This window comes from Peromyscus maniculatus, chromosome 10 (genome assembly GCF_049852395.1).
Source record: "Peromyscus maniculatus bairdii isolate BWxNUB_F1_BW_parent chromosome 10, HU_Pman_BW_mat_3.1, whole genome shotgun sequence".
NCBI lineage: Eukaryota > Metazoa > Chordata > Mammalia > Rodentia > Cricetidae > Peromyscus > Peromyscus maniculatus.
The window spans coordinates 63,049,858-63,121,182 of NC_134861.1; the positions used below are offsets into that span (position 1 = coordinate 63,049,858).

Consider the following 71,325-nt stretch of genomic DNA (forward strand, 5'->3'; position numbering starts at 1 on the left):
GGCATCCTTTCCGCAGTAACTAAGGGGGAAGCCACCACCATGTCCCTGTCTAGCCACAGCCAATTTGCTTGTGTGCTCCGCGCACTGTTCAAATACCACGCACAGGCAATATCTGCGGATTCAGAGTTGTGAGTTTCAGCTCTACGGGCTTCCTGATAGCATGTATTCTTTCAAATCACACGTCACTTCCTCCCTGCCCTCCCACTTAGTAGGTCAGATGAATTTCTGGTTACTTCCCTAGCATAACGGACCAGAGGACTTTTTAAAATGACATTTGTTTGTTTATTTATTTAATGTGTGTGGATATGCACATGCTACAGTATGCATGGAGGCCAGAGGATAGAGACCATATGGGAGTTAGCTCTCTCCCTCCTTCATGGGCTTCAGGGCTAGAGGATCAAACTGGATGTTTTTTAGGCTTGGCATCAGTCACCTTTACCCGCCAAGCCATCCTGCTGGCTTTTATCTGGGTGTTCAGCACAGGACATTCCTTGCATTTAGAGACAAGCAGGAGAGCCTTAGCTTCAGGGGGAAGGACTCTCAACAGGCAACCAGGAACATTTAGAACAGAACAAAATGAACTGTCAAGAGGCAAACAGCAAGCCAGGGGCCAGGGTGGTGGGGGTGGGGTGGGGCAGGGAGGGGGGGGGATGGCTCAGTGGCCAAAACATTGCCGTGCAAGCAGAAGGATCTGAGTTTAGATCCCCAGACTTCAACACAAATGCTGTGTGTGTGGTGGCTTGTCTGGAAGGCAGAGGTAGGGGATTCCTACAGCAACGGCCAGCAGGCAGGCCACATCAATGTGCTCTGGGATTGACTGTGAAACCCTGCCTCAAAAATAATATGATAGAGACCCAGAGGAGGATTCTTGAGATGCATACAATGTTCACACACGCTCACACACGAGGATGTCTACACACATGCAAACATACTACGCACACACAGCCAAAAAGAAAAAAAAAAAAGCAAGTTAAAACATCTGACAGATAACCTGACATTTATTGTGCAATTTTATCCCCAACAGAACATGTGGCATTCTAGAGGTATATGAGGTAAGAAAATCAATATTCCAATTAGAACACCTGAAATAATTAGCTCTAGTAACAAATGTCTCTTATAATTAAAAATATTGAATGCTTAAAAAACTCTTATAACATTTTAAGTTCCTAAAAGAAATGGCCTAACACTTAAAAAACAACTTACTCTTCTATATAAATTGTTCACAAAAGATTTTTGCTATCCTATATTATACTATGTATTTTTAGCTTTATTCACATATCCCTAGTGTGTGTGAATTCTACACAGTACCATCCAATAGAAAGTATTCAGAGAAGCCACAGGACTCCAACAATAAAAATATCAGGATCAATGGGTTTATCACAGTTTCTCCACAAGGATTCATCATAGAAAATAGAGTAAAGGCAACTGGCCCCAGGGTTAGCTGCTACATGCCATTCTGTGGGGGAGCAACATGGAGTCCAGGCAGGGGCAGGCTGGACAGTGACCGAGTCCCTGCCCATCTCCAGCAGGCCTTGCTCCCAAGAGGCACACGCCGGGCTCCTCGTGGCTTTGGCATGCTCTCAGAGGATGTTAAAGCTAAAACTTCGGGGGCTGACTCAACAGGTCACTATATTCTTGAGACAGTCTCTACAGTTCTCACAGTGGCATCGTCAGTTAAAGCCGCCCGTCCCACGGAATCACCGAGTGTCCCCAGGAGGCTGCGAAACCAGCCACACACAGAAATACCCAGGGCCATCACCAGGCGCTCCCTGAGATGCTCTAGTGTGTATGGGGAACCTAGAACACCAGTGGAAAGGAGCCAGACTTCTGATGGGTCCATTTCCTTTGAGTTTCTGGTCTCCCTCACAGGATGTTACCATGACTCATGCCAGCCCTGCAAGAACTCCTGGAGGCCTGGGCTCCACATACTTGTTATTTAAGCACCTGCATGCTTCCAATGTAGATTTAGTGATATAAATACCAGCTTTTCCTCGATAGCATCAGGGAAAAAAAAAGTTCACTCCCAAGTGTTGGCACACATTGAGAGCAATGCTTGATTAGGGCAAACAGAAAGGGCCATTCTGCTTACTGAGCTCAGAGTGACCTCCAGGGAGCGCCCTGGGCAGCTGTGCAGGTTATAAGGAAGGATGCATTAAAGTGCTTATCGAAGCTACTAGCACACAGGAAATCAAGAGTTACGCTTAGGTCTGTAGTTAACTACTGCCAGGGGAGTGCTTTCCAACGGGACCCAACCGCTCTGCAACATGCGGACAGAGGCACACCGGGCCACCTGCACCGGTGCTACTGTTCAGAGTGACCCAGGTGTGAGCATGGGTCTTGCTAGCAGATGTCCTTGCGTTGCCATTTGGGAAACCGTGATTCAATAAAAGCACAGCCCTTACAGCAGCCATGGAAGCTCAGAAGCAAAGTTTTTGGTAATCTACTGCCTTCAATAGTCAAGGGTGACAAAGCCAGTCACTAAATATGAGAATTCCAGTTCTCAGTATTTCCCAAAATTCAATATACTATGGAGAGTGTGCAAGAGGCCTCTAATGTGTAAATGCATCAGCTAAAGTTTTAAACTTCACTTTTAAAAAAGCGGTGATGAGTATTATTTTTGTCCTCCACATTGCTGATGTCAATTCTTCCCTCTCCTGGAAACACACACACACACACACACACACACACACACACACACACACACACACACACACACACACACACGCCCCCTGGCTGATAATGCAAGTAGTTTTGTGATCAGCTAAGTGACATTTTCCTCCAGTGTTTCAAGTGTTATTTTTATCCAGTACTTATACGACTGAAAGAAGTCACCACTGTGTTTACAAAAATACATCATAATGACACACACTGCTGTTTCGACACATTTGCATTGGAGTTGTGACTCAAGCATCCCTCCTGACGTGTTTGCCAAGCAGCTTTGGCAAGCGTCGCCACAATAAACACATACCAGCAAGACTCACTCCATATGTGCAAAACCATTTTCTATTACATATCTCCAGATTCACATGTGAAAGCTGTCACAAATGAACACAGACCTGTACTGTGAGACGGTACAGCACTGACTGAGGAAACTATACATTTAAAACCTTTTCTAAAAGTCACCAAAAAAAGGACCTTCAAACCAAAAAAGATAACTGTCTATACAGAAACTAAGGAGGTAGTCATTGGGTGTCAGGGTTAGACTAGCACACTACTGAATGTTTAACCCCCTTCACCAAAAAAAAAAAAAAAAAAAAAAAAAAAAGAAACAGAACTCAAATGAGTGAACACTTGTGTTCTGGACGTGGTTCACATCTTCCCACGGAGCTCCATCCACTTTCTCAGAGGTACAGAAAAGAGGCACAAATCATTAAATGGCAGAGATATGAAGAAACCACAAGCCTGCAGATTCCTAAGTTTGAGTTATTGTTTAGACTTTGTGTAAACATCTAATAGTTCAAGAATCACTACTGGACTGAATAATGATAAAGTCCTATTGCTATCAGGGACCATAACCTGATGCCATGTAGAGTAGCTGTGTCAAATACAATTTCAATTACATGTCTCCTTATCATCCTGACGGGGTCAGGGATGACACATGGACCACCCGCTGACTACAGCTGCAGTGGTGACATGCATCCCTCAACACCTCACCAAGAGAGGACAGCACTCTCGGGCACCTATGTTCCCCGCTACCTTCTTAGGGAAGCCTCATGAAACACATGGTCAAAGTCCCCCAAATGCTGTGATGGACAAGGAATAGGGTTAAGGCCCGGCACACACACTTTCAAGCAAAAAAAAAAAAAAAGCTACAAATTGAAACGCTTCAGTTTTTTTGATACCATGAGAGGCTGAACAGTGCACCCACAAAGAGGCTGGTGAGACAATGTGACCTTATCAAATCCTTGTAGAACACTGCTCCCCTCTACAGGTTCCTGGTTCCAGTCCCTGACAGGTCATCCCAGGGTCAGCCTCCTCTTGGCAAGATCTGTGCCTGGGGCATCAATCACCGAGAAGCAGGCATTTTAATTTGGAAAATGAAGAATACACCATGACGATGTCACTATTAACCATGGAGCTTCTGAGAGCCGGGACACTGGACCTACCTAATCACTGACAGGAAACGGCACATTTAGTCACGCCAGCCTGGCAACCACATTTTTCTCACCGATGAAATGGCACAGCTGCATCCTGAGCTGCTTTTAACTCAAGTCACCTTCAAACCAACACTAAATGACTCAGGGTAATTCTAAGAGTTGACAGAGGGCTAAGTTTTGTGTTGGGAGAGCAATGTGTCTGACTGCCAGAATGACGTGGAAAACCAAACCAAGTTGACAGACAACATTCTCAGACCTCCAAACATTAAATCAAAGGCTTGCTGAAAATGAGAACAGCCTGATCCATGGTGAGTTCTGAACCCCTGCCAGAGATGGCACCTTTTGCAGGCTGATTTAACACTCAGGTGACCGCCCAGGAAACCATCATGACCTGAGCAGCACCCCAGCCTTAAATGGAAGAGGCCAGCAGAGTGTTGAGACAGGTCTCAGGGACCACCTGTTGGTATCAGGCAGTGGACCGAGCTAAAGAAAACAGCAATTGCATAAAGAGAGGCAGGAAAAACGGACACCTGACTGGGGCTGAAGTCCGCAGGTCCTGGGCCCAGGATACACATGGAAACTGGCTGCAGATGCCGAGGAGGTCGGCGCTGCGGTTCTTAGCGTCCTCATGCGCACAATGGCCAGCATCACGCCACCGTTTCAGAACTGGTTACTTGTGGGCAACTGCTGACAGAGAGTTCACTGGGAGAACGAAGCAGCTCGGGAGCAAGGGTGGCCTAGCAGCAAGGGCGCCCTTTCAGGCGGCAGAAACAACAGCCTGTCTGGAGGTTCCCGGCCCGGCCCCACAGCTGCGGTAAACAAAGGCTTAGAGGTGCCCCAAATGCTCCTGTCACCCCTAGTGACAACCTGTACCATGGCGGGATCCAAGACAGTGCACAGAAGGTGTGTGCAGACAGCCTGCAAGTCTGCGTTCCTTAAAAGCAGCTGCTAACCATGGCTGCTGTAGCAAGGACCATGTACCCAGGAGGAAGAGGAACTGCAGCCCAGTGCAAAGGGGAGATGGGAAGGCAGATGAGGCGATGGCGGCCTCCCCCAAGGCTTTATGGCATTGGGAGTTTCCTAGGACAGATTTCCCAGACCTCTGATCACACATTAAGAAATACCCCCTTCTCTTGGACTGCCAAAGACACTGCTCTCATCCACTGTAAATGACAACTCACTTGCTCAGTTTCTTTTACTTCTAAACTGCTCAGCTGATTTGTTCAAAATCTGATGCTAAATATTGAATCTAAAAGATATGTGATTTATTTTGGCAAGAACAGCCTCACCAAAGGTCCTTTTCTAAATGGATACAGACTGAATTCCTATCCCATTTTCAAAGCCGTTCACTGTGTTTGTAGATGACATTCACAATCTTCAGTGAATGCTGCCCATTTAGCTCTTGGGTCCACTTGTTTGGTAAAGTGAGTCCCATCCTTATCAGAAAGGATTATAGCACCTCTGTAGCCTTTGCTGGGAAGTGGTTCCCAGGGTACCACTAACCTCGCATACATTTCCACAGATTAACCAGGGAGGCAGAACAGTAACTCTGAGCTTAGGCTGCAGAGGGCTTGTGGGGAGAGGAGAGGCACAGCTGGATGAGGCGTTTTCATCCATGACAATGGAAACGGAAGTTTCACCTATTCTAAAGCTCCACTCAGTCCAGAAAGCAAGTTTCAGAGAAATCCCGGACCAGCCATTGCAGTTGTCAGAACGGCCTTGATGCTGCATGTCCACAATGCCAGACCCCTGACCAGCAGCAGATGCCGTCAGTCATGTCCTGTGCTTGAAGATCTTACCAAAGGGTAAGTGCACATTCTCACTGAACCCGCTACCCTGGCATTTTGTCGGCCAAGTATGACTTAAGGCTATGGATGCTGTGCATCAAGGGACTTATGAAACGAGGGATCTGAAAATGGTTTAGATCCTTTGGGTGTTTCCTAAAGATATAAAGAAAATCTGCTTGTAAACCACAGAAACCAGGCTGCCTTTCTGATCAACACAGTGAGTTTTGTCTATAAGATAACAGAAAAATAGCTGACCTCCACTTAACCATCCATAGACATGGCCTCTGTCCTCTGGCTTCTAATCAGTAAGTTGTGATATATGGAAGCTTACAGTGTCACCAATCCTGTGTCTTTGGAAGATCGAAACAAGACTTACTTGAACTAAGTGAGAAAATGCTTGTTGCTGGTCCCTTAGAACAACTCTGTGTCTTCCCTTCCATCATGCGCAGGGAACCTAACTGAACCTTCCCAGGAGACCAGCTCTGCTCAGGAGGCCAGGCTGACCTGAAGACTCGGGACAGAAGACATCCTCAATGTCTAGCGAGTCAAGACTTTATGTCAACTGTACCTCTGCCTCTGTGATAGAATACACCCCAAATCTACTGCAGGTGCCAGAGACTTCCTAAAGACCCCTCAAGTGGATTTCTATCTGGGAACCGTGGCAGTGGGTCACAGTCTTAAGCTCGAGACTTGTGAAGTATGACAGAGGAACATGCTTTGGACGCTAAGGTAACGAGGAAGTGCACATTCACCACTGGAACTCTGACACAGAACAACACGGAACGCCGCTGCGCGGGTGGGAGGATTCCGTCCGCTAGTCCCCCGATCCATCCTGGGAACTCTTGTTGAAGACCTCATCTTGGGAAGCCTGGTGATCCATTCCTTCATAAAACGAGCCGCCGTTGTGCAGGAAAGTCCCCACTGCCCGGCCCTGTCGGGCGTGACCCACGGCGTCGCTGAACACTTTGTTTATTTGCTCCTCGGAGGGCATCCACCAATCGGGGTTGGAGGTACAGTGCATCCTAATGAATTCTGTGGGAATACAAACAACGGTGAAGGAGAGAAGGAAACAGCTGGCTGTTCTGTTGACAGATGATGACGGACAGAAAGGCTGCTGAGCCCATATGAGGAGCCCTATCGGACAAGTTACGTGGGATCCAGGGCAATGCCACGACTGTCACTCGCTATAACCAACCTACAACCCCCACCCCCCACCCCGCCAGAGCTCCCCTGTGCAAGGGCAAAAGCCACCCTAAACCTCTAGGGAATGTCTGCTGTTGAAAACAAAGGTGTCTCCCTTAACTGCTCTTTGCCCAGCTTCTGATACGGATCCCAGGGATGAACTCGGCCCCTCAGGCTTGTGCGGCAAGCGGTTTCCCCACTGAGAACCATTTCCCCAGAAGGGATATGGTGGACTTGAGTTTGCATCGCTTTGGCTGCACAAGTAAGGAGCCCAAGCCCAGCACTGCCTCTTGGTGAGCAATTCCATCACCTCTGATGACGATGGGCAATCGGGAATCAGCATCGATTAGCTAAATGACAGAGCTTCTGGAAATTTCCATCAGCTGGTCACGCTAAACAGGTGGGATTTTCCTACTAAAGCCCACGGGCTCGCTTTACAGCACGGATGCTAGTCAATGGTGGTGGTCTGGTGGCAGTGACGTCCCCAAGCAGGGGGCCCTTGCATAGGAGTCATGTAGGATGACTGAGAGCCAAGCATGCACCAGCCCTTCAGTCCCTGCCCAAGAGGAATCTGTGGGGTGAGCCAAAGATGCCTAGCTGCCTCCCAACAGGACGTGTATACTTCGACAGCAGGGATCACAGAGCTCCAATGTCTAAGAGAAGGCTGTGTCCTGGGGTGAGTAGAGGCAAGCCTTCCAATGGTTAAAGCCTTAAGAGTGATCTATACCTACCTACCTACCTACCTACCTAATAAACTGTGACTTTCACTAGGAAAAATTTAGATTCCTATCCAGACTAAATCAACATGTCTTTCTAGTCAATAAAATTAGTTCTCAGCTGCGAAGGGTCTTCTGGTGTGTTTTTGGCTCTGTGTTGCAGGACAGACAGTGTTCTGGTGACCCTATCTTGTTTCTACTTGTCTGTGTCTGCTGAAACCTGTTCCATCAACTGCTAGTCCTCCAACCTTTGCCTGACCTGCAACTGTGGAGACCAAAGCAGTCAGTCACCTAAAATACTGACAAAACTGTGTCAGTGAAGCAGAATTTTAACAGACGCTTTAAAAAAAAAAAAAAAAAAAAAAAAAACCTAAAAAGGGTTTATGGGTAAAGTCTACTTCTGGTATCCTTTGCATGTATTACTAGAGAAGCAAGCCAGATGACGGCCCATGGAAGCAAAATGCCCTATAACCCATTACAAAATGGCCCATCTTCTCTCCCCGGGCCTCTCTCCCTATGCTCCAGTTTGAATGTGGCCTTCTCTGGCAGCAAAGCAAATCTGAACGGAAAGCGTGAAACATGAGGTGCTATGTGATGCCTTTGTAGCATTATGTGAAGACGAGGCGGAAGGAAAGAGCCGTTCACAGAGCTTGTCAACACCAAGGAGATGGGCCACATGAAGCTTAGAGGGTCTTGGTGCAAAGATTTAAAAAAAAAAAAAAATCAAAATACAGGAAGGGCTGTAACACTTGTGTGGGGAGCCACAGCCAATGCAGTGAAATGGGGTCACGGATGATGGACACTGAGGGGAAGGATGCGGTACCTCGGAGGCACGTGACTTTAACTGGATCCAGAGGGCGTCTTTCGGGACCTGTCTCTCCTGACTGCACTGACCTTTTCCTTTTCCCAAGGCCGCATGAGTACTTAAGCTCATCGGTTGTGAAAACAAATCTGATGAGGTATCGGAGGAGCCGGCGCCCATCTTTCTTGGAGGAGTTCACAGCCTCGTCCCACTGTTTGCTCGTTATGTAGACAGGGTAGTTGTTCAGCAGCTGCTTACTTCCCTGGAAAAAGGAAAATATTTTCTCATTACCTCCGGAGCCAGCCAGCCAGCAGCCAAGTGATCTCCATTTCAAAGGCAAACGTGCTTTTAAAGCCAGGGGCTCTGCCGACAATGAACCGGGCACTGAAGAGCACCAGTAATTGCTCACACTCAGAACGGGCACTTTTCAAATTACATTTGCATTTTCTGTAACAAGAGCCAATGAGGTATAATGAACACCTTTGAAAGAGGAGCTATTTATAACTCGCCTTTTAACAGGTAGGTTAAAATGTGTCAAGATCCAATGACAGGGAGCACTCTTTAAATATAACCTGTAACTTTCCCTTTCAATCTATTAGCGATGCAGAAATGACTTTGAAGAGTGTGATCAAACAGGTCCCCGCATCCTCCGGCTGCCAGTTACGCTCTTGGAGAAACGGTGCCGAGCGGTCTATTTTAACAGGCGTTACTTGTGTGTGAGGCACCTAGCACACGATTGCCGTGGTGTAACAGCGCAGACGTGAAAAGACCGGGTTTAAAAGGAGGAAACTGGGAAAAAAAAAATGAATGCAAAACAGCTTTTCTCAAACTGTAGCTTCTGCAAATGCCAACGTGTCAACTAAAAATTTTCTTACTTTTCACCTTCATAATTTATGTCTGCTGTGAAATTCCCAAGCTAAATGGCTGCGGTGGGACTAATTACGGGGACTTCTGTAACATTTATAAGCCGTGTTTAGTCAATTGCACCCACGCAACCATTACTTTGGTTCTGGCTGTCCATAAAATTCTACAGTCCAGGACAAATTAATTAACCCATGATCTCAGTTTTAATAAACTTCTTCCCCAGTAATTAAGGTGTACAAAAAAAAAAAAAAAAAAAAAAAAAAAAAAAAGGGAAACCCATTCAGTTTTACAACTCTGAAAATTTACTGCGGGTTATAAATTTCGTACTGTTTGGATCTGACAGGGTTTTATTTCAAAAACCGCTTGCCTAGTTAAGCATGGAGCAGGTATTGGGAAGAACGCCAGAGCAGGACAGCGAGGACTGCATCTGACTTGGAAGCAGTCACTGGACAGTGCACACAGAAACTCTTCGACGTTCTCCTGCCGGGGACAGTGGGACTTAGTTTCCTTTAAGGAAGGCAGCTGAGGTCAATGGTTTGTGCACTGCATTTAGAAGACAGGCTAGCTTTAAAATGAACTGGGTCCCATGGCTTATTAACTTTGAGGAAGCTACATGAACTTGCTGGAGTGGCCATAGGTAGTCAACAGGTGGTAGCATCCAAAACCCTGGGCTCTGGGACCTTGTGCACACGTGTGATCAGAAATCAGGAGCCCAGGGCTGGCGGGTTCTTTCTGCTTGTCCTTCAGGAGGAGGTGGGAGTTGGACATGAAGGAACGGGGGAGCCAGGCCAGCAGTGTGGTTAGCCAGCCTGTAGACCACAGAGTCCTACTTGAGGGGAGGGTGGTGAGCCGCATGGCCGATGCAGAAGGGAAAATAATCCACTGCTCCTCATGGACACAGGAAGGGGCTGAGTGGATCTCCAGCAAATGACCTTTCCACCCAGGCAGCTGGCGGAGCTTGAGGTGGGTGGCCTCCCAATGGCCCAGGACCACTCCTTCTAAAGCATTTTACAGAAGTCCTTTACTAACAGCTGCACTACTTACTGAACAATTAGCCATAGTCAATTAGACAGGAGGGGCCGGGAGAGACTGGGGCTGGAGAGGTGGCGCAAATGTTCAGAATACTGACTGCTCTTCCCGAGGGCCTGGGCTCAATTCCCACGGCTGCTCACAGCCATTTGTAATTCTAGTCCCAGGGCCTGAGGGCACTAGGTAAACACGTGGGCCACATACACGGGTGAAAACAAAACTCCCCTTAGCGGAACCAAACCCAAACAACGCAATTATAAAGTTGGGCCATGGGTTCAGCCTCAGAGAGACTATTCTCAACTTCAGCTCTTTCCTGTCAAAATCGGGCCAACAATACCACAGTCACCAAGCATGGTGGCCATTCATGTCTGTAACCCCAGTACTCTAGAGTCTGAGGCAGGGGGTCTGTTCAGAGTTCAAGGCCAGTTTCAGTTATATAGTGAACTCCAGGGCAGTTTTGTGAACAGAGTGAGATCCTGTCTCAAAAGAGATAAGAAAACAAAGGGACAACTGCAGATTCCCAGTTTCTGTTGAGGTGTGTCCATCCATCTCCCACCACAGACTCTGAGGGCCGGGACGCGCGTGCTCCATGCAGTAACCTCTCCGAGTCACAAAGCAGGTGTAGCACACTGGTCAAGTGAGTGATGTGGCCCAAGGATTACTGACGTGACCGGCACAAAGCAGATGCCTGGCAACAGTGGCTGTAGTGAAGAGTTTAAAGCCAGGGGCTGAAGAGATGGCCCAGTGGTCAGAGCAGTGGCTGCTCTTCCCCAGGACCTGAACTCAACTCCCAGCACCCGCATGGTGGCTCACAAGCATCTGTCACTCCAGTCCCAAGGAATCCAATGCCCTCTTCTGGCCTCTATGGGCCTTGTATGCATACAGTGCAGACATATGCAGGCAAAATACCCATACATGAAAAATAAAAATGAAGGTTAAAAAAAAAATCAAAACCCCTCCTCTTACAGTCCCTGTGAACACATTCATCATTAACCTTAGAAGAAAACTCCACAGCTACTTCTTGAACGGTTTATTTTCTATCATCATCATCCTTACCATCACCATCATCATCATTGCCATCACCACCATCATCATTGCCATCACCACCATCATCCTCACCATCATCATCGCCATCACCACCACCACCATCATCACCATCATTGCCATCATCACCGCCACCACCATCATCACCACCATCATCATCACCACCATCACCACCATCATCACCACCATCATCATCATTACCACCATCACCACCACCACCATCATCATTACCACCATCACCACCACCACCACCACCACCACCACCACCACCATCATCATTGCCATCATCACCACCACCACCATCATCACCACCATCATCACCATCATCATTGCCATCACCACCATCATCACCACCATCACCACCATCATCACCATCATCATCATCATCATCATCATCATCATCATCATCCTAATATACCTGTTTCCCTGGGGTTGGGGTGCTTACCCTCAAGGAAAAGTTATGGCTATTTTACCAAGGCTGTATCCCTTCCCAAAGAGTCACAAGTTCTTAAGTGAGGTGGGATGGGGGAAGGCTGAGTTTTTCACTCATCCCTTAATACTGAGCTGTGCCCCTAACCTGTGTCCATTTCAAGATGAGGGTGTTCGTGATTAGGGAGCTGGTAATCTAAGACAGGCACTTTTTCAAATCTTTGAGAAAAATCATAGCAGAGTCCTATGCAACTCCAAACCACAGCAGCTCAACATAAAACATGGATCTCATAAAATGCAGAATTACCATTTGGAGGTAATTTTCATCAAGCAACAGAAGAAAGAGGACCAGTAATTTATAGCCCCAAACACAACCTAGGAAGCCCTGTGGGTTATGGATGAGAGTTGTAATCCTGTTTTACCATAGTTAAAAGGAGTAAAATGTGATAAATAATAAAAATGAGAAAATTCTCAGGTGCCTGAGATGACAATAAAAACAGTATAGTAATGATGATGATGACAGGTAATGAAGTTTAAATGGCCCTATCCAAGGGAAACACAGGCAATCCTCTGTCCTCATCTACTTGTGTGGGGGTATGCATGCACTTTTATGCCTGTACACGGGGAGGGCACGGTTCGATGTTGGGGTTTTCTTTAAATGACTCCCCACCCTGGTTTCATTTCTTTTCTTTCTTTTTTGAGGCAGAGTCTCACTCTGTAGCCTCGGCTGTTCTGGAACTCACTCTGTAGACCAGGCTGGCCTCTGCCTCATGAGTGCTGGGATTAAAGGCTTACAGCTGTGTGCTACCTCGCCCAGCCTTTCCACCTTCATTTTTGAGACAGGGTCTCTCACTGAATCTGGAGCTCACAGACCGGCAAGGTTGCCAGGTTAGCAAGCCTGCCCCCACCTCCCAAGTGCGGTGGATTACAGCCGCACGCCCTGACCACACCTGCTTTCCACGTGGGTGCTGGAGCACCCCACTTGTACTTTATCAGCTGAGCCATTCTCCCAGTCCCTCCTTCTATTTTGGGGGGCTGGCTGTGCACTTCAGTTAGCCATAGTTACTAACCCTCACCCATGGAGTCACACTGAAAACGGCCCTCACTGTACAGGTTTACAATGTGCTCTGAGCACAGGCAGGGAGCGGCAGCCAGAGACACTTCCTGGACAAAGTACAGATGTCACTTGTGTTTTATACCATAAAATGTCAGGTTAACAAATGTAGTCTTCAATTATGGATTTTAATTTAGGCTCGATCTTTAATTTAGAAAGATAACTTTGTTTTGTGCAGAGAAGAGGGAGGTAAAAGGTGCTAAAAGTGCTCAGACCACAAAGGAGAAAATGAACATGGAATGTTTGGGAATAAGAAGAAAGCCAGTGACAGGGAGGAGCTTCTGCCTGGGTTTGGCGAGGCCTTTCGAGAAGGAAAGTGGAAGGACGAACGGCTGGAGACCGGAGCAGGTGGTGCAGAGTGAGGAGGTTGTGGGCCGCCCACCGACAGCCCAAGCCATGAAGGGTGATGTCGACTTGAGCTGTGGGTCCTTTTAGACTTCAAGTGGCCGAGAAGGGGGAGGGGAGGAGGAGGTGGAGGAGGAAGAGCACCCCACAAACTGACTGAGACAGTAGAGAGGAAGGAAGGAACCCAGGAACAATGGATGACAAAGTCATGGGCATCAAGGACAGACAGCCAGGCGATGGCCCTGGCACAAGGCCCAGGAGGGAAGCGTGAGCTTGAGCGACCAGGCTTGAAAAGGGCTCCTGGACCAGACACCCAGGAAAGGCACAGGGGTGGGGGTAAGGGGGGGGTCCCTGCAGATCACTGGGGAGCAGTGAGGGGAGTGAGAGTATGGGGTAGAAGGGGAATGAAACCAGAGTGGAGATCACTGAACAGTTCTGAGACATGTTTAATCATTTTAAAGTGAGTCATCATTCAGAAAGCATCAACTGAGAATCCAGGGTTCTCAGAATCTAAGAGGCACTGGGGTGCTAATGGGGATGAGGAGTGTTTAGGAGATGCGTGGCGTGGCGTATGGGAGTGCTGACAGGGTGCTTTGGGAGCACGCTCTGACAGAAGATGGAAGGAGGCATGGTAACTGAGGAAGGCAAGGAGACTCAGAGCCATGATCTAAAGTCTGAAAACACGAAGGTGGGAACGTTCTCCAGACCGAGCTTTGAAAATCTTGTGAACATGTAGTCTGTTAAACACCCTAGCATCAAGGGACCACTGTCCTATACAACGGGAGACTGGTTGCTTCTACCGTGGCTCAGAGAAAGAAAACTGCTTGGGTGTGCTGTCTGGGATATAATGTCTGTCAGACACCCCAGAGCAAGACACATGGAGAGCAGGGCTCTACCTAAAGGCATGCTGGGTGCTATCTCCATTTCCGACGTCCCTGCTCCAAAGGAATGGGGAGACCTATGCAATGTAAGCTGCTGGCCCCCCTTCCTTTCGAAGAGCAGAAGATGACTCTCTGTCAATTAAATGCGCATGTGGTCTTTCTCCACAGAGTATGAGCCCACAGTAACAGACCCACTGGCTCCCCACACTCAGCAATGTGCTTGGCCTGCCCTCTGCTCCAGAGAGACTGGAAGCTGTGAGCAGGCTTCACCTGGGGGCATTCCACAGCAAGCCTGTGTCCCTCTTCCCCAGGGCGACTCCCCTCTCCCCCAGGGCGACTCCTACCTCGGTGGGCTGGTCGGCGGGCTGCGGCAGGAGCTGGCTGTGGTGCAGCAGTACTGTCTTTAGGTAATCTAGGACGGTCTGGCAGGGCACTGTGGGGAGGAACAGCAACAGCATACATTAGCTCGCTTTCAACACGGGGGCAAAAACCTGGGAAGGGGCAAATCCGTTTTCTCCAATGGCGTCTCAGTGGGTATAGCCAACCAACACAAACAAACCCCATGTTTTGTTTTGTTTTGTTTTGTTTTGTTTTGTTTTTAAATGGACTTGCGGTCTCATTTTGTTTTTGTCTTACTGGTCTTTTGCTTGTTTGTTTTGATAGTTATTTGTTTACTTACTTACTTTGGGGGGGATTGAGAGCACAAAGCTGGGGAGGTTCTGGGAGGAGTTGGGGGAGGGGAAAGATCGACACAGAGTGTATGCTCATCACATAATCTGAAGAAAGAAAAGGTGGAAAGGGAAAGGGATGGTTTGGGACAACAGGAAAGAGACCCCTGCCCTACCCCTAGTCTCTAAGGGAGAACAGCTAACTACCCAGTCAGGGTCCTTCCCACCCTGGAAGACCACAGCAGACCACACTTCGACAGTAGCCTTTGGGCCCTGCTGCTTCGGGTGTGCTGATTCTGACTTGACTTACGCAACCCCGGGGCAAGTTACCTGACCTCTCTGAGCTCCTGTGCTCAAGCCTGTCCGACTGGAATGATCACTCTGCATAGTTACCGTGAGGAACAACTGAGGTAATGACGTGAAGCAGAAGCAAAGCCGACCGACCGGGAGCTACCAGTGTTTTAAGTGCAGCCGTCCAGTGAGCTCCTCAGAGGCCTCCTAACTCGGCTGCTCCCTCAGTGCCTGGACTGGGTAAGCCTCTTCTAAAGACACAGTTACAGTTTTGGTTTTCCCATATTAAGGCTGAGTGGGTCTTCAGCTAACAGTTTCAGTGTACCAATATTATTAGCCACGTAGCCTCGGCTGGCCTGGGTCTCGCCATCCTCTTGCCTCAGCTTCCTGAATGGACTGGATTACAGGCCCGTGCTACCACACCCAGCTAAAATCTTGGTCAGTTTATCTCCTCTCCTCAAGCACTATTTTATCTGTCTTTCAGTCAAAGACTTCAAACTCCTCAAAATATTACTCAATCGTTTTACAGGAAAGTTGAATTTTTTTTTTTAAATTGCTGACAACCCCAGCTGTTATGTTTAATAATCTTCATGTAGCCTAACCATATTTATTTTAGTAACATATAATAAGCTCCTCAATAGAAATATCGCACACCAAATGGTCAGCAGTAAGTATTAGCCTCCTACAGCTGCATGGCTGGAGTTCAGATAAAGACAATGCCCTGTTCCAACTGGGACGGGGACATCAAGATGATAGGTGTCCTCTCTGCCCTCAAGCACCGTAAAGCCCCTTATCAGGAGAGTCAGGGTAAACACAGGCTTGAAAACAACTTTAACAGAGGTATGCATGGTGTGCTTGGAGCTTAAAAAAGGTCTCTCACAAGGAGGAACGCCTTGTTTCAACTGGGGACTGAAGAATGCACAGGAGTTTCTCAAGAAAAAGACAAGCATATTTTGGGGGTGAAAAGAGCCGGGGGTCAGATAAAGTGTCTGGTTGCCCAGAAGTCACAACTGACCAGTGACATGTGGTGTACTGTGGGCACTGAAGGTTGAAAAGTCTCTAAGAACGTTCAGGAAGAAAGCCAAGCACCGTGGTGCCCGGCCTGTAATCTCAACTCTCGTGAGAGGCAGGTAGGAGGACCATTTTCAGCTACACAGGCAGTCATAGGGCCCTATCTCCCCCGGACAGGACCCCAGAGAAGTGAAGACTGACTACAAGCAGCACACACCAACCTGAGGCCTGCTGGCCTCTTTCTGAGTCAGACACCACTTCTAATCTGGAAAACTAGTCTCTGGATGGCTAGGCACACAAGTCTCACGCTTCCTTTCTTGGTTAAGATGGGGTTCACCACTTATCTATCACACACATCTATCACACATATCTATCACACAAGGTTCTTGGACTCCTCTCGTGTCCAAGCCTTTTTGGCTCTTGGATTACAGACATGCTCTACCAACGTCTAGAAACGATTGTTCTTTCTCCAAGATTTGTTTTATGTGTCTGAGTGTTTTGCCTGCTTGTCTCTATGTGCACCATGTGCATGCCTGGTGTCTGTTGAGGTCAGGAGAGGATACTGGACCCCTTGGAACTGGAGTTATGATGTTTGTGGGCCACCATGTGGGTCCTCTGGAAGAGAAACAAGTGTTTTTTTTTTTTTTTTTGAGACAGGGTTTCTCTGTGTAGCTTCGCACCTTTCCTGGATCTCGCTCTGTAGCCCAGGCTGGCCTCGAACTCACAGAGATCTGCCTGCCTCTGCCTCCTGAGTACTGGGATTAAAGGCGTGTGCCACCACCGCCCGGCGAAACAAGTGTTCTTAACTGCTGAGCCATGTCTCCGGCCTCAGGAACAATTGTTCTTAGAGGTGATGCTGTGTTCATGAGAAGACTTACTGAGTCAAACACTCCTTATTCCTGTAATTTTGTTCATTTTGCCTTCGAGAAGGGCCACTGAGGCCCAGCACAGGCAAATGACGGTCAGGATCACAGCCTTCAAGCAGCACCGGTCTACGGCTGCAGCTACTCTTGGGGGGCTTTCGTGTGCTCACAGTCCCTTCACCCCTACCTGGTAGTACTGGTTACCTGTTTAATGACCCAGGGAACTAGTGGGGTTAGCCCTGCGCCTGCAGCTCAGTGAGTCACGACTCCTTCTTGGATTCTGTATTCGCAGGTCTGCAGAGTTGCTTGCTAAAGGTATGCTTGGAACTCCCCAAACTGGAACTTTCACCAGCCGTTTGCAGAGACGTTTGGAATCCGAGTCGCCTGACAAATGTCCCAGCTGTGACAGTCTTGTTTCAGTTCTTATGCTGGAAGCAAGTGTCCCTGTCGTGGTTTATTTAGGGATGTTCCTTATATTTCTGTTTGGGAATTCCTTTTTAAAATGGCCCTCCACCGTAGTGCCCAAGTGCCAACACCCAGAGCACAGAAGAAACGAGGTCGCACACTTGTTCGTTGACGGCATTGTACAAAAGGCCTTCAGAGGCCTAAGCTTTGTATTTCTGCCAGAAGTAATGCCAGTGTTCACTAACTCCTTGGCTAACTCTGGCTCACAGGGTGATCAGACAACGTTAACTACCCCGGCAGTGAGAACTCACTCCAGGCTGGAGGGTTACACACTGGACACCCAGCCAGAAAGCCTGGACTACGTAACTCCCATCTACAGCTGCTCTCCCATCTCCTAAACCCCAGCTTCCTTGTCTGTAAGATGAAGTGGATGGCTGATGTGAGCCCAGAGTTAGAAGAATACACCATAATGACGGAACTTCGGCAGGGGCAATGGCCTGTGCCTATAAACCTAGCACTCAGGCGGGGAAGGCAGAAAAATCGGAAATTTGAGGGCTATGTACTAAGACCTTGTCTCAAAAAGGATGAAAGTAGGTTTTTCTTTTGTTCACATAAATGAAGCCTGGGCTGGCCTGGACCTCGGTATATAGATCAGGCTGGGCCTGAACTAAGCGGTCCATCTGCCTCTGTTTCTCCAGTGCTGGTATTAAGGGTGTGGGCCACCATATCTGGGAGAAGTAGAGGCTTTTATAAAAATACTGGCAATATTAATCCCGGGAAAAACTGAATTTTCTTCCATATTTTTTAAAGGCTTATTTTTATTTTGTGCATGTGTATGCACCTGAGTGAGTAAGCACATGTGTGTGCTGCAATGTCTGGGCGCCATGTGTGTGCTGCAATGTCTGGACACCGTGTGGGTGCTGGCTGCAGGTCAGGAGGGTGTTGGACCCTCCTGGAAATGGAGTCACAGACAGTTGTGAGCGGCCCCATGTGGGTGCTGGGAACTGAACCTGCGTCCTCTGCCAGAGCGCCAAGTGTTCTTAACCTCTGAGCTCTCTCTCCAGCCCAGGAAACTCAATTTTTACATGTAAAAGAAAGAAATTAGACTGAAAACTTATATACAAAAATCAACCACCAATTTATGTTAAGACTATAAATATTAAAAACTACGGAGGAGGCCTAAATGTAAGGCCAGAAACTATAAAATTCCTACCAGAGGAAGGCAGCTGGGTCAAGGAAACGTTTTCCTTACAAGCATGAGGACCTGGCTCCCATGTAAAAGGCTGGGTGAGGTGTCGGAAGAAGGGTCCCTGGGCTGGCGGGCTGGCCAGCCTAGCCTAAATATGAGCTACCAGCCAGTGAGAGACTCCCCCTCTCTCCCTTCCCCGCCCCCACCCCCTCCACATAACACAGGCAAGAGCCAGGCACAGTGGCACACACATATAATCTCAGAACTTGGGGGCTGACTGTTTCAAAGGGGGGGGGGGTAGGTGGGGACCCAACACATGTTTCTCCCAAGACATAACAATGTCCACAATGCCGTCAATGAAAGGTGTTCAGAAGTCATTAACAAGGAAAACAAAACTCAATCTCATAACCTTTGGACGGACAGACATCAAGTCCAAAGGTGACACGTGTGGATGAGGGTGTGGAGAGAAGCGGCCCTTGTCCACTGTTGGTGACAGTGACTACTGTCCTCTCTATGCAGATTAGGGAGGTTCCTAAAGAAATTCAGCGCAACCACACCATGTGACTTGGAATCAATCTCCCTTCTTTGAACACATTAAAAGGAAATAAAATTGCCACCCTATGATGACATCCACTCTGTGTTTACTCTGAAACGGAAATGACTTTCCAGCAACAGAAAACCAGGCAGAGGGAAGTGTTCAGGGGGCATTATTCATGTCTGATGAGTCTGTCTGTCTAAATTCTTATTTTGTATGTGTTCTCTTCCATTATTGTATATCACATGTGTTCCTGGTGCCCATGGAGGCCCGAAGAGGGAGTCCAATCCTCTGGAACAGCAGTTACACTTGGCTGTGAGCTGCCACGTAGGTGCCGGGAACCAAACCCGGGTCTTCTGCCCAAGCAGTGAGTGCTGTTCACGGCAGAACCAGTTCTCCAGCCCCTGTCTGATCTAGCCTATGTGTGGCATCTTAAAAAAACCAAATAAGCCAGGCATGGTGGCATACACCTTTAATCCCAGCACTCAGGAGGCAGAAGCAGGCGGATCTCTGTGAGTTCGAGGCCAGTCTGGTCTACAGAGCAAGTGGCCAGCCAGGGGGTATACAAGGAGACCCGTCTCAGGAAATCCATTAATTTCAAGTTCTTTTATGTGGTGCACTTGGTGATCTTAAGACAGTTTTTCAGGCTGAGGATACAGTGCTTGACTAGCACATGTGAAGCCCTGCGTTTATTTTCCAGCACCACATATAACTGGAGGAGAAAACAACCCTGGAACCACTCTCCAGTACTCCAGGGGCAGGAAGGAGGAGTTCAAGGCTATCAGTGGCTACACAGTGAACTGGCAGCCAGCCTGAAAACCAGGAGACTCTGTCTTAAAAAATAAAATAAAATACAAATATACAACCCCCATAGGTGTTCTTATTTTGATATCTATGGACTTTGTATTAAAAAATAATTATAACAGACAACTGTGATGTATGGTGGTATTTCTTCTCAGTGGGGCATAAGAATGGGTGTGACTCACATTTCTTTCTTTCTTTTTTTTTTTCTTTTTGCTTTTTTTGGGTTTTTCAAAACAGGGTTTCTCTGTGTAGCTTTGCGCCTTTCCTGAAACTCACTCTGTAGCCCAGGCTGGCCTCCAACTCACGGAGATCTGCCTAGCTCTGCCTCCCAGGTGCTGGGATTAAAGGCCTGCTCCACCACCGCCTGGCTTACATTTCTTGGCATGTCAGATTAACATGGGATTTTTATATTCATTCCCCATGAGCACTCTTAATTCCTGTGACTGGGAGCTCACTAGACGGTACCCCACCTGACACCCTCTCCATTGAGAAGCTCCACCCATCAGTGCTCCCTCATTACCTCCCAAGCACTTCATAGGCCTGATCTAAGCGGCTCTATTTATTTCTTGTAGCTGCTTCTTTTTAACCTCTTTTCATCTCTTACTAAAAAACTGAAAAAATTTGGACACACTTCCAAATTCCTAGCGGAATGATCCAAAACAAAAGGAAAAGTGCCAATGTCCCTTCTTTGGGGTGAGCTGCCGGCACCCGAAAGGACCTCTGGGAGTGTGAGCACCTCCCAGCTTCTGGCTGGCAGACACTTCACCAGCGACACACAGCACTGGTGGACCGCCCTCCCCAGCCTGCTCTGGGTCGGATCCAACACCTTCCCTTCCTCTTGGGACCCCAAGTGAACGATGACGGGCCGCCCCCTTTAGTTCACTTCTGCTCCAGGCTTTCCTTCAGGGGAGACAATGAAGCAGGAACCTCCCCGTCCCGGCGGGGGACCCCGAAGACACTTGGGCTATCTGCAGCGCTAGCTCAACTGCTCTCAACCTTCCTTACCCTCTGCTGCCTGTCCCGGATGTCCGTCTGTCACAATCTGTCAAATAGGGTAGAGTGTACAACCCAGGTCCTCCTACGGGAATGCGCTGTCTCTAGGACAGTGCCCTGCCCTGCCCGCCCCCGCCCCACCCCATTAGGGAGCAGGGACAAATACAGAGTCACTGCCTGGCAACACACATGGAACCACCTATCACTTACTGTACTTGTCTTCAAGTGGGTGTCAGGAAGTGAGTTTTCCTAAAACGGCTGTCACTAAGAGTCAAGAATGGGTTCTTGAATGATCCCCAACTTGTTGCTCACCCAACGGAGGCTGGGAGGAAGGCAAGAGGGCGGTGCCACCCTTGCCCTTTGGTCAAGCTTCTATCTTTAGGTGACACTTTCAATCTCTTTCTCTTGATAGTGACCACATTCGACAGGTCATCACCAATCAGCTTGATGGTCTTCATTTATCTGTACATAATTCATACCTTCATGTGTATTGCTGGGTTTCCACAGACGTAACAATGACAGGGTCTCACATAGCCCAGGACAGCCTCAAACTTGCTATGTACTTGAAGATGGCCCTGAACACTGACCCTCTGGCTTCTGCCTCAGTGATGTACCACCATGCCCAGCTCTCCATACATATCTCATGTAATCACAGTTCTGTGTGAAATGGCTGTTGGTTCGAAGTTCATGGAAAATTCCTTAACAAGCCTGGGGTAACCACAGTAACTCTAGTGACCATTAGACTACCTCAGCCAGCGTCAGTTGGTATCTGATCATCAAAAATGCTCAAGAAATTGTAGCATTTTCACCTTTCTGGGAAGTTCAGTGACTAGCAGGCCACCAGCACCTGACCTGGATGAACCCCAAATTTATGATATGTCAAGAACTTGTCCACATATTTATGACTAGAAATGACTAACATTCTGGACATTGACGTCACCTCTTCCTACACTCCGGAACGTGTAACCCAGGAGGCTTAGCTATGGTTCTGATCGGCTGATGCCAACCTCTGCAGAGGCCCATCTCTACCTACGACATGCTTTTCTCTCTGCCCTGAAGAGGGATGGGAATGAGATAAATGCTGGAGGTAAACTTCTAGTGAGTGGACCATATCTGCGGGGCTGGCAGCATGTAAAATCACAGTGAGCTAGCTGTGACCCCTGTCCCTGACCCGGGGATCCAAGTGAGTGTGGCTTCACACAGCTTCCTAGGTTCTTCTGGGGTCTCCTGAAGGCACGACAGCTGGTTGGGAAGATCAGGCAGATTGACTCCCCTTGCCTCTCCTTCCAAGACAAATACACAGTCAGATCCCACAAGGTTCTGAGCCCAACCTCTGCTCCATTGGGAGAAGTCCTTTAATGAAACAGGGAAAGGATCTTTAATTTTTAACTTGGCTCTCTCTATGCATATGTGTATGTGTTCATTTTCCAGACAGATTTTCATGTAGCTCATGCTGGCCTCAAATTCCCATAGCCAAGGATGACCCTGAACTCCTGATCCTCTGGCTCCACCTCCCAAGTTCTGGTACTGCTGGTACTGGCTGGGCAAACCCTAACATTTGTTTCTGGTTTTCTGTCCTATGTGTCCTAATAAACTGATGGGAGCTTTCTTCAGCATTTCTCTCTTTCTACACGAGCTACCAGTAACATGGCGCGCGCGCACACACACACACACACACACACACACACACACACATACAAAAAGCCAGGCTTTAACAGAAGACATAAGCAGTTTACATGTATTTTGCATTTTGAACATATGAGTATAGCTGTCTGAGTATACAGTTAACCATAAGCGTGAAGACTGTGGGGATGTGGCCTTGCCTCTATCATCTTGGAGGGGTCAGTGATTAAAACAGCGCAGAGATCTTGATGTAGCTGACAATCTGGGTGTCAATCTAAGTCTCCCCCCGACAGGGATGAAGTCGAAGATGCAAGTGCAATTAGTGCTTTTCTTTTTCAGAACAATTTTTAAATGATGGAGTTATTGCACTGGTGTTTTGCCTGCCTGCATATCTGTGTGAGGGTGTCAGATCCCCTGGAACTGGAGTTATAGATAGGTGTGAGCTGCCATATGGGTACTAGGAACTGAACCCTGGTCGTCTGGAAGAGCAGCCAGTGCTCTTAAGTGCTGAGCCATCTCTCCAGCCCATGTGTACTTTTCTTAACAGCAGAAGAAAAAGCACTAACAACAAAAACTCAGGTCTTGTCCTAAGAAAACTCCAACCCTAACACTATGAAAATGGAAGGTGTTAGCTGGGCGGCGGCGGCGGTGGTGGCGCATGCCTTTAATCCCAGCACTTGGGAGGCAGAGGCAGGCGGATCTCTGTGAGTTCGAGGCCAGCCTGGTCTACAAAGCAAGTTCCAGGAAAGGTGCAAAACTACACAGAGAAACCCTGTCTCAGAAAAAAAAAAAAGAAAAGAAAAAGAAAGAAAAGAAAAGAGAAAATGGAAGGTGTCTAAGAGGCAGGGACTGCTTCACGTCAGGGTCACAAACAGTTTAATTAATGGTTTATCTTTGACCTACTAGTTTACAATTTCTAAATGAACTTTGTGGGAAGGGGGCTGGACACTGAAGCAGGGGGCCAGGGAAAGGGCTGGACAGAGAAGACCATGAAGAAATTCAGTCCCGAATCCCGCTAAGGTAAGGGCGGTTTTGTTCACATCTGTCCCAGGGGACACAAAGGCCGTGGTAAGTACAGACCACTTTAAAGGGCTCTCAGATTTCTAACAGCTGATGCACATCAGTGTCAAGGCATCGCATCCAGGAATCACTTACATACCGAAGGAGACATCTTTCAGGACTATGGGCTTCGGGGCTTAACCCAAAAGACGTAACTTAACACAGACAAGACAGGTTAGTGCTTGTCCTGGAATTTCTGCCTGGACCGGGCAAGCCAAGGACATCTTATACACCCTGGTCCTACCCCCATATCACTAAAGCCGCACACACATGTACACACAGAGGCCGTCAAGACAACTATGGATTCGAGCTGCTGTTGTCTGCTCAAAGTGTGGCTGCGTACCTGGGATGCTCTCTAACTTCCGTCGGAGCTCTTCGTTTTCTTGTTGTAACGAGATAACTTCCTGCTCCAGCTCCTGGCATCGAGGACAGTAGCCTTCCTCTTCCTCCTCTTCCTCCTCCTCTGGCAGCGTGGAGGAGGATGGGTGACCATGGGACTCAGACGTTGCTGGGGAGGTCCAGCCACCTAATGTATGCACCGGGGAGGTTGAGAGAGGGTCCACATCAGCCAGGTGCCCATACTCACTGACTGATGAGGTGTTGGGAGTTGGGAAGCTCCCCGAGAGCAGATAATTCTGGAGTGAGTCAGTGAACACTCTCAAAAAGGCAGAAGTTTGTTGTTTTCTTTGCATATATTGCATCTCTATGTCTATGTTGTCAGAGGTCTGACTCTGGATCCCTTTTGCAATGTGACACTGGTCCTGTCTTTCGTTATAACTAGGGCCTTCCTGCTTGACGCAAGAAATCATGGATTGAGAATGGTTGGAGTCCAGAAGCTTTCCTCCACAATTTAAGAGACTAAGAACACGGCTGCACTGCTGGGCAAAGGCATCCAAGATCATGCGGCTTTCTGGAAGGGAAGGAGAGAGACATGAGTGACCAGCAGCCAGGCACCGAAGAAGCAAGGCCCTCCAGGTCCAGCTTAACCTCCCAACACAAAAGGCCCAGTGAACCCACCACAGGAGGGACACACAGCCCCGCATTGTTCCGAGACCAGTGGGTGCCTGAGCCACCCCAACCCCTAATTGTGAGAAAAGGCTGGGAACCATGCGGAGAGGGCCCTCTCTGACCTGCCCGGGTCTGAACTCACACCTTTGGCTTCATTAATATCCTTACTCTAATGAATCGAGCGGGCCACCGCAGACCCAATCCCTCATTGATAGGAGGCCACGCCGCAATCATTACTGCTATTTTTGGAGTGCCCTCTTGCCCTTGCTATTCATCAGCTGATACAATCCCTGCCACGACCACGAAGCTCACAGACGCAAACTGGAGAACAGAGATTAGTCCTTGTGAAGGCCTCACCAGAAATCTGAGGTAACCCAGAGGGCTCTATAGGCCAGAGGATGAGCGCGAAGCAAAAACGGTCACCCAACACCTCCACTCAATGGCCTTCCTAATCTGGAACTCGTGTCAGTGTGTAGATTTGTGATGTGGCCAGCACCATCTGAAAATGGGCTGTCTCTCCTCTCAGAGCCATTTACTGGCCTGTCGCGTCTCTCCAAAGGGGTAAAAAGTGCGGTGCCACAAGGCCCACAGACCTGAATTCTAAGCACACTGTCAAGCAGTGGAAAGTAAAAAGTGAAGAGAAATCAACCAACTTGCTACAGAGACAAGGGAAAAGCCTCTCCCAGATCCCGAAAGCACTATTTAACGTTGTCCAATGCATCTGAAATGTGATCGAAACAGGGGACTCTTCCTGTTCGTTACCATGTAGACACATCTCCCTAGTACAGAGTGACACTTTTCAGGCCATGTTCAGCGGATTTCTTCTCCTTACTCAGAATAATGGTAACAAACAAAATATTGGAGAACTCAGGGGCCAGAAACTCTTATTTGTCATAAATATGTAGCTAGCTTTCTCTGAAAATACTGGTTAGGCATTTTTGTTTTACTTGCCCTGGGAAAGAAAAAAAAAAAAGATTTCTAGACAGGGTTTCTCTGTGTAGTTTTGGAGCCTGTCCTAGATCTCACTCTGTAGACCAGGCTGGCTTTGAACTCACAGAGATCCGCCTGGCTCTGCCTCCCCAGTTAAAGGCATGTGCCACCAACCGCCTGGCTGGTTCTTTTAAATGAAAAATAGTGAGATGCTTAGGTCTTCTTTGAGGTTGAGAAAACAGATGCAGTAAAACCCCCCAAGAAAACTCAGCATGTATGGAGAATGAAAACACAGCTCTAGCAGTCTGTGTTAGCCGTGGACAGAGGCATTGCCCCAGCTCCTCTGGACCAAACAGGAGGCTCATCTAAACCTAGGAATTGGGGATCAGCCTAGGCAGCACAGTGAGGCCCCTTCTCAGGAAAAATGGGGTGGTGGGAAGAGGCAGGGGATGACGTGGGACATGGACAACAGACACTGAGACATCTGTCCAATAGTCAATGTTCTACCATTTTTCTTAGCACATTTTCATGAAGTGAGTAGGTATTAGGGAAGGGTAGTCCAAATGTCCTGTTTCAATTACTTAACTGGAAGACACTAAAAAAAAAAAAAAATTCCAGCAGTGCCCCCAACGCACAGGAAGTATCCACCCCCCAAGTCTGTACAATGCTCCCATTCTGGGGAGTCCTGAATCAAACTCTTCTCTCCAGGACAGGATAGACTATACTGGGCTGGGAGAGTCGGGTTATTACGGTGCTTCAGATATACCTACTCAAGAGTGGATCGATACATACCACTGATGACAGATCAATCGGTAAAGTGGCATACACAAGGGTCCCAGCTCTATCTCCAGCATCCACATAAAAAGATGGATGTGGGGGTTTCTGCTTGTAATCCCAGCACTAGGAGACAAAGACAGAACGGTTGCCCTGGGGCTCCCTGGCCTGCCTGCCAGCCAGCCTAGCCTCATGTCTAATCAGTGAGACCTTGTCTACAAACAAGGCAAAGGCTGGGGAGACAGCTCGTGAGGGAGCAGCTTGCTGCAGACGCAGGAGGACCTGAGTTCCCATTCAAGCACCTGTCTGTACAAGAACTTCCTGACTCAGAAAGCCCCAGCCTTAACTGAGGAGCTACTGGGAGTTGATAGCTGATGGAGTGTAATTCTGGGTGTGTGTGTGTGTGTGTGTGTGTGTGTACGTGTACACTAGCACACTGGCCAATCTGCAGTGAACTGCCACATCCCCACGCTCCCGTGGACAGCGCTAACCGGACTTAGTGGGTTATTACAAAAGAGAAGACACTAAGAGGGGACATGCTCATGTGGGTCAGGACACGGGGAGGAGGAGCTGGGAGGGGGGGGGGCGGAGATGCGGTCCTATTTCATTATCTATACCTGAGTTCTCAGACCTAACAAACAGGATGGGACAACTGAGGAAGACACCCAACGGTGACTTCTCTCTGGCCTCCCACCTGCCCCGCTCCACGGTGGTTTGGGAGGCCGATAAATACAGAACCTTTCCTTTTTATGGTGTTTTCAGGTTTACTTGATTGGGGCTGGAAGTGGGCACAAGACCACCACCACCACCACCTTTGAGAGACTGAAATCCCAGACTGCTTTCTTCTTGGTATACTCCCTTAACTTTCTCTTATAAACAACAACAACAACAACACCTGTGTTGAGGTGCGTGCCACATCACATGTAAAGGTCAGAGGACAATCTCAGGTGTCAGCACCTCTACCTTGTTTGAGCACTGCCCAAGAGCACCCAGAGAGTCTCCTGCTGCCATCTCCTATCTTCTATACAGGGGTGCTGGACTACAGGGGTGCTGGATTACAGGGGTGCTGGATGACAGGGGTGCTGGATTACAGGGACGTGCTACAGCATCTGGCTTCACCTGGGTTCTAGAGATGTAAACCGAGGTCCTTACACTTCCAACCCACTGAACCATCTCTCCAGTCTACTTCCTGTTCCGGAGAGCAGCACTACCCTACCCTTCCTCAGATTCTCCTGTGACAAGGTCAAGACCTAGGAATCCTTCCCCAAACCTCTCAGAAGGCCTGTGCTGGCCCCTTCACCTGAGTTCTCCAGTCAAATACACACCATGGAGCCAGAGCTCCGAAGTGGGGACCGTCTCGGTGAAGATAAAAGGAGAGTTGGCACACACCACGGGGCACCTCAAAACCCTGACACAAACCTGTCACTGAGGAGGTGCAGAGTCCTGGTCTGTACCTATGTCCTCCGTCCTACTGATCCTCGGGTGCCATTTCTTCACTGACCTAAACCAAACTAGGAAGCCACCAGACCCACACAGGTGGAGAGGTGTTCCACTCTCCTTATTTTACTTCCGCGTTTTTGTTCTTTTATTAGTAAAATCAAAGGGTGGTATTGATCGGGAAGGCTCAATTCTAGCACAAGAACAGTTTTCATCATTTAATCCTATAATCCCACACAAGACCTTTAAGTTGTATTTACGGTTTGCATTTTAATCAGCGCAGTCCCAACTGATTTACAGCCCATACACCTTTAACATAACCTTGACAAAGGGACAATACAAAGGGAAAGGCTTAAATAGAACTGTCTAGAAAGAGCTGCTTAAATACATTTGTTCAGTGTCCTACAAAACACTGAGTAGTTTTAATCATATTGATGAATCGCATTACAGCATAGATTTTAAGGGGAAAAAAAACTCTGACTTAGGGACAAGCGTGATTTGTTTTCTTAATTGAAGGATAAACTCATAACATGCTGAGAAAAAATCATTATGTAATATACTACATTATGAAGATAATCTATTAAAGTGCACTCAGAAAACCAGAGGATAGCGAGCGACGGTCACCAAATAGTTCTTGCCTGCAGATCTGAAAAGGCATCATTCTGAATTTGCTCTCAGAACTGATCCATAGAAAAACGGCAATTGTAAACCTTTAAGGTTGAATTTTCCCTCTTTTCAAAACCTTGAAATATCCGGGCAGTATTATTTTAACACCATCATACAAAAGAGTGTGATAAAAATATCACCACTGCCCAGGGGGGCGGGCACGATGTGTACCACGATCAGCAATACTTTAGCTTTCTGGGCAGACTAAGTCAGAAATGTAGGAACTGTGCAAGGCCCTTACCGCTAAGAAACGGAGAAAAGTTCTGTTTCCTATGAATACTGTCTTAAGTGAGCAAAGCATAAACATGGATTTTGTTAACTTTTTTTTTTTTTTTTTTTAAGTCTCTTGTCATTGAGTGCCCCACACTCAGGGGATAGCAGAGAAAAACAAAATCAAGAGTGGACAAAGGGACTTTAAAAACATCTATAACTTCCCCACAATGTTTATAAATCACAGTTCCAGAGCCCTCTGAATGACCACTAATTTAGTATGCTTTACTGTATGCCCACTGAGAGAGAACACTGCGTTGTATATTGTGCCCACCCTGATTCTGAAGTCTAAACTCATGGTTATTATTATTATTATTTTTTTAATTAAGACTTTCATTTCTTGAAATTCTTCTGCACTGGTGTGATCTGGATCCAGCCTAAATCTGAGAGGCGGCTAGGAGGCAGGATGGGAAGCAGGCAATAAAACATCGCCCCTTCTCTCTACTTTGACGGCCTTCTTCATAGGGAAAGCTGCGCACAGAATGTGTCCATCATAGCCGACCCCTCAAGAGAATTGTGTCTCTGGGAGGGAGATCACAGAACTGAAGATTAGTGGCAACCTTTTGATTTTAGCTCAGCCAAGGGTAAAATATGTTAATATTAAAGATGCAGGAGCAGAAAATTTTTAGAGACCTATTATGTATCCACACATTACATCTACCAAAGGACTCCCAACTAGTTCAGAATAGAGGATTCCCTTAAAACATTAACTTCTTCTTAAGAGGACTACATGGTATGGTACAGGAGACAGAAGTTAGGAAATTAAAGTGTCTTGGAAAACAGCACCCTTGTCTTAAATCAGTGAAGGATGTCTTTAAAAAAAAAAATGCCATCCATTTTTTTTTCATAATGGCAAACGTCAACACAGCAAAACAGGATGCAATTTTTCTAAATAAATAAATCAATGATGTGTCAAAAATTAACAGATGAGTTAATATACCCGGTGCTATCAAAAGCAGGTGGTGCTTCCTAATATTCATCCTGCTCAGTCAATCCCTGAATATTTTCTGGACCATCAGTATATAAAATAGGATGCTGCTATTTGTGACGGCAAACAAAAGCAATCATGCCTGCCAAGCACATACTAGAACAGGCAGCATTTCAGCTCTGCTAGACAGAAAGTAATTAGAATGCTTTTAATGTCCAAAAGAATGATGCTGATAGGCTGCCACAGATGTGTAGATTTATGAATATTTATATGGTGGTTTATGGCTGACACTTTTATCAGTTGAAGAAGATAAAATATCTGCCTGACTCAAAAGCTTGACAGTCAGGTTAATAAAATCTCATTAAAGAGAATGACCTATGCAATTATATAGGATTTATTGTAATTCATTTTTGATTGTACTCTGCTTAAAGATGCAATTTCCCATTTCCTGATGCCAAATTTAGGCTGCATATCAAGATCTACGTGGGTTTTAACTCTAAGCCTCCCACAGAGGAAAAAAATATGCTTTTAAAAACCATGGTGTATTACCCCTTTTAAGGAAAATTATACTCTTCGTGAAATTTTTTATAAGAATGTCGAAAAATCTATTTTTAATCACGTATTTCTTTTCTCAATGGCTTGCAGCATTTAATGGCAGATAAGATTCACTTCAACCCTTTGGTCTTCTCACCACGTTCACCCTGGACCGTCAGTCATCCCTCTTCTATCCCGAGCTCACACATCACACTGCTGCTGGACTATTTTCAGCTGCCAAGGTGGCCCCGAACCCTCACCATAATTACAGGGCTGTGAGACCGCAACAGGCAAAGCCCCACCGGCCCCGCCCCGTGTGTTTAACCGGCCGTGGTGAGCACACAAGCTCATTGGCTCAAAGTGGCACCATTAGTTCCTCGAAGAACCAATCAGCTCTCCACGTGGCTGCCCCTCTGATGGCCACTCACATCACTGTGCCTGTTGAGAGGGTCCTGTCCATCAGTGATTAATATTGCCTTAATTTCTACGGCTCCCCCCCCCCTGCCTCCAGAACATTCTCTGTGACACACAGAAGAAACCTACAATCCAATTCCCATCTTTCCAACACCACTAGGTAGATATCCAGCACACGCTCCCATCCTGTTGACCTCACTCTGGAGACCTTTCTAACAAACAAAAACAAAAACCAAAACCAAAACCAAAACCAAAAACAAAAACAAAAAAACCTCCCCAAGAAAAAAAACCCCAGACCAGAACAGCCCTGAGAAAACTGGGAATATGGGAAAGTTTGGGGTGGGGGGGCCTTCCTATCTTTAGATTCAGGGACAAGGGTTTCTAACTTGCGACAGAGATAAACTAAAATAGGATACTATAAAAAAATACTCATAGGAGGAAAAAAATCAAAACCAAAAAAAAAAAAAAAAAAAAAACTCCAAATGAAGATGGCAGAGAGACTTCAGGAATGAAAGCAGCCATGGGAAGGATGATAAGAAACCGAGGCTGAAAGAAATCGCCCGGCGACTGTGGCAGGGAAGAGCGACATATGGATGAAAACCATAAGGAAGGAGTCGGGGGACAGTGTTCTGGAGGAAGGAAAAGACCGGGCAACCGCCTTGAACAAAGTGCGTGCCCGAGGACTGAGGCAGGCAGATAAGGGGTTCATCCCCAAACATGTGGTTGGAACCAACCTCATACCAGAGTGTAAAATACGGTCTATGGGAAAAGGACCCAAAGTACAGAAAAACAACATGCAAAAAACCGCTGAGCTGGGCTAATGGGCACACTCAAGTAGTACAGAGATTGACTGAGGCCTGAGAGCCCCTAAATAATGAGTTCCAAGCCAGTGTGAGGACAGCCAAGACTCTATTTCAAAAACAAAAACCAAACAGAACGCGACAGCTGGGAGGGCCTAACTGAATATAAACACAATGGGATATTAGGGTAAGGGCAATGAGGAAAAAAATACCCCAGAAACAGTAAGGAAGCCATGTAAGGACCCCAACACAGAATCTCTACCATCTCCAAAGCATGGGGGGATATGACAGGAACAACTCTTCCCTGTAACCTGTAATTGGATTTTCTCTCTCCAAACCAATCCTTCACACGTCAAAATATTGACAAACAGCAGAGCTCTTAGCATGGGCATCTATAACTCCTTCAGAGACAATGCCCGCCTATTGTCACTAGGGGAAAAAAAAACAAGCAAACAAACAAACAAAAACACACCACCACCAGAAAGTCTTGGATTCGCTGACAATCAGAAGCCGGGAGGCTCTTAAGTCTGACAATCAGAAGCCGGGAGGCTCTTAAGTGCCCTGAAAGGCCTGAGCAGGGACTTCAGTTCTGATGAACCATAAACGCGGCTGTTATGTCCTTCCCCCAGGAGCAGAGCCTGCGCAGGCCATGCTCAGTGCTCTCACACTCCCTGGAGGAGATAGCAATCTCGACCTCTGGATGGGCGAGCCCCACGCGACTCAGCGACACAGAAACCAGCGTCTCCCGGACTGGGTGGGTGGGGACTGGAACTCTGCTCTGGGGATGTCCTCGAATCCGCGGCTGGAGCAGGAGCGACCCTCACCAAACAAACAAACAAACAAACAAAACTTCACACACACACACACCCCAACCCAGCCAAGCACCAGGTCCACGGCTGACTGCGAGTGGAAGACCTACGTGTCTTCGCCACGGATAAAACGAGGGGTGTGCGCCATCAACACCGGAGCGCACAGAGAAAAAGAAACCCGGAGACCTCCGGAGGCGACCAAATGGCCCGGGTCCGGCCCAGGGAGGCGGGGATCTTCAAGAGGGCGAAGGACAGGCCCTTCTGGGTCAAAGAACCGCCTAGAAGGAGAAGCAGGCGGCGGGCGGGAAAGGGGAAGTGTGGAAAAAGTCGAGTGGCGGGGGATCAGATGGGCGTCTCCGTGGAGGCGCCTCGGCCTGCTGTCCCGGGGCCTATCCCCTCCCCAGCATCCACCACCCCAGGGCCTGCAATCCCCGCGGCCCCCCGCACCCAGCCCTCCCGCCGGCGGCCCAGCTTCTGGGCCCGAACCCGAGCCCGCACCCGGGAGCCACCTGTTAGGCGCGCGCGCGCGCCGTCGGAAGCCCGGGCCCGCAGCGGCGCCGGCAATCTTTCCGAAGTTACTCCTGCCCGAGCGCAGCACACGCTCCGGAGGCCTCCCGAGGCCCACCGACCCCCGCGTGCACGCACAGGCCTCCCCGGACCCCTCCACCCTCCCAATCCACCCCAAGCCCCGATCCCCACGCCACCGCCGGAGCTCCGCAAAGTTGCGGCCGGGGGGACTCGGTACTTGCAACGGACCCCCCCACCCCACCCCACCATACCCCACCCCATCCCACCCCAACCCCGGGTCCCCCCCACGCCACCGCCGGAGCTCCGCAAAGTTGCGGCCCGGGACTCGGTACCTGCACTGAGCTCCAGGCTGGCGCCGTCGCTACCCGCGCTGCGGCCGCCCGCGCCGCTCACCGGGGCCGGGCCGTACCTGACGACGGCGGCGAAGGACGACGACGACGAGGCGGCGGGGGCCGTGGGCGGCGGCGGCGGCGGCGGCAGCGGCGGCGGCGGCGCCGGAGTCCTCGGGTGGCTCGGGGGCGCGGCGGGCGTGCAGGACGGCGACGACGACGAGGCGGCGGCGGCGGCGGGGGCCCGGCCTGACCCGGCCGGGTAGGACGGCTGCGTCGGGAACGGCGGCGGCGGCGGCTCGCTGCTGCTGATGGGCACGGCGGCGAGCGGCGCGAAGGGCGGCGGCGGCGGCGGCGGCGGCCGCGCGGGCGGCAGCTCCAGCAGCGTCGGTCTGTCGTAGCGCTTGGCCAGCGCCGGCCGCCGGCTGCTGGGGAACGTCTTGAGGACGCTGTAGGGGCCGCGCTGCTTGTAGATGCGGGGCGCGCTGGGCCCCTCCTCCGCCGCCTGCATCTCGGGCTCCATGCCGAGCCGGAGGCCCTGCCCGCCCCGCGCGCGGCTCCAGGGGTGGCGGCTCGGCCGCCCGGTCGCCGGCTCTGCCCCGGCGCGCGCCGGCGGGAAGGCGTGTGTCTGAGCCGTGGCCGCCGCCGCCGCCGCCGCCGCCGCTCCTGCCTGTCGCCGAGCCTGGCATCTCCGAGCCCCCGCGCGGGGGGCTGCCGCCCAGCGCTGATTGACAGCCCGCCTCGCCAATGCCTGGAGGGAGAAAGGAGGTAAGGAGCAAGTGTTTAGGGTAATATCTGCTAATGATGATGGGGGGCGGGGCGGGGCCTGGCGCCCCGGCGGCCCGCGCGATCGGAGCCTCGGACGGGGGGTCGTGGTCGTGGTGGTGGTGGTGGTGGTGGTGGTGGTGGCGGTGGCGGGAGGGGGGGGAGGGGAGGGGAGGCCGCGGGCCCCAGGGGGACCCGGTTGGCGGGGAGGTGGCGGTGGGGGTGGGGGTGGGGTGGGAGGGGGTGCAGCAGGAGGGGGAGAGCACGGAACCTGGAGGGCGTCCTGGTGGGGACAGGTGGAAGAGGTGGTGGTGGAGGGGGAGTCCCGGGTCTCTCGGCTGTGGACGTGAGGCGGCCGCGATCGCCTGGGCCGGGTCCGAGCTTTGGAAGCGAGTTCCCGGCGCCCTCCTGCGTGACCTCCCAACTCTCGGAGTGCACGAAGGGGGTGGTACCTAGAAGTTAGGGCGGGGTCGCCGGAGTGCAAGGGTGGGACGGTAAGTTCTTCTAGAAGGAAGCTGCACTCACTCTCTTCCCCCCCCCCCTACCCCGCCCCCACCCCTACCTTCGGAAAAGAAGATCTTGAAGGACCTGGTGTGGGCTGCTGGGAGGTTTGTCCTGCCTTAGGGTCTCGCTGCTTGCTGTCTGGCGGCTGAACATGAAAGCGCTCAGGGCCTGGTGCTTGCATACTGTTTCGCTTGCTCTCCATAGGGGGCTGGGAGAGAGCCAGAGGGGGCGCCGTCGTTTCTCTCCATTCTACAGATTTGAAAGCTGAGGCTCCGCGAGATTAAAGGGAATTACCCAGATCCACACGGAGGAGGAGCGTGTGAGTGAGTTGCTCGGATGCAGGCAGGTCTTCAGAATTTAAAAGAGCTGGTAGACCGTGCGATTAAAGGGAACAAAATGACCTCACGCTTCCCTCGGGGATGGCGACTGCTTTGAACATTATTATTATTTATGCATAAACTTTACAAGACCAAGGTGGCCTGGGATCTCGCTTCCTGCGCTGCTCATTCTAACTGGCGCCACCAGGCTAGGGGTTCTGGGGAGCACGGGATCTCAATACTTGTTTGAATGAAGAAAGACTCCAGTAATTTGCAGGAGGAGCCTCAGAAGATCCTTGAAATACAACGAAGGGTTCTGGCCGCTGCCAGTTACTCCTTTCTATCTCAAAGGAAGCATCCTTCATTTGGGCCTACTCTAGTCCCAACATCCCCTCCTCCCAAGCTTGGGTGCCAGCCTCGTTCATCATTATCCAGGTCCTTGATGGATGACCCTCACCCCTCCAATCTGGGAATTGCTTTCTTATTCAGAGCTCTCCGTTTAGTCTTGGGAAAGTGACCCATTTTCTTCCGGGGTCCGGGTCTTTGACTTCTCATCTCCCAGATTTCCCTTCCTTCGGAAGAAGTCTTCCTTGCTGTTTCAGGGCCTGTGTTTCCCCCACCCCCGTAGACTGCCTTCCTCTCCTCTGCAAGCTCCTCGGATGGTGCTGTACCCCTCCTCCATTTATTAGAGATGAAATAAATAATGCCATAAATAAAAGTATTTGGGAGTCCAGGAACTGTCAGGGCTGATTAGGGCATAGAGGACATTTTCTTTCTCATTATGCAAAAGCATTTCATGGGGAAATAAAAGAGGTTTCATTGTAACTCATGCATGTCATATTTCAAGGAATTCAAGATATTAATCATATTTAACATTATTTGCAACGTTTCTTCTCCCTGGCTTCAGAAAACTGCTAAATGAGGACACGTGGATCACCAGGAAGAAAGGGAGAGGGACAGTTAAGAAATAATGAAATGCTGGTGAAAGACAGAGGGAGATGCCAGGGAGATGCTTCTTAGGCACATCAGTGAGAAATGGGGGAGTGACTTCTGAGACGGGAGGCAGATGAAACTGAATGATAGACGGAGGAAATAAACGATAACAAGCCTCCCCACACTTTCCTTTCTATCAAGCAGCTCTGGATTTTGTACTGAAATCTTTCCCCTCCCGCTTCGCTCCCTGATAATTTGCCGGTAACTCCTAGCTTTTGAAAAGAAGTTAGGGTGGTGATGTGGTGGTGGTGGTGGTGATGATGGGGCTTGGTGGGAAGAAACCCTTCAGCCCTCTGGGAAAGAATTGATTTCTTGTCCCTGGGGGTGGGGGAGCTATCTCTTTGATGCAGATTTATTTATTTATTTATTATTTATCTAGGATTTGATAATTTTATTTGCACGAGTGTCTTGCCTGCATGCGTGTGTGTGTGTGTGTGTGTGTGTGTGTGTGTGTGTGTGTATGTGTACCGCATGGGTGCCTGGTGCCCGAGGGTCTGGAACTGGTATCACTGATGGTTGTGAGCCACCATGTGGGTGCTGGGAATCGAACCTTAGTCCTCTGCAAGAGCAACAAGCACTGTTCACCACTCAGCCATCTCTCCGGGCCCTTAAGTATATATTCTAAATTTATGTCATCCTTGCCACTCAAACAGCTGGAGAGACTGGGAGCGATAGTTGCTTATGTTTTACTGACTAAAGGGACCATCTATCATTTATAACCCAAAGTGGCCATTTCTATAAAAGCAAATACTGAAATGAGTGGTTGCTATGGTTGGGATCATCTCTAAACATACATGTTGGGAACTTAGTCCTTTTAGTCTAGGGAGGTGGGGCCCCAGGGCAGGCATTTATTACAGAAGGGCTATGTCAAGCCTGGGTTAGTGCCTGCTATAAAAGAGAATGGGGTTGTGAGTTTGAATTCTCGGGTGCTCATGTAGGTGATGCCTCTGCCACATTCTGATGCATGTTACAACAAAAAGTTTCTAAGCAGGTGTTGTTGCCCATCAATCCTGGACGTCTCAGCCTCTGGAATGGCAAAAACAAAGCAAAGCAAAAAAAAAAAAAAAAAAACCCATCTACTTTCCGTTCTTTATAAATTGCTTAGCTTATGGTATGCTGCTATAACAGCACAAAGCAAATGTAGCAGGAATCTTAAAAGTTCTTATTAATAAAATCAAACCCGAGGCAAGTTATTGGGGTCCATGCTGGTAGATCAGAGAGACAGAACAAGCCACAGCTAACCTCACCTGGTCAACTTCTCAGCTGGTCTTGTTTCCTCAGACTGGAAGCTTCTGTGTCCTCATCCCAATGGCTCTCAGCTGAACTGCTGCTGGAAAGCCTGAAGCTTAACCAGCCACATGCTTAACCAGCCAAATGCTTAACCAGCCAAATGCTTAACCAGCCAAATGCTGCTAGTTTCTGGTCCTCACGCCTTATATATCTTTCTGCTTTCTACCACCACTCTCTGGGATTAAAGGTGTGTGTCACCATGCTTGGCTTTTTCCAATGTGGCCTTGAACTCACAGAGATCCAGAGGGATTTCTATCTCTGGAGTGCTAGGATTAAAGGTGTGTGCTATCACTGCCTAACTAGTGGCTTTTCTGTTCTCTGACCCCAGATAAGTTTATTAAGGTACACGATATTTTGGGGAACACAATATCACCACAGCAAACCTCGTGAAAGTAACGAGAAGGGGATTGTTGTAACAGCAGTTTCTTTATAATGTAGGAATGACTAGGTAGTAGGGTATGAGAGATTGGGGAGCATAAACGTGAAAAGGCCTAGGTTGGTATGAATGAAGCATTAATGGTGATTCTGGTGAAAACTCAAAACTATAGAGACAGCATGGGATGTTTACAGTGAGTTAAGCAGTTTTGATCAATGGTAGAAAAGTGAGGTTTGGGGGCTCGCACCTGTAATCCCAGCACTACCCCGCTAATCTAGCACTCATTTGGGAGGCACAATCAAGAGGCCTGACTTGTAATACATATCCACACCCTATCTTAAAAAAGAAGAGGGAGGGGGGAAGGCAGGAAGGCAGGGCAGGCTGATGGTGAAGGGCATTCTAATGATCCCCAATTGGAGTGGGGATCAAAGCTTTAGAAGCTGGAGCACAGGCCATCTTGGTTCTACAGAACTGTGCCTTCGGAGTGTGTGGAAGGCAAAGCTTCTCCATAAAGAACAATGAAGTATGATGTCTGGCAGAATAAATATCTAAGCAGCCGCAAAGCCTTCAGAGGGCTGGCTGCACGGCTTCTTTTGGCTGAGAGACCAGAGAAATGATTTAACGATGGAATTTATAATTAAAGGGGATGCAGAGCAGAAAGATGGGGGAGATTTGCAGCCTGGCATGGTAAGAGTGAAAAAGCATGCCCAGGAGAGAATAATATGGGTATAGCCAGTAACCCTTTGCTCAAGAGATGATGTGGATTCCCTTGCTGAGGGTCATCAGGGTAATGGGACAGGGGCCTTAACTGTCTGAGATCTTTGAGACAAGCCAGCACCCTGAAGACAAGGTTTCCAGAAAGGTGTCTGCTGCCCAGAGCCACCTTGGAAGGCTCCTGCATTCTGGCGCAGCATTCCTGGGCTACTCCTGGTATGCCTCAAGCTGGACCCAGTTAGATCAGAAGGGCGGAAGCGGTGAGCTTTGGAAGTAGCTGTGTGTGCTGACTCAGTGTACAAGCTGCGGGACCAGTGGTCAAAGATATGTTGGACAGTTATGGCTTCATGCAGGGACTTGTCACAGGGGCAGGGTTGCAGCAGAGAGCCCCGACTCGGGCAGTGCCTAATGCAGGCCTGGGAATAAGGGACGCTTAAAACTGTAGAGTCATTGGTGTCCAGCCCTATCCTGGGAAAGCTGAATAAGCTGATGCCAGCAGAGGCTGAGCAGTGGGTACCTGATGCTTTGGGGGCCAAACAGTTTAGGGCATCTAGGAGGTGGCAGGTGGCTATTCTGGAGTTTTAAGATTTAAATGTTCACTGGGCGGTAGTGGCACATGCCTTTAATCCCAGCACTCTGGAGGCAGCGGCAGGCGGATCTCTGTGAGTTCAAGGCCAGCCTGGGCTATAGAGTGAGTTCCAGGACAGGTTACAGACAGTTGCTAACTGCCATGTGGGTGCTGAGAATTGAACTCGGGTCGTCTGGAAGAGCAGTCAGGGCTCTTCACCACTGATCCATGTCTCCAGCCCCCAGTCTTCACTTTTCATATCCTCACACAAGGCAGCTCCCTAGCCAGTGTCACAGGAAATGGCATTCTTAGCTGAGAGAGAGCTCCAGAAAAGAATCATGACAGGTCCTCCTGAGTTCAGTCCTCAGAAGAAAAAGAGGGAGAGAAAAACAGTCAAGTTCTTATTAATTACCCCTAGAAAGTGAAATGGACACTCACTCCCAAGGATGGAGCTGTATACCCCTTTAAACTTGGGACTGCCGCTTCTCCCGCCTGGGTATTCTGAACTCAGAACTGTGCGTGAAACATACAGCAGAGCTCCCCGAAGAAGGGGTGTCTACTGTATTAAAGACCCTCAGGCTGCTTGACCTTGGCTGACTAGAACACTGTGGCTGTGGATTGACAGACACTCAGGGCCAAAAGTACTCCGAGCCTCTTAGGATCCTTCATAGCCATTTACTTTCAACCTCTGTGTCTGGCCCGACATCCTTGTGACCAGATTAAGCTCTCAGTGTGTCACGAACCTTCGTGGACCTCTGGCTTCCGCCAGTCTCTTAAGCTCAGGAGATTCTAACATCTCACCCTGTAGAAAGGACTTCCTGCCTGGCAGGGGCTTCTCTACAGCTGTCTAGTGGTCTTGTGTATCTGTTTATCACCTTCCTCGTTCTGTGACTGGGGCTACCCTGGAACATGTTGTTCAGAGAAGACCGAATCTGTGTCCTGGACCATGGTCACTCATCTTTGGCTAAGAATAATAAGCTGTTTTCTTTTCCCCTTGAATGCAAAGTCGTTGCTTTACAACTCTTGGAACAAATGTAGTAGAGCCAAGCACTTGCACAGTCCTTTGTAAGTAGCGCTCAGTAAACACGTTGCTCCCCTCCGTGGTCTACATCATCGGACAGTGACTTTGCTGCTGTCTGTTCTTGGGTGCCTTACAGAGTCTGCTAGGATGGCAGTTACATTCCTGCTGTAAATCTTTTTAGATATTTACTCTTATCTCAAAAATAAGAGATGGTGGACTTTTGAAAGCCAAGGGGCTGTATGTGGGCAGGGTACATTTTTGATTGGCAGGATGTCAACTCCTTGAGCCATCCAGAATATAGCTTTTAAATAATAACTCAGCCATGGGAAATGCTTTTTATTGCACCAATTTCAATGATATTTAATGAGCTTCTGATTGACTGTTTGATCTCCCAATGTTTTGTGCTACTTTTAATTCATTTCGTATAATAGAAAAAAAAAAGTAATTGGAATAAAATTTTGTGACAAGATAATGACCTTCCACTTTGAAATTAAATGTCTGATTAGCTTCAACATTTTAATGCTGAGATGCTGCTGCAGCAGGCGGAGTGTGCGTACTGTCTTTCCATGGAAAGGGACTGTTTGTTTATTGCAGAGCCAAAGGGTGTGGTGGCTCTGGAATCTTAGACACACAGGCCTGGCAGGGAAGGAAGGAAGGAAGCAGTCTGACTGAACCGGTGTCTGTGGTTTGTAACAACTCTGACACGTGGTTGTTCAAACCATGCTTGGCTGCCAGTGGTGGAGATCTCACTATCTCCAGATACATCATCCGTTCCCCCGGGTGTTAGTCAAAACTACTTACTGTTTGTCTACTGTGTGTAAGGTGTCTTTATGGGTTCTGAGGGATGTAATAGTGAAACAGATTCTGGGGACCACTGAGGGAATGAGGAGCAGGTAATAAATTAGTCACCAGGTTAAAAGTATTTATTGAGAGACATAATTATTGAGAAGAATAGGGTAAGAGTGTTCTCATTCATATTATCTCTTTTTCTCTCATGTTACCCAGGGAGCCTCAGACTTGCTATGTGGTAGAGGATTACCTTGAACTTCTGACTCTTCTGCCTGTACCTCTCAAGTGCTGGGATTATGGTTGTGAGTTTTTGTACTGATGGGGAGTCGAACTAGGGCCTTGTGTTTGCTACGTAAGTACTTTATCACCCGAGGTACACCCAGAAACCTGTGTGCTGATTAGTCTTATGTCAGCTTGACACCAGATAGAGGTGTTCCAAGACAGGCTCCAAAGCTGGGAGCACCTAATAGGTGCAGTTTCTAGATTATAGATGGATGTTGGATGGCCCAGCTCACTGTAGGTGGTGCCAGCCCTGGTCCTGTGGTTCTGGGTGCTATAAGAAAGCAGGTTGAGCAAGCCACAAGGAGTAAGCCAGTAAGCAGCACCCTTCCATGGCTTCTGAATCAGTTCCTGCCTCCAGGTTCCTGTCCTGACTTCCTTTGATGATAGGATGTGATGTAGAAGTATAAGCCAAATAAACCCTTTCCTCTCCAGGTTGTGTTTGGTCATGGTGCTTTATCAGAGCAGAAGAAAGTAACCCCCCAGCTAAGACAACGGGTGTTACTTTGACAAATGGCTGATAGCTCACTTGGGAGAAAACCAAATCCATAACAACAGCCCATGCCAAAGGAAACGGGTACACCACAGCCGTTAGATGGGGTGATTTGAGGAGCAGAAAGAAAGGCAAGAAAGAGGTTAGGAGTGTCAGGCAAATGGCAGACTGCAGGCGGGGCTGAGAGCAGGGGCAGGCTGAGCAGAAGGGCACCAGGACTCCTTCTAACTGCGGTGGGGCTCGGGAGGGCGGAGTTAAGCTGGGGAGTGACATGACCAGGATCATGTTCTTAAAAACTAACTTTCAGGAAAGGTACAACCAGAACTCTTATACAGACACAAAAGCAAAGGTGTTAAAGATTTTATTTGGCTTACTTGGTAGCCTCATGGGTTCAAAGGAAATTATACATTCGTATAGAATAAAGGAAGGTTAACGAATGTGTGGATTCATTTTCCAGGGGAAGCGGGCAAAGGAGGGAGCCTTTTCCGATGCCCAACAGTTCTCTGAGCTTGAGAAGTTAAAAACAAAACAGCGAAAGACGTTGGGAGAGTACCGCCAGGGGACTACAAAAATGAGTGTCATTCCACGTGACAGTGTCCGGATGAAACACAGTGTTTTGGTTTTTTTTCTGCAGTGTTTTTTAGAAAAACAAAAGAAGCATTTTTAAGATTATTTTAGATTCACAGGAGGTTGAAAAGATGATATAAAGAAATTCCAGGTACCTTTCATCTATTTTTTTTTTTTGCAAGGAGTACACCTTGTGTTCCTCCAGATACGTACTTTGCATGAAATCTATGTCCTTTTGAGGTTTTTCACCTAGCTTAATATCCTTGAGACCGACCCGTGTGTGTTGCAAGCATCAGTTGTTGCGGGATGTCTTTCTGTATGCTGTGAATATGTGTTATTCCCATTGACTAATAAATAAAGCTGCATTGACCTCTGGCAGGGCAGGATGGAACCACGTGGGAAAATCCAAGAGAGAGCGTGTAAGGAGAAACCAGAGTAAAGGGAGACGCCAAACCACCCCACCGTCCAAGGAGCAACATGTAATGGGATGCCACCGAGCATGTGGCGATACATAGATGAATAGAAATGGGTTATAAGAGCTAGCTAGTAAGAAGCCTGAGCCATAGGCCATACAGTTTGTAAATAATATAAGTCTGTGTGTTTACTTGGAACCAAGCGGCTGTGGGACTTGGGTGGGAAAGATTGAACCCCACCATGGGGCCAGGTGGGGACCACAGAAACACAGGACCTCAGGCTGGGTAGGACCGGAGAAACTTCCAGCTACAATCAATAGTTTGTTCCTTTTCACGACTGAGTAGTAGTCTGTGGTGGGGATGTACCACAGGCTTTTGGTCAGTCCTCTTTTGAGGGATGTTACGGCTGTTAACAATTTGGGGCGATGACATGTGCGCCCGCTCTGAACAATCAAAGGTGTGGGGTTTTTGCGTGGAGGTAAATTTTATTCTCCGGGGCCAGGTGGCTGAGAGTGGGCTGTGGGTGTGCTTCACTGTGTCTTCTTACCTTTTACAGGATCTGACTGGTGGGAGAGACAGTTCGTTTCCAAACCAGCAGCTTCGGGGTGACCGTGCTTCTGCCGGATGTAGTGACACACGCCTTTAATCCCAGCAGAGCCGGGCGGATCTCTGTGAAGTTGAGGCCAACCTGGTCTACGGAGCGAGTTCCAGGACAGCCAGGGCTACATAGTAAGACCCTGTCTGTAAGACAAAAAACATAACAAAAACCCCCACATATATAATCGGCTTCCATTCTCCCCTCCACTGTCTTCCCCCCATCTCCAGGGTGAAATGCAGAGTTGCAGTTGCTGACGGAAGGTCCTCATGATCTGCGGCCGCCACCCCTGGTCTCTTGAGGTCATTCCTTCTCCCTCTCTGTTCCTGTCCCCACTCCAGTCTTACCGGTCTTTTTGAACAGGGTGAAGATATTTTACCGGAAGTTCTCTTTCCCAAGGTGTCCGCACAGCTCTTCCATATCTCCTGTAGACTCCGCTGTGGCTTCCCTGCTCAGTGAGGCCTTCATCACGAGATTCCCTGCTTACAGCTGTAACCCTGCACACACACACACACACACACACACACACACACACACACACACACACACACACACACCTTCCTTTCTGGTACTGGCACTGTCTGTCATGCTCTCAAGAGGAGATTATAAGATTATAAGCCCTTACGGGAGGTTTGCCGAGTCCACAGTGTGTGGAATAGTGCCTTGCACACGGTAGAGGCCTAGTGAACTTGTTCACGGTGTGTAGAATAGTACCTTGCACACGGTAGAGGCCCGGTGAACTTGCTGTGTGAGGGAATGAGTTTAAAGGCCGTGGAAGCAGTTGGAGGAAGCGCTAGGTTGACCTGGGACCGAGTGGCAGTGGTCACTCGAGGAGGAAGAGAACACAGAAGCACACGTTCGGTTGTGTTCAGCTCTGAGCAGTGGAAAGGTGGTCTCTGTTTTGAACTTAAATTTTCTCGCTTGCTTCGCCTGCCTCGTTGGCCCTTCCGATTACTCAGGGAGGCTCAATCTTCTCCTTATTCTCTCTTCCGAATGGAGTCTGTGGCAGTACCCTCTCCTTTCTGTAAAGAAGGGTCTGTAGAGCCTGTTTGGGAAAGTGATATCTTTTAAAAAGAGTGCGTAAGGGCAGTCGTTTTTAAAAGTCGAATTACTGTTTCTTTTCACTAATAGTATTCTAGATTCATGAGAGAAGCCCAGGTCCCGGGATCCCCTGAGAACTGGAGCCCAGGCCCCGGGTTCCCAGAGCCCAGGTCCCGGGTTCCCAGAGCCTAGGACCCAGGTTTCCCTGAGAACTGGAGCCCAGGCCCCAGGTTCCCAGAGCCTAGGGCCCGGGTTCCCGTGAGAACTGGAGACAGTCTGGTGCAGAGTAGACATGCATGCTCCTGAGATGTTATGAGCCATCTGCCTCCATGTTCCTTCTGCCTGTTCAGTTCTTGTGTCCATTCATCCTGGTGGAGCCTGCCTGCTCCTTGCTAGTCAGCATGGCCCCAGAGGTTGTCAGCTGTGTGCAGAATGTATTTTTTATCAGATTCTGAAGTGTCGGCATTGATCGCCATTGCCTAATTGGGTCTTGATGATGGATCGTTTCATCCATGAACACCCCCAATATTACAGTGTGAGTATCACTTCCCTTGAAGCAAAGAGGGCTGGCGAACAAAGAGTTGAAGAGATTTCTCCACACTCACAGCCAATTTGAAGAGTTTAACCGAAAATTCTTCTATTTAACCAAGGTAGCCAGCGTCCCTGGTGAAGATTTGTAAATTTAACCTTTTAGTCTCTTATTCGTTACTTCCCTTCAGTTCTTAAAGAAACATCCCTCTACCCCAAGAGCAGAAATCACCATGAACAGAACTATTAACTGTCTGGGATATTTAAGAAAATAAACGGGATGTTGAAGCGTAGGAAAGAAAGAAAAAAGAGAGTTTAAAAGATAGATAGCAGAGTGACAGAATGTGTGTGAGCCAGTTCTCAAGTTACGATGGCAAGATCAGTTTCCCTTGCCTCTGCTAGCTCTCTCCCCACCTAAGGACTGTATTGTAATTGAATGGCCAGGTCATACTCAGTTGTAGTGTTTAAGCCAAGGTTTGATCTCACAGTAACAGAGGAGCATGGCCTTCCACGGAGAGGGTCCCGGAGTGAAGCAGTGAAATACATTCCTAGATATTGGCCGCTTTTGGTTTTATGATAACACATAGAATATATAAATTAATCCATGCCATTTGTCCCCCGGCCCAGAAAGCAACTGGGTTTTCCTGGCTGCTGGGGTATTTCATAGCTTGCTAACAAAGCTGCTGTGGAAACCAATAGAAATACGTTTTCGAGCCGGGCAGTGGTGGCGCATGCCTTTAATCCCAGCACTCGGGAGGCAGAGGCAGGCGGATCTCTGTGAGTTCGAGGCCAGCCTGGGCTACCAAGTGAGTTCCAGGAAAGGTGCAAAGCTACACAGAAAAACCCTGTCTCGAAAAAAAAAAAAAAAAAAAAAAAAAAAAAAAAAGTTTTCATTGCAAAAAATTAATTTTGTTCTAAGTAATTTTTTTCACTATCTAGGTTGCTAGATGCTTCGTGTCTGCCTTCAGGGCTAGGAAATATGCTGTTTTGTTCTAAATCTCTTCTCTGTCTTTGTAAAGCAGCTAGTGTTGACTTCACAAGTTGCATGAAGGTTATTAAAAATGACTTACTAGGCAGTGAGATTGCTCAGCGGGTGAAGACGCTCGGTGCTAAACCTGATGACCGGAGTTCAGTCTCCATGGCCCGTGGGACAGAAGAAGCGAACCGACTCCTGCAAGTTGTCCTCACACACTAAAATAAATAAAGAAATAAAAAGAATGACTTACTGTTTCTTGCCACTCAGACTCCTGGGGGTTTCTCCTGACCATTGTGACATCTACGGTGACTGTTGACAAGGTCTTAGCTGCTTTGTTTTCTTAGGCACTTAAAGAGCTTCCTAGGGCTGCTGGAGCAAAGTACAACAGATAATGTCTTGAACAAGATTTATTTTCTTAGGGTTCTTGGGGTTAGAAGTCCAAAACCCAGGCTGCATACCATATTGTGTACATGTAGACCAGACACCCAAGAAAGCTGAGGCAGGGTCACTAGAGACCATGAAATCAAGGCCAGTCTGGCGAGTACAGCAAGACCCTATCCGTATTATTGACTTTTATTCTTGTTCTGAACACAGTACTTGATCAAAACACTTTAAAAGAGGAGGAAGGACTTACCTGGTTCACAGTCTTAGAGGGTTTGGTTCCTGATTACTTGATGCTGTGTGCTTGGGCAGGGCAGCGTGGCTCCAGCAACAGGTGGAGCATGTGTGAGAAGAGAGCTGTAACTTCCTGCTGGACGGGGAGCAGAGATCCATACAGGAAGACTCAAGAGCAAAATAAGACACCCCCCTCCCCCGAGAACGTTGACAGACTTCACGCAACCGGCTCCACCTCTCATCCTCTGACTCCTTTCAATAATGCCATTATATCAAGAACCCACCAAAGAATCAGCCCACTCTTCAGGTCGGCACCCTTATTATCCAGGCTTCTCGGGAAACCCACTGCAGACCCAGCCAGAGGCGCGCTTGACTCGTTTCTCAGTCTAGTCTGGTTGGCAAGAGGACCCAACCAAAGGGCCTCAGCAGGACTGGTTCCTTTCTCTCCCCTACCTTCTGCTACCTGGATGCTGGCAGTCTCCGGGGTCCCTACCCTGGCCTCTGCCTTTACCTTCACTCGGCATTTCACATTCTACACTGTACTTATCTTTGTGTCCAAGTTTCTTTTAAATTGTTTGGTTTATGGTACTTTCTTACTGGAGTCTTGGTAAATGAATACACGTGCCATAGACTATTTAGGTTACACCGATCTTTGCTATTTAGCGGAATGAATCATGGCAAGAAAAAGGGGCGGGGGAGGTCAAATCTCGATTTTAAAGCTTTTCAGAATGTTTATAACTTAATCAATGTGGACAGAAGACTTAAAGGCGCACACAGCGTGGGCACAGCTATGAGCTCTCAGTAGGCCACAGAAGACAAGGCCAATGTGCGTGCCCTCCACAAACAGACATCACCACACATCTGGCAACATTGCAGGGAATGCTAAGGACAGACGGTTCCCTGCTTTTTCCCAGCCCCACCATCAAAAATCATGGGCAGCAAAGTTAGTCTAGTTTGGGCCCTTAGAAAAATCACTAAAGATATGCTTAAATATAATGAAATCAGCCAGTCTAACTGTCTGGGAAAGAATTTTGAAAATTGGACCTCTTCTCTAGATTAAAATCAAATCTCTGGGATGGCACCTTGGCATTGGTAGTTTAAAAATCTCTCTAGGGAGCTAGGTATGGTGGCTCATGTCTATAATCCCAACAGTTGGTAAGGCTAAGGTGGATTGCCATGAGTTTGAGGTGAGCCTGGGCTACAGAATGAGACCTGTCTTGACAAAACAAAACAAGAAGCCCTTTAATCTGGCTGGCTGTTCTGGTGTTCACTGGATAGCCTAGAGTAGTTTCAAACTCATAGCTATTGCCAGCCTCCTGCCTCAGCCTTCTCAGTGCTGAGGTTATAGGTGTGTGAGCAACCATGCCTGACTACCCAGTTATTTTCAGAACCACTGTCTGAAGTAACAGCATTGTACACATCCAGGTATGGGCTGATCACTAGGAAGACCAGGATGCACTTGGGATACCTGGGCATGTTGTCAGTTGTGACTAAATACACATCTCTGAGAAGAAAAGTACTGACTGCAGTTAAGAGAACAATCCCATTTTCTTCATGTCTGTGCTAGGGGCAGAGCCCAAAAGAAAGACATGAGTTCAAGGCAGAGGACCGAGGCTCCAAGGCAACATGTTTATTGGTGTAAAAGAAGCTGAGAGAGGGATATGCATTTGGCACAGGTGGGCACCTTCCGTGGGAGGTCAAGGCAGCAATTTAAACTTTTAGTTCTTTATATTATTACACTTGGTTGCAAGGGACAGAGATCCAAGTCAAACTAGATTTAAGGCAGAGGGAATTTATTGAGTCCTTCCATTCTCAAGGTTTCTAAGGAAGGAAGGAAGGAAAATGTCCTTAGGATGAGAAAGGGCTCACCGATTGCAGAATTCTTTCTCTCCATCTAATTCTCACCTCTCAATCTACAGGGAAGATGGTTTTTCAGCAACCACAATCCACAAGAGAAAGACAGCTGCCCCAGCTGTCCTGGAACCTTTCATTATTGCCTGAATCATTCCATGGGTAACCTGGGGTCCCCAGGACAGCCTTGGAACTGCATATGGGGAGATAGGATTTCCTCACCAAGGAATCCTGGGTAGACAAACAGACCTGCTTTCTCCCGTGTCTTTGAGAGGAAGGAAATGAAGTGTTTCTCTGTCAAACTTGAATAAAAACCATTTCCGAGAGTGATAAAAATGTTCCCTCAGCCAAGTAGATGGCCTCTGGTGCAATTGTAAGGCAGAATGAAGGGACAGAGGCCATGGATGTCAGAAGTGGCGGCCAGATGAATTTTGGCTTGGCTCTCTCTAGTTGGAGGAGTTCAGAGGAGTTGATCCAGACTAGTCTGTTCACAAACACAGCAGTGCAGGCAGACTGCGTTCTTTACACTCGGGCCTGTCACCCAGGCCAGGCCGTCCCTGGAGGATGTGACAGCAGCTTTCTTTAGGTCTCCTCTCCTTTAATGAAAGAGCCTAGTTTTCACGCCCCCTTGGGTGCCCAGGCTCCCAGGAAGGCCATCATCTGTGGACTCAGAAGATGAAGACAGACTTGGTGGGTGTTGCTTCTGTCTCAAGAGAGCCCGACCCTTGAACTTAGGAGCACACAGGTCTTCGGAGCTGAAGCTAGCGTGGGTGTTCCGGACTTCACAGACCTCCTTTCAAATACGGATTTGTTTTCCTGTGGAGTAAGGTTGAGAGCACCCCCACTGGTATGAGCTCATAAACTGCTGCATGCAGTGGGGGAGTGAAGTCCAGTGGTCGAGTCTGGAATTCGGAGGTTGTGAACTGTGCTAAGCACTCTTGGGAGAAGCAGTTCCACAGAGAGAGAGGTTAGGGGCCAGGCCTTCTGGAGCCACATGGGCTGCTTCACGCAGCAGGTTTGGGTTCCTGTGTCTCTGAGCTGGTGTCCCCCTCTGTGGAGGGGACAATCCTAGTGTGCCCTGGGCAGCCTTGTTCTGAGGAACTTGATCAGCGCCCGGCATGGCTCCAGAGCAGTTAGCAAAGATTAGCTCTTCCTTCTTCCTCCAACCCCCTCCCCTGCTCCTCCCTCCTCCAACCCCCTCCCCCTTCTCCTCCCTCCTCCATCCCCCTCCCCCTGCCCCTCCCTCCTCCAACCCCCTCCTCCTGCCCCTCCCTCCTCCAACCCCCTCCCCCTGCTCCTCCCTCCTCCAGTCCCCTGCCCCTGCCCCTCCCTCCTTCAACCCCCTCCTCCTGCCCCTCCCTCCTCCACCCCCTCCCCTGCTTCTCCCTCCTCCACCCCCTTCCCTGCTTCTCCCTCCTCCACCCCCTCCCCTGCTTCTCCCTCCTCCACCCCCTCCCCTGCTTCTCCCTTCTCCACCCCCCTCCCCTGCTTCTCCCTCCTCGCCCTGCTCCTCCCTTCTCCAATCCCCTCCCCCTGCTCCTCCCTCCTCCAGTCCCCTGCCCCTGCCCCTCCCTCCTTCAACCCCCTCCTCCTGCCCCTCCCTCCTCCAGCCCCCTCCCCCTGCTCCTCATTGGCAGATTCAGATTAAGTCCTAGGTGTGTATCCCAGGGCTTCTGACCGTCAGCATGTGCTCCTGGCCCATTCCACCAGCCGCACAAAGTTCCTAAACTTGGGAACCAGATCCCCGGATGCAGATTCTCATTCCACCCCTGTGTGTGAGATCCTGCGTGGGTTGTATAACCCTAGATGGGTTAGGCCTGACACTGCGTCCATTTTCCAGGCGGAACCAGAGTGACCCCTCGAGTTCCACTCTTCCGTGGGACGAATAGGTCCATGATTGCCTGCTGTCCCTACCCCCTGCCCGAGGGGAACACAAGGGGGAGGGGAGGGGAGGCCACTCAGAATCCACCCCGGTCTTTCTTTGCCCTGATGCCTGGCAGGGTTTCAGTAAATGAACGACACCGCCCCCCCCCGCCCCCCCTTACACTGAGATTTCTGAATCTCCTAGTTTGGCCCTTGTCTCGCTCCCAAGTTTTTGCTATTCTGGATTTCAGAAAATAGTTCAGTTGCCAAAATGGGTTGAATGAGCTACTTTTAACCGCTTCGCAGGGTCGTTCTAGCAAGTCTCCTTCACAGAGGCGTCCTGCAGGATAATGTTTCCACCAGAGCTGAGGGCTTGCGAAGTTGACATCAGGAGACCTCTTCTGCCGTCCCCTTCCAGGAAAACAGACATTCCCTAAGTCTCCCCCCACCCCACCCCCAAACTGGAGGGGCAAGATAAATGAAGGCTTGGATCTCCGTCAGGGAATCTCACACCCAGGTATCCAGAAGATGGAGACTAACACCTCAGGTCCACAGTGAGGTCCTCTGTGGGCTGCTGGTGTAGTCCTCTCTGGATGGCCTGAGGCTGTAACCTTAGCTATTTAATTTAAAATTGGTTCAGGAGCTCATGTTTATGGATAAACGAGTAAAACAGTAAAGATCAAAAGCAAAAAATAAAATTACTATGGAATTCAATATTTCAGAAGCCCGAGCCCGGTGAACGTTAGTCAAGTGCGGTGTTCGGGACACTTATGATAATGCGCCTAACAAGGAAATGAGATCTCGACACCGCGATTCTCCCGTTCCCTGTCCCCCGAGGTTAGAGATTATGCGGTGCACGATGTTGCTGTTTTTAGCTGCTTTGGTAATTCCTATGGTGAGAGACACGGCACTCTGCTTATTTGTCACGTTGCTCTTCTCTCAGGTGCCAGGGTCTGTGAGGTAGCCCGGAAAATGCTGTTCTCCTCGGAGCGACCAACTCCCTCCCTTCCCACCCGGTAGTCGCCCGGTGCCCCTTTCCCCAGGGCTCCTGTCTTCCTTTCTGTTCAGTTGCTAGGGAATTCCGTGGGTCTGTCTAGCAGCCCTCGGTGCCGGGCGAGAGGCTGTCTAAGGGATTGATAAAAGGTTTATCTTCGTTTGATGCATCTTGCATATCCCAGGCCTCTCAGCTGGCAGGGAAGGTGGAATTCGCTGCAGGGAGCTCGGCAGGAGGGTGAGGGAAGAGCGGGCTGGGTAGGCATTTTTATGACAGGACATAAAAATGCTTGGGATCCAGCGCTTTGACAATTGATTTTTAGAGCCGGGGACTTGGTAACAAGTGTCCTCAGTGAACCCAGCTGTTATTAGTCAGGGTTTCCCAGAGGAAGGGAACATCAGTCCATAGGCTGGTAGAGAGACAGGTAGATCTGACACGGTTTTATTGGCAGTTTATGATGAAACAAGAGAGGCCTTAAGGGCTTCTTAGCACTTGTTGTTAAGGAGGTTAGAAGATACATTCTGATCCCCAAAGCCCGGGCTGTGCTCACACCCGTCCACTTAGGGTTTGAGGGATGTGCTGGCTGGCTGCCGCATATTCCAAAACCCAAGGCAAGTTGCGCACCTCAACAGTGGTCCAGGAGCTGCTTCCAAGTGTGGCCAGGAGTATGCAGTCTACATCATGAAGCAGCTCACAGGAACTTTCTGGAAAGTGAGCCGATTGTATTAGAAACCATGTTACACTTCCATGCTTTAAAAAGAAACCTTCAGTAGTCCAAGTTCATTGTGGAAAAGGCAAAAAGGAAAATACAGTTTAGCAACAAAAATATTACCCATAATACTACTATCCACAGATGGTGACTGTCAACACTTTGACTCGCATTCATCTTGCTGCTCTTTTTTTTTTTTCCTTTTTTTTTAAAATGTGTGTTTACATGCTCATTAAGTAAGGAATTCTGTCATACAGCTTGTCTAAAGACACACGCACCCTCCCCCCCCCCTTTTTTCCAGAAAATGCTAGCGGTGGCTTAGGGGTGTGAACAGGGAGCTGGCCTTTTTGAGTGATGAGGTAGTGTGGAGTGTTTTATTTACATGGCCTTCCTCAGTCAGGACACCAGCCCAGGAAGCCAGCAGCAGCAACAGTCTCAGGCCAGACCCCCCCTCCCTCCCCACCCCCTCCCCGGAACTTTTTCTGTGCTCACTGACCTTCTTCATCCATGGAAACTCTGTTCCTTGTTTCTTCATTGTCTTCTCTGGCAGGTGCCACAGTGTTTTTAATTTATAGCTTTGTGGGGTTTTATCTGGGCTCTTGTTTCTTTGAGAGAGGGGTTTGTTATGTAGCTCAGGCTGGCCCTGCGTATGTCCTCACAGGCAGGGTGTGTTTCAGTCTGGGGAAGTAGTGTTTGGTTATTTTATGACGATTCAACCTTAGGAATCATTAGGTCTCTTCCTCTCATTTCTTTTCCCCCCATGTTTTCACTGTATGCCCCCCCCCCAAACTCTGGCTGGACTACAACTGATTTCTGAATATGGTTCAGGGTTGTTTCTAACAAAATCTCAATCGTTCAATTTTTACCAATAAAGACTGGGGAACCAGATGCTGGAGTGAGAGCCTGCTAGCTCAGAGAGGCAGAGAAAATACCCAACTGACCTTCCTCCTCCACCGACGTCCCAGAAGCCCCCTTTCCCTACACCTACCAAAACCTCTCAAACTCAATGTCCATCCCTTCCACTTCCTCTGTGCCTGTCTATCTGTCCTACTGATTTCCTTCTACTCTCTGTGGTTTTTTTTCTTAATAATCCTATGTTCATTTCCTGTTAACTGGTTGCTTGCTTCACCTCTTGACTTTATTTAATCCTGTTAACAATATTCAGACAGAAAGCTCTTAGATTACAGGTGTGTGCTAGGGCTGAGCCACACCACAGCTAGAAACAGGTTTTTCCAGTCAATAACACAGTGTGATCAAATATCCCGCAACAGCCCAGGATCTGTAGTTCCTAAGATCCATGTGCAACCTCACATTGGGAAGAGACACTCATTTTAACCTGTGCTGTCTGGCCATCTCTGTAGTATATTTAAGTGACTAAAATGCTGTTTGGGCATTTTTTGGAAAATGACCTCTCAGCTCAGCTTTGAAAACTTCAATGGGAATGCTAAAGATGAGCTGATGGGCATGGAGGAACATTTTGGAAGTCTTTTTTTTTTTTTTTTTTTTTTAACGGTCTTGCTGTGGATATCTTTCTGTATGCTGTGACTGTGTGTTGCTCTGATTGGTTGATAAATAAAATGCTGATTGGCCAGTAGCCAGTCAGGAAGTGTAGGCAGGGTAAGCAGATGAGGAGAATTCTGGGAAGAGGAAGGCTAAGTCAGGAGTCGCTGGCCAGACACAGAGGAAGCAAGATGACAAGGCAGGACTGAGAAAAGGTACCAAGCCATGTGGCTAAACATAAATAAGAGTTATGGGTCAATTTAAGTGTAAAAGCTAGTCAGTAATAAGCCTGAGCTAATGGCCAAGCGGTTTAAGTAATATAAGCTGTCTGAGTGATTATTTTACAAGTGGGCCATGGGATTGCAGGGGCTTGACAGGACCAGAGAAAACTTGTGGCTACACAGTTTCATTGTGTAGCCCTGGCTGTCCTGGAACTCACTATGTAGACCAAGTGTTCTCAGACTCAGAGATCTGCCTGCCTCTGGCTCCCAAGTGCTGTGATTAAAGGTGGATACCTTTGTACCCGGTTCTCATTTTGGAAGTCTTAACCTTCATTTCACGGCTTCCAGGGCCTGTAGCACCACCACCGGAGTTTAATAAAAGTGCCTTGGGTCACGTCCCTTCTCTGCTCCAATCTGATGGTTTGTTTCCTTTCTTACTCAGGCCGCATCCTACACAGCACAAGCACATTTCTGTCTGTCCTTGACCTCACCCTCTCTCCTCATCATACACCATCATGTGTGGCTGTTTCTGGAAAAATCAAGGAATTCATGTTCTCCATTTGCTCTCTCCTCTGCCTGGGACTCTCCTTTGATCCACACCACTCCCTTCTTGAGTTTGTTGAGTCTGTGGTTGGATTCCCAGGTTAAGCATGCCCCAGGAGGAGATCACAACGCCACCTCTCGGTGAGACCTCCCCCAGGCAGCAGCCCCAACCACCAAAACCTTCCCCCTGCTTCCCTCGCTTTCCTACAATCCTTGTGAATGATCTGCTTCTCCTCCCTAGCGTGTGAACTCCAGGAAAGCACACCGTTTTGATTGCTGCAGTAGCCCAAGCACCTGGAACAGTGCCTTGCTTGATAAATATTTGTTGAACGGATGAACCAGAAGCAATTTCCTCGAGGGTCAAATGCCCATGACCAGGGAACCCTTCCTATATAAATACAGATGTCCGCTCGCTAATGGAATAGATGGCCCTTTGCAAAGTCGCTGGAACATAAAAATCTGTTTCAGTCTTCATCCTCGTTGTGGGCTTAAATATGTATTTCTGTGGAGAAAAACTTTCCCAGGAGATTAAACAAGGATTGGGAAGGCTTCCAAGCCTGTGGTGCTGCTGGCCACAGTCAGGCCTGGTGCCTGCTGTCAATGCATTCCGTTTTCAGTTCTTGATCTTTTTTTGACACTAGAAGCCCGCGGTGGTAGTTCTCATGGGACCCCTGTCTCCAGGGAGGGCTTTTGTTTTTGTTTTTTTTTTAAAACTGTCCAGATCCCTTCACTCCATTCCCATTGTGTTCTGAACTTCCCATTCCCTTTCTTCTTCTTGGAGTTAATGTGTGCTATTATCTAAAAGTTGCTAATCACGACCTCCCAGACACAAGTCAAGTCACAGCATTAGATATGCAGATTTCACGTTTCGCTCACAAATATTCCTCGGAGGCCTCCGAGGCGAGCCCTGAGGTTTCCATGCCAGCTGTAGACAGCTTCCTGGCTGCCATGTCCTTTTCTTCTGCTTGGGCTCTTCTTAGCTGAGATCCGTGACAGAGACCACCCTCGAGGGCGTGCACATTGGGAACGGCCATAGTTTCTATGTCGGGTACTGCTGCCTTTTGATTCTCCCAAGGCTGTGGCTTTCCTAGTGCCAGGAAGAAGTGACATGTAGAGAGATGGCTCAGTGCCTCTGGGCGGTCACATGCATTGCTTGTTTTGTGTTTTGTGTTTTTTTGTTTTGTTTTTGTTTTTGTTTTGTTTTTTGTTTTTGTTTGTTTGTTTTTCATTTCTTTTTCTTTTTTCTATTTTGTTTGTTTACCGTCTGTTTGAAACTTTGGAATGGCAGTTGGCCTAATTTCTGTTATTCCTATTGAAGTTTCAGAAATCGCAAGGTCAGTTTGGCTTGGACCTCAAGCCGGAGACCCCATGGGCTTCCTGACCATGTAGGTGCTACTGCGAGAATTTGAATGCTTGGCTGAGGGAGCCTGGAATGGGAACATGGGCATGCCTTGTTCCAAAGAGTCACTGTTTTTATCTTGTGTAGGGAAACTGTTACCTCAATGAGCCCGGCCTTTTGCGAATAGCTGGCGGGATGGCTCAGTGGGTAGGAGCACTTGCTCTTCAAGCAGGAGAACCTGAGTTCGAATCCCTAGCACCCACATAAAAAGTTGGGCAGGAGTGAATATGCCTATGACCCCAGCACCGAGGAATGGATCCCAAGTTTGCTGGCCGGCCAGGCCACTGGCAACCTTCTGAGTCAGTGAGAACCTCTGTTTCAAGACAATAAGGCGGAGAGTGACAGAGGGAGACACCTGATGCCTTGCTCTGGTGCCACATGTGCGTCCATGGGTATGTGTGCACACATGTGTGCAGACACACACACACACACCATGTGTACACATACACACACATACACCACTTATGGTGGTGTCAGCACATGATTCACGTGTTTTACTCATTTGCTTCTTTATTTTTCAGATTGAGTATTTACTTCGTGCTGGAGGACAGGACTACAACAGTGAGCCACGGAGCCTGGCTCCTACCCACCTGGAGCTTGCCTATACTCTCGCCGGGGAGACAGCTATTAAACAGATGAATGTGCACAGCGAATCCAGGGAATTAAGAGTAGTCAAGGTCAAGGCCAGGCTTCCCGAGGCTGTGTGGGGTGGGGGCAGTGGAAGTCTCCTGAGCTGGACTCCTGGGGACAGCATCTCTGAGGGATGACAGCTGACAGGAGAGCTGAGGGCGGCCATTCAGAGAAGAGTGAGTGCCCCCAGGCAAAGGAGACCACACACTCTTTTAAGATCAAGAGTTCTATAACAGCCAAACTGTAAATTAGACCCGAGAGCTCCAGCAGGTAAGCTTCAGTTCCTTCCATGCGTGAGTTGAAGTCATGTCCAGAATGGCCTATGTCATGTCTTGGGACCTATTGCCTGCTCAGACAAAACTTGTGTTAAGAGAATGACAAGACTCTCTCGGCTGAGGGATTTGGGTTTCTGATCTATGTATCTCTTTCTCCCCAAACCTATTTACCTACATACCTTATCCATCCATCCATCCATCCATCCATCCATCCATCCATCCATCCATCCATCCACCCACCTATCATTTATCTGTCTGTATTGTGTGTGTATGTGTGTGTTTTGTGACAGAGTCTTGCTGTGTTATGTAGGCAAGGCTAGTTTTGAACCTAAGAGTCTGTCTACCCATTAAATCTCCCAGGTGCGGCTGGGTTACAGATATAAGTCCTGTCATGTCTGGCTCCTTTGTTTTGTAAATAAATAATATTAAAAATATTAAAAGAAAGAAAATGTTCCACAGGCCTGCCTGCCTGCAGGCCAGTCTTAGGGAGGCATTACTTCAAGTGCGATTCCCTCTTCTCCGATAACTGTAGCTTGTGTCCAATAGACAGACAAACAAAACCAAGCAGGACGTGGAGAGAGAACAGGGAGATGGGAGCGTCCAGACGTCCACAGGGCAGCCGGGGAGACTGAAGATCCATTTCCATAGAGCCTTGAACTAAGTGTGAGAAGCAGTGTGGCTTTGTGAGGGAAGACTGTTCAGCTAGAGAGCAGGAACCTAGGAGCAGACATCTGTGTTCTCGGAGGAATGCTAAGGACTGCCACAGTCCTGGAGTGCTTCATGGGGACGATGAAATGACCCTCCAGGAGCTGTGACAGCAAAGATGGACAGCTATGATCAGAGTAATCTGGGCAAGGTAGGACTGTTGAGTTTTTGATTTTAATTTTTATTTTATGTATGAGTGTTTTGCCCTTATGTATGTTATATGTCCTTGGAGGCCAGAACAGGGAGTCAGATCCTCTGGAGCTGGAGTGACAGACAGTTGTTAGTGAGCCACCGGGAACTGAACCCCAGTCCTCAGAAGGAGCAGCAGGCATCCTTAGCCACTGAGCCATCTCTCCAGCCCCTCCAAATTGAGTTTTAATCTTGTGCAGGAGATGGTTGGAAGGTCTTCCCTGAGCTGTGACAGCCTCCGGTGTGTGTTTTATTTAAGGCTGTCAGGAGTGGCAGGAACCCTGCTTGTTAGGCTGGGGTGGTTGTCGTCAGCAGGGTTACGGTTTCTCACCTGTGTTCGATCTGGGCCGCTTCACTTTTATCTAGTTCACATGTTGGCTTCTGGAGAGTTTTTTGTTGTTGTTGTTGTTGTTTTTTAGATTTTCATTGCTTTAGAAACTAATTAAAATTACTCTTTTATGTGATGTTTATAAAAACGAGTGTAAAGTGACAGGAAATGAATATCCTCTGCGTTGTGCTCTATTAGGAAAATGTGAACATCGCTAACTGGTTAGTTAGCCTCCCTGACGTCAGCGTACCACCATAGCCGTTGGAGATCGCGGAGTGAAAGGCAGGGGGAAGGTTACAGAGAATTCTAACCGTCATTGTGTGAGAACAGAAATTCATCTCACGGGGTGGAGTGTTGGCCACATATAGTGACACACGCCTGTCATCCTAGCACTCGGGAGGCTGAGGCAGGAGGATCTGGAGTTGGAGGCCGGCCTGGGTTCCGAAGTGAGTTAAAGGCCTGCCTGGATACATAGCAGGAACCTGTCTCAAAAGCCAAACCAGAATAAAGTAAAGTGTGTGTGTGCATGTGTGTGTATGTCTCTGTGAATGTATGTATGTATATGTGTGTGTATGCATGTGTCTCTGTGTGTGTATGTATGTAAATGTGTGAGTGTATGTCTGTGTGTGTATTTCTGTGTTTGTATGTATGTATATGTGTGTATATGCATGTGTGTATGTATACGTGTGTGAGTGCGTACATCTCTTTCTGTGTGTCTGTATGTGTGTGTATATGTATGTATATGTATGTGAGTGTATGTCTCTCTCTGTGTGTCTGTGTATGTGTGTGCATGTGCCCATCTTCAGGGCCTGGCGTTGTGATCTGGAGGAGGGCTGAGCGGAGGATTAACAACATGCCACATGTTGCAGACAGAACTTGTCCTTTCCGCTGCTTCTCCTTTGCGTTACAGAAGCAAACGGGGTGGGGGGGGTGGGGGGGTGAGTGGGAGGGAGGTCTAATGACCAATGTTTTCATCAGTCTAAGAGATCTCGGGACGCTTAGAGACTCTTGTCCTGAAAAGGCCTCACTGTCGCCTGACATTTCCTAAATAGCAACCATGTGCGAGCTTCATGGGTCCGAATGTGATTCATTTAAAAAGAGGCAACTCCTTCAGCGCGTGGAGCCTCAGGAGAAAGCTGGGGAGATCTTAGGGGGCAACACACGAGCGTGGGGACCAGAGCTGGGGTGGGGCAGCCTGACTGGAATCCCCACAGCAGGAAGACAGATGGGGACCCCTGAGTAAGCTGTAGGCGACTATCCACACCGGGGAGCTCAGGCGTCAGCTGAGAGGCTCCGCCTTAGTGAGTGAAGTGTTTTCCAGTTAAGGAAAACAGGGTGCAGCCTCAGGCCTTCATTACCCCCCACATGTACATGTGCGCCTATTCATATTTGTGTGCTCATACACATAAAAGCACATACATGCATACACGCTACACACACACCATACCACACACATGTACATGTGCACCTATTCATATTTGTGTGCTCATACACATAAAAGCACATACATGCATACACACTACACTCTCCCCCCACATGTACACGTGCACCTACTCATTTGTGTGCACAAACACATACACACATACACATTACACACACACACATTACAACACACACATGTACATGTGTACCTACTTATATTTGTGTGCTTATACACATAAGACACATACACACATACACAACACACACACACATGTGTGTACACATGTGCACTAGAGAACAAGAATAAAAAACACTTCAGTGGATGTATACATTTACTTAGAGGCCCCCACTTCCTGCCAGGTTCTAAGTCAGGCATTTTGCTGGCCTCCACTCGATTTACTTCTTTTTCAGTTTACTAGTATGGTGCTGGGGATGGACCCAGGGCCTCATATATGTCGGGCAGACGCTCACCACTGAACTATATTCCTTTCTCCATTCACCACTTAAGTTCCAGGTAACCAAAGCTTGGCATGGCTTCACTCACTCCACGGAGAGCAAAGCTGTAGAGCACTGTGAAGCGAAGGAGCCGCAGAGCTGAGCCTGGAGGGGTCTGTCAGCTTCCACCCTGCCTCAGTTCCCGTTTCTACTGCTGTGCAGAGACACCATGACCACAGCAACTCTTACAAAGGAAAGCATTTCATTGGGGTGGCGGCGTACAGTTTCAGAGGTTTAGTCCATCATCATCATGGCGGGACATGGCAGTGTGCAGGCAGATGTGGTGCTGGAGAAGGAGCCAAGAGTCCCACATCTTGCAGGCAACAGGAAGTGATCTGACATTGGGTGTGGCTTGATTATATATGAGACCTCCCTCAAAGCCCGCCCACACAGTGACACACTTCCTCCAACAAGGCCACACCTCCATTCTGTGGCTGTGGGAAGGATCATTTGTCTAGGAATGACTTCAGGGTGTGTGAGGGTCTACATGACAGAGAAAAGTTTCCCATGCTCTCTTCCTTTATTCTGGCAGACGCTGGCGACTGAACCCAGGGCCTTACACATGCTAGACAAGAGTTTTACCATTGAACTAATAAACTTATATCTAGTTACAGACACATAACAGCGTTGCCTGCATTCTCTGGACCTTAAAATGTAAAACATAATATTGATTCAAGGTTATGTATTGACACTAGCTGGGAAGAACCAGACATGTCCCTAGGTCCTAATGCAGTCAACAGTCACTGATGGAATTTGGCATTCTTCAGTCGCTGGGCTGACCCTGCTCTGGCGTCTGTTTGCTCAGTGTTGTTCTCTGACCTCTCCCCCTGTCTCTGCCTGTCTCTGTGGCCCTCCCTTCATCTGACAAGAAAGATAAAGAGTAATCAACAGTTTTGTTTAAGTGGGGCCTGGGCCGGGCAGATGTTTAGAAGACACTGTGAAGTTGCAGATGTTTACACAGGGCCTGGGCAGGAATCAAGCATCGGACGATGATGACGACCCCCAAGGTCATGAGGCAAGCTCCCTTCTTGCACGGAGCTTTACTAGAGATGCCTACAGCTTCTGAAAGGGAGGACTCGTCAGTCCGTTGGTAGGCACAGCTGAGAATAACCACTCGGGTCTGAAGAAAAGACTGTGGCGTGTGACTATTATTGTCCCTCTAAAGTTGCTTTTCGTTTCCTTAGAGGCATTTACACAGAACCGGTCAGAATCTCCTAGGCATTCTGACTGACCCTTTCGGGTTGACCTGAAGTAAACTTCACTGCCCATAACACAAAATTTTCTACCCAGAAGACTTCACATGGACCGGTTTTTGAAGAAGCAGGGCTTTGAACTGAACAAGCCCAAGAATGCACCCGTCAAACCAGTGAAACAGTTTGTAGGTGAAGGAACTTGCTGCCAAGCCTGACGGTCTGAGTTCGATTCCCAGAACCCACAGGATCGATGGAGAAAACCAATTCCTGCGAGTTGTTCTCTGACCTCCACACTAATGCCATGGGCGGGTGTGGCTATGCAGTAACGACTTGTAAAATAGAGAAGAATGTACCTCAAGAACTCACCCGCCTTGCAGTGGCATTTAGGGGTCTTTCTGCATTAAGATGCATGCTTTTCCCAGTGAAGGCCCCTTTGTTTGCTGGGGGATACTGCATTGGAATTGTCCCCAGGGCTTTAAGCAATACACCTCTCTTTGTTCTTTTGTTCTGTTTTAGCTTATCAGTTTTGCAGCCACTACCAGAGAAGCCATAGTGTTAGGTTACAGTTTCCCTTAGAGGCCTTTTTTCTTTTTAAACTGCCTTCTTGGGGATGGGACTTAAAAGTATTTATGCAAAGTAAATAACTGGAAATATAGAGACAAAAATCTTTATAGAGAAGTGGAATTAGCAATCAAAGCTACTTAATGTTACAGGAATTTCCTCATTATACATAAAGCTATAAGTAACCAAAGTTGATCATAATTTTGGTTATATATCAATAAAACTTTTTAAATGAATATGGACAAACACACACATATGAATACTAAAAAAAAAATCAAAGTATTTGTAGTGATTTTCTCTGACATTATAGGTGATTTTATTTCTATCATTAAGTGTTTTGAAGTTCTCTGAAACTTCTACGTGTGTTCTCTATACTCTTATTTTTTTTTTTAAGAGAAGATTCGGTGAAAAAACAGTTAAAGATGTTCTCTTTGTTTTTTGACGAATTGGAAGCAAATTTTCCTTGGATGGTTACTCAGTTAAATGGTCAATCTTCAGTGCTTCAGTGTGAATTAATTTATAAATCTCTTCTTTGTAGCTAGAAACCAGGTAGCCAGAGAAAGAAAGCAGAACAGGAAAGTTACATATGCAATAAAATAAAATAAAATAAAATGAAAACAATTGCCAATTGGTTTGGTATCCTGGCCAGTTTAATCCATCCTGGATGCTTTTCTCTTCTGATTTTTAAAGAAATCAGAACATTTTCTGTGGGCCCTTGAAAGGACCATAGTATTGTTAATGTTTAACATGCTTCATAGAGGAATGCGCCCTGGGTCCAGGGGAGAGGTGCAGAGCTTAAGGGACCAGCACTGGTTAGAGGTAGAATTCTTGTTTTGTACTTTTTTTTTCTTAGTCTGTCCTGGAATTGTACCAGCATACCTGGTGGGACCTGAAATGTTAGGATGAAACATTGCCTTCTGGGCCTCCTGTAGCCTTGAGCAACTTTAATGGCTTGTGAGTCCTGTGGGATGGTTAGCTTCAATTGTCTACCCTAGCTACAGTTACCTCAGAAGAGAATCCCAAGGAGGGATCGTCTACTTTGGGTTGACTGGAGAGGGGCATGTGTCTTTAGGGGGGATGCTTACTCAAGTTAATTGATGTGGAAAGAGACAGCCCACTGTGGGTGCATCATTCCCTAAAGCAGGGGCGCCTGAACTGTGTGAGAGAGGAGAAACGGAGCTGAGCACAAGCAAGCCAGAACGTAGGCAGCCGGTTTTCTCCGCTCCCGACTGTAGATATGATACAACTGTTTGAAGTTCTTGCCTTGACTTCTCCCACAGTGATGAGCTGTGACTGGAATTTAAGCTGAAATAAACCCCTTTATCCTCTGAGGTGCCTTTTGTCAGTGGGTTTTATTGAAGCAATGGGCATAAAGTAGGGCGCTTTGTATGAATAACCCAGATTTTAAGTTATTCAGGGTCCTCTCCAAGCCCTGTTCTAAAGTGTGCTTCACATTTCCAAGGCCTTTGCTTTGTGTGTGTGCATGTGCATGTGCATGTGCGTGTGCGTGTGTGTGTGTGCGCGCGCGCACACACACGTCCAGGTAGACACACACACAGTATAGGAGCGTGTGAACATCTGGGTGCAGATGTGTGAGTGCATTTATGTGGAGCCCAGAGGACAACCTTGGACAACATCTGGCTGGCCGTTAAACCCAGGGGTCTGCTGGTCTTTGCCTCCTCAGGACAGGGATTATGAACACACACCACCCCAAGTAGTTTTTTCACCCTTTTAATATGGGTTCTAGGGATCCGACTCAGGTCATGGCTGTGGGGCAAGCCTTTACTGACAAAGCTGTCCTACCAGCCTCCCAAGTTCTTTCATTCCTTTCCCTCTTCTGTGTTAGAGTTAGGTGTGACTTCCTGTGTAGGGTCAGGGGGCCTGAGAAGACGTGGTGACCATTAGTTTCTGCTGAGGGAGTCTAGGTCAGTGGTGGTCATTCTTCAGTGTAAAGGACATAGGAGAAAGAAGGTTTCATTTTAGGTACTTTGGATTGTATGGTAGACGGTAATGCTCTACCATGTAGCTGTATCCCAGCTCCCTGGACTGGCGCCGTGTGTTCTTAGCAAGATTGTCAATAACTAGATGGATGGATGGATGGATGGATGGATGGATGGATAGATAGGTAGGTAGATAGACAGATGGGTGGGTGGGTGGGTGGGTGGGTGGATGGATGGATGGATGGATGGATAGACGGATGGACAGACAGACGGGTGGATGGATGGATGGATGGATGGATGGATGGATGGATGGATGGATGGGTGGATGGATGGATGAATGTCAGACTCCTGGACTCTGGACATCAGTGTGAAGATGGTGGTCGACGGCATGAGTATGGATGAACGAAGAGCTGTGGCCCGGGACAGAGTCCCAGACAGCCATCAGAGGATGCTGCCGTGGGACCTGAAAACAGGAAGGGAAGAGGCTCAAGAGAATAAAACTGACACCAAGAGAGGAAGCACTTCCGAAGGAGGAGTGGATTCCGTTTTACCGGTTTGGAGACATTTAGCAAAACCGGAATGAAAGGTAAGACAATGTGCAAAGTAATAGTTATCGACAATCTTGTTAAGAACGTACAGTGCCAGCCTGGGGCACTGGGGTGCAGCCACATGGTAGGGCACTTACCCTGGCACATGCAAGGCTCTGCCTTTAAGCTCAGCACCAGAGAGTTTAAGGACAGAAAGAAAGCAAGACTACTCCAGTGAGAATCTGGGAAGGGAAGAAGAAACCCGAGTAGGCATTATTATCATATTGGTTTCACTTGTAAGAGGGGAGATGGTGGGATATGTACATATTGATGGATTATGAGCTTGGGTTGTGATCACGATGCCCAGAATTTCAGAAAGAGACCTCCTTGGAAAACAGTTTTGTCAACGTAATTAGTTAAGACGAGGTCGCCATGGGATGTGGCCCATTCCAAATCTAGTAAGGTGGATGGCGGGGTTTGGATGTGGTTGGAGCGTGGCCTCCGAAGTTTCTTAAGTGGTAAGTTTAGTGCAGGTGTGGTGGTGTGAAAGGTCTGGGAACTTTAGGAGGTGGGGCCTGGTGAGGCAGCTGCCCCTAAACAGATGAATGGAGCCCGTGGGGGATCCCTAGGCCTTGAGAGTGAGCCTGAGCCCTGAGCGGTTTTCTTGGGTTCGGTTTTGTGGTATGGTCTTTCCCCCCACATTGGTGGCTCCTAACACCGCCTTTAGTACTAGGTGAGGCATCCAGGAAGGGCGTCACCAGGGCTCAACCAAGGCCTGCCTGAGTCCTTTGGGCTCTCAGAATTGTGAGCTGAGTAAGCCCATTTTCATTGTAAAGTTACCACATCGTGGTTATTTCATTAGAGTAGAGAATGGGCCCATTGCAATTGGCCTTCTTATGAAAAAGGGAAATTTAGGTGTGGACGTACAAACTGGGGGAATGCCATATGAATGTAGAGGCAGGACTTGGGATGATGTGACCATAAGCCAAGGATCACCAAAGATTGCCAGAAAGCTGCCAGAACCTAGAGGAGAGGCCTGGCTCAGACCCTACCCTGGCACCTTGGGGAGAAGATGTTTTCAGACACTGTCTTTAACATGAACCCCTAGGACTAAGAGACAAGACATCTCTGTGTTCAAGCTGCTCTGAGGCAGCCATTTGTGGCACTCAGTGTTATCAGCCCTTGTGAGGACGGAGTGGGAAGGAGGAGAGAGGGAATGGGTAGAGACCGAGAGTGGGGTGGAGAGTTAGTTCAAGACTGGTTTGGGGATAGTGCAATATTCTGCTTAGTGACCACTGTGGGAAAATGGACCACAGACTACATGGAGGTGGCATTAGGAAGGCTATGGTCTTGTTTGAATATGAAATATCCCCATATAGATTCTTTTTTTCCCCCAAGACAGGGTTTCTCTGTGTAGTTTTGATGCCTGTCCTGGATCTCGATCTGTAGACCAGGCTGGCCTCGAACTCACAGAGATTCGCCGGGCTCTGCCTCCCGAGTGCTGGGATTAAAGGCGTGCACCACCACCGCCTGCCACCACCGCCCAGCCCCATAGACTCTTATGTTAAAGCCATACCCCAGCTGGTGATACTATCTCGGAAGGTTCTGGAAACTTCAGGAGGCAGAGCCTAGCAGTGGGAAGTAGGTGGCCAGAGCCTGGGAGATGTGTCCCTGGGAGCTCTCTCTTCTCCTGGGACCTCCTCTTTTCCCTCTCTTTGTTTCTTGGCTGTGTGTTGTGAGCTATTCTGCTCTGCCTTGCCTTTGCTACTGTGGCCTGAATAATGAGACAAAATGAATTATCCCCTAATGTTTACGTCAGCCATTTGTCATCGTTAATGAAGGCTGTAACAGAGGCCACACCCAGGTTTTTGGTGGTATGCTTTCCCTCTAGAGGTCATTTCTATATTCCACCCTCTAGAGACAAAACTTACTGTGAGCTTTAGAAAAAAAAAATTGATCTCTTTTCTGTTGCATAAGACCAATAAAATCTAGTATCACAGGGCTTAATTCATAATGCTTTCAGAGATAGCAGTTACCGTAAGCCGGCGGTATAAATCTGGGAGTATTGACAGAAAGTGTTCACACAGATGTTTTCAAATACCTCAACTGGAGCAGAAAAGTGGGAGTGAACAGCTAACAAACTGCACTCAACAGTAGTTTAACAAATTGATTTCCACTAAAATGAAAATGAAGAAAGATTCATATCTTGGCTGAATATTAATTCTTATGCTCTTTATGGCGGGCCAAATTAATCTTTAGGGTGAAATTCATAAGTCAACCAAACGAAAACTACAGGCACCACCAAGAAGAGTTTGAAATTTATTCAATGAGATGAGGCTGTCGCTTGGCTCCTAACTCGTTCTTCATTTATTTGTTTTCGGGGGACACCAACGTATTCCCAGATGATCGCTACCTTATTTACTTTGTAAATGATCTTTGATGATGATTGTGCTAAAGAGACACAAAGGATGCTCTAGACAGGAGAGAGGCTGTTTTGTGCTCATGCTCAGGAAAACTGGGTGGGAGAAATGTTAATGGCAGTGCGTGCTCAGTGAGGGAGGGGAGAGAGAGGCAGCCTGCTAAGCTGTGTGATCGTGGGTGACCTCTCGGGGGCTATCTCCTCATTTTGAGGACACAGAGTTAAGACCTCCCTGCTGTTGAGTGTGAAGGCATCCAGGAGAGGGTGCACAGCACTCATGGGGGACATGAGTGCCTCTCCCATCTGAGGATTCTTAGGGGAGGCAATATTGGGAGGATGGAAAATACGGGGGTCATGGAATTGGCTGATCCGGATAACCATTTCAGCTCTGCTTCATTCCAGTGTGTGGTTGACAATCACATATTGAACTTCCCCGAGCTTTTCTTCACCTGCAATCCTTATTATGTAAGGTTGTGTATCGATGGCAAAAGATGCTGCAAAAGACAGCAACTGACCTTTAATCCCAGCATTCAGGAGGCAGAGGCAAATGGATCTCTGTGAGTTCGAGGCCAGCCTGGTCTACAGAGCAAGTTCCAGGAAGCCAAGGCTACACAGAGAAACTCTGTCTCAAACAAAAAACAAACAAAACAAAGCAAAAAAGTCACAACAACAACAACAAAAGCTGGCCTGTGTGACATCTTTATATGAATTTTAAAAAAAATCCACCTTTTCCCTCAAGTGACTACTTCTACCAGCTAGAACTTGTCAAAATATACTGAAAATCAGAACAAAACACTTAATTGTCATCTGCAGGGACTTGTCAGAAAAAAAATATCAGATCTGTGGTGTCTAGACTATGAATGTGTACCTCACACAACCCGCAGAGACTTGTTACGTGGTGTGGCACCAACTGTTGACATGCTGCCACATTTCCTAGTCTTTCCCTCATTCTGCCTCTTGTGTCTCTTCCAGACAGAACATTCCCACTGTAAAGCCTTACCTGAGCCACCTATATCCCATGAGGGACTGTGATGACCCCTAGTGAGGCATCTTTGTGGGAAGCAAAAGTTGTCAAGATGGTTCTCCACCCAACACATCAACTTGGCTGGCTTCAGCCTTACCCAGAGGCAGGCTGACATGTCCAGGCTGTGTTCTCTTTATCCTATGATCTCCTTATCTCCTCAGGGAAACTTATGAAATGTTGAAAGTTGAGGAAATCAAAATGAGTCCCCTACGGGAAGAAGCAGACTAGCCCAGCTGCCGGGAAAGCCACCGACATTGGACCAGGAGCTGGAGTTCACCCTTCCATCTTGGCTCTGTGCGACCATCACCTTAGCCAACAGCAGTTCCCAGTCACCCAACACCTGTCACCACAACTGATGACTCCAGTGACTAGCAGGTCCCCAGCCAACACCAGCTCATCTTCATATCCGCACTGTCACGGCCACCAAACCACAGATCACATTTCCTAAGTTACGGCTCCGCTCTGGGCACTTCAGCTGACATCTCTGCTTTCCACGGCTTCATTCCGTCGCTTCCCTGCTGTGGACGCTATTTAATATCCTTGTCTGCTGTTCATCCTTCTTTCTCTATGACCCATGAGCCCTCTCCCGCCCTTTCCATCCCTCATCGTCCAGGTCAGAGTTCAGGATAATTAATGTTGTCTGGATAGCTTAGATTCTGTCTCTTGTCACATGTTCCTGCAAAATGCTGATCTGGAATCTGCCTCACTGGCTGGCACCGGGTGGCAGCCCCTCCCTAGACCTCAGGCATTCCGGGGTTATTACTCTGCCAGGCACACCTGCAACCACCACGTGACAACTCTCTTGCTCCCTCATGCCTTCCTCTCTTGGCCACACCTTCCGACGTACTGTCAGTGATGAATGGACCATTGAGAAAAACGAACCTCTTGCTTTCTGTCCGCAGGTTCCCAGCCCTCCTCCCTCTTCTCTTCGGCTACACCCTCCCCCTCCCGTTACCCAAGCCCCTGCCTTCTTTACCTGCCAGCCCTCAAATGCCTCCCTTTAGCTAGTCTTTTTTCAGTCATCGCTCCAATGTTTGTTTTCATTGTCAAACCTCTGAGAGACTGTGCAGGCTGGTTTTGTGTGTCAGCGTGACACACGCTAGAGTCATGGGGGAAGGAGCCTCAGCTGAGGAAATGCCTCCTTGAGATCAGCTGTGAGGCATCTTCTCATTTGGTGACCAATGGGGGAGGGCCTGGCCCATGGTGGATGATGTCATCCCTGGGCTGCTGGTCCTGGGTTCTGTAAGAAGGTGGGCTGAGCAAGCCAGTAAACAGCTCCCCCCTACCCCCTCCTCACTCCCCCCACTCCCCACCCCCACCCCATGGCCTCTGCATCAGCTTCTGCCTCCAGGATCCTGCCCTGTTTGAGTTCCTGTCCTGGCTTCCTTCAGTAATGAACAGCCATGCTGAAGTGTAAGCCAAATAAACCCTTTCCTCCCCAACCTGCTTTTTTTTTTCTCATGGTGTTTTCGCCATAGCAAGAGAAACTGTGACTAAGACAGAGGCCCTCATCTTTTCCCCACGGCAGTCATCACTGTTACAGTTTTGTGATTAGTTCCCTGCTCACCTTATCTTTGGTTCCCACGGCAGACAGTAGGTCCCACAAAGTCAGGGACCACAGCCACTGTAAGTCCTTAGCATGACGCTTGGGACTTCGTGGGTGAAGTGGTTGAACTTTTGATTGACTGGGCCATCTGTTAGACTTTGGTTAAATCAGTTATTATTTTTGAATGTAAGTGTCCTCGTTGGTATTCCCTAAAATAGTGCTCTCGGATTTACAAAATGATTATGAGAAATGTTGAGTCATTATGGCTTTTTTTTTTTAAATTTAATGATACTTTCCTTAGAAGTACCATTAGCTTTTATTTTTATATTATTTTTTTAAAGATTTATTTATTTATTATGTATACAGCATATGTAACTGCAGGCCAGAAGAGGGCACCAGATCTCATTACGGATGGTTGTGAGCCACCATGTGGTTGCTGGGAATTGAACTCAGGACCTCTGGAAGAGCAGCCAGTGCTCTTAACCGCTGAGCCATCTCTCCAACCCAAGTCATTATGGCTTTTAAACTATTTTTCCATTTAGGTGGGTGTCTCTTAATTCCATGCTATGAAAGACGAGGAAATTAGCACCCCGACTTCCTTCAACTCCCCCCAACTCCCCATTTTTATCATATTATATATTGGCAAAGTTTGTAACATTTACAGCTGTTTTGTACCTCTAATTTTCTCAGTTATTTAATCTTATTTTCTTTTCAAATTTTATTTTGTGTGAATGTGTTTTGCCTACATGTATGTCTATGTACCACTTATATATATATATACCTGGTACCCACGGAGTCCAGAAGAGGGCATTGGATTCCCTGGAACTGGAGTTAAAGATGGTTACGAGCTACAGTGTGGGTGCTGGGAATCGAACCTGGGTCTTCTGGAAGAGCAGTAAGCACTTTTAATCATGGAGCCCTCTCTCCAGCCCCTCGGTTATTTATTTGTAGTTTTCTATTTACGTGAATTCATTTCTCCCCACCAATATCTATTTAGGTTCCTGCTTTTAAGCAGCAAAAGCCAGTTTGGTAAACTTTAAACAGGAAAGGCTACTCCGTAACTGAGAGGTAGGAAGGACTGTGCATCCTGCTCCACAGCAGGAGCCAGGAGCGTGGCAGCTTGAATGAGAAGTGTCTCCCATAGCCTTGGCCTGTTGAACAGTTAGTGGTGCCGTTTGGGGAGGTTTAGAAGGCGTGGCTTCCCTGGGGGAAGTCTGGCACTGGGACTGGGCCTTTAGAGTCCAGTCACTCTGGTTCGCTCTCCTTGCTTTCTCCTTGTAGTTTGAGCTGTGAGTTCTCAGCTTCCCGTTGCCATCCTTGCCATCCGCTACCATGCCTCCCCACCGTTATGAGTGACGGACTTTTATCCTGGAACCGTAAGCCAAATAAACCCTGTTTTTACCATAGTGCCAGGAGTTCTGCATGTTCCTTACTCTTCTCATTTGGTTGTTACAGGCCACGTTGTTTCTAAGTGCTCGGCTTTCGGCGCCATGGACGGGAGATGTGAAAGTAGGTCTCCTATCCTGCAGACAAAACTCCCTATTTGCTCACCCTGTTTCCAGATGGACCTTTTGTCACTCATGAACCAACAGTACTGAAAGATGCCACACCATAGATGTAATAGAGAGGCTTCATACGTGTGTGCTCAAGGGCCCTTTCTACATGAATCAGGGACGGGAGCTGTGATGAGGAGACTCTCTCTCTCTCTCTCTCTCTCTCTCTCTCTCTCTCTCTCTCTCTCTCTCTCTCTCTCCAGGGCTGTCATTGGAAGCTGCGATTATTTTGAGAACAGTATGATGGTTAATTTTATGTGTCAGTGTAGCTGAGCTAGAATAGCCGGGTGTTTGTAAGACACCAGTCTAGATGTCCTGATGAAAGTGTGCTTTAGACGTGACTGACGTTTAATCGGTAGCGTGTGTAAAGAAGATTGTGAGTGTAAAGAAGATTGTGAGTGGTCCTTGGGCATCCAGCTGAAGGCCCTTGGAGAGCAGTGGTCACAGGGAGTTCTGCACGCAGATGACTCTGACTCAAGCTGATGTCCCAGCTCTCTCCTGGGCTTCCAGCTTCACTCGGAACATTTTAAACTTGCCAGGCTGCAATTTTGCGAGCCAGTTCCTTTAGCTAACACTCATTCTCCCCGCTCCCTCTCTCTGCACCCCCCATGCACACACATGTACATAGGTCTTATTCCTTCTGTTTCTCTCCTATGAGGGCAGTGCATACCTAAAATCATTATAGAGTCTTTTTTTTTCTTTTTAAAAATGATTTGCTTATTTTTATTTTATGTGCACAGTTGTTTTGCCCACATATATGTCTGTGCAGCATGCAGAGTTCAGATCCCCTGAAACTGGAGTTACAGGCAGTTGCAATCTGCCATGTGGGTACTGGGAATTGAATCCGGGTCCTCTGAAAGAGCAACCAGTGCTCTTGACCACTGAGCCATCTCTCTAGTGGCCTACAGGCTTAAAATGTGTCTCGAGGGGCCACTGATTCTGCCTTGTTGCTGGAGGGCTTCTCTCCAGGTTCCACCAAGCCACGCAGTCCCATAATCCACGTATAAAGTAATCACTCAGACGCTTATATTACTTATAAACTGTATGGCCGTGGCAGGCTTCTTGCTAACTGTTCTTATATCTTAAATTAACCCATTTCTATAAATCTATACCTTGCCACGTGGCTGGTGGCTTACCGGCGTCTTTACATGTTGCTTATCCTCACGGTGGCTACAGTGTCTCTCCCTCCTTCTTCCTGTTTCCCCAATTCTCCTCTCTCCTTGTCCTGCCTATACTTCCTGTCTGCTCACTGGCCATCAGTGTTTTATTTATATAGAGTGATATCCACAGCACTGCCTGTCACTGGCTCTGTCAGATTCACCAAGATGGTCTTACCCCGGTCCCCCCACATATGTGCTCTGTGACGTGGGCAGTTAACATGCTCTCAATTTCTTCATTTGTAAGGCGAGACAGAGGCATGGCTGCATGTTGTAAGG

The 71,325-nt window shown here is 48.2% G+C and overlaps 1 protein-coding gene and 1 long non-coding RNA gene across 3 annotated transcripts; one reads left to right on the forward strand and one right to left on the reverse strand.

Annotated features, from left to right (window-relative positions):
• Positions 1-980: 980 nt before the first annotated feature.
• On the reverse strand, positions 981-34,705 carry Bend4 (BEN domain containing 4). 2 transcript variants are annotated; one of them, XM_076546403.1, is made up of 7 exons: positions 34,486-34,705; positions 34,195-34,375; positions 33,162-33,909; positions 24,075-24,641; positions 14,635-14,723; positions 8,606-8,846; positions 981-6,916 (listed from the first exon to the last, which is right to left on the reverse strand). In XM_076546403.1, the coding sequence occupies exons 1-7, from the start codon at positions 34,578-34,580 to the stop codon at positions 6,699-6,701; spliced, it is 2,139 nt and encodes a 712-aa protein (XP_076402518.1). In that variant the 5' UTR covers positions 34,581-34,705; the 3' UTR covers positions 981-6,698. The 2 variants fall into 2 exon arrangements, with proteins under 2 accessions (XP_076402518.1, XP_076402519.1); XM_076546404.1 differs by having other exon boundaries at positions 6,773-6,916; positions 8,677-8,846.
• Positions 34,336-45,629, forward strand: LOC107400931 (uncharacterized). Its single transcript, XR_013042941.1, has 2 exons — positions 34,336-34,531; positions 40,712-45,629. It is a non-coding gene; the product is annotated as an uncharacterized LOC107400931 (long non-coding RNA).
• The last annotated feature ends 25,696 nt before the right edge of the window (positions 45,630-71,325 follow it).

Excerpts from the sequence above, each read along its gene's own strand:
- Bend4 (XM_076546403.1), bottom strand. The coding sequence starts at position 34,580 with ATGTTCAGCCGCCAGACAGCAAGCAGCGAGACCCTAAGGCAGGACAAA. Across the intron at positions 24,642-33,161 it reads CAGCCTGGAGCTCAGTGCAG|AAAGCCGCATGATCTTGGAT; the intron begins GTACCGAGTCCC and ends CTTCCCTTCCAG. Across the intron at positions 14,724-24,074 it reads GAAGTTAGAGAGCATCCCAG|TGCCCTGCCAGACCGTCCTA; the intron begins GTACGCAGCCAC and ends TCCTCCCCACAG.